This window comes from Tuber melanosporum (genome assembly GCF_000151645.1).
Source record: "Tuber melanosporum whole genome shotgun sequence assembly, scaffold_227, strain Mel28".
In the NCBI taxonomy this organism is placed as follows: domain Eukaryota; kingdom Fungi; phylum Ascomycota; class Pezizomycetes; order Pezizales; family Tuberaceae; genus Tuber; species Tuber melanosporum.
In genome coordinates this window covers 1-63,740 of record NW_003298894.1, presented here as the reverse complement: position 1 = coordinate 63,740, position 63,740 = coordinate 1, and the positions used below count along the sequence as shown (strand labels likewise).

The following is a 63,740-nucleotide window of genomic DNA, read 5'->3' as shown; positions in this document are numbered from 1 at the left end:
AGCGGATGGGGGGCTTTCTGGCAGGGCCTTCTGTCATAGGGAAAGTTCATACTTTGGTAAAACTCCTTAAGTATCAAAGCGATACTTAAAACAAAACATAAAACAAAACCAAGTATCAAACGATACTTAAAACAAACCAAGTATCAAAGCGATACTTGAAAACAAAAACAAAACCAAGTATCAAACGATACTTAAAACAAACCATGTATCAAAGCGATACTTAAAAACAAAACCAATAACCGAGTACCCGTACCGGTTACATTCCCCAAAACAAAACAACTGTTTAAATAAACAAAACCTAATAATCATCAAAAGCGGAGTCTGAGAAGCTAAATGCTTCAGTTTCCGCTAAAAGCTCTTCATCATAGGTGTCGCACGAGGGGCAGGAAGAAACTCTATGGAAACACATAGACTCAAAGAAATGTAAATCACAGTAGTCACGAATACCAGATTCGCGTTGTACATCAACCCAAGCGTGATCGCAATCAGGACAGTAATCTATTCAGAGGATTTCGAAGTAGTCTTCAAGTTGGATAACATATCGGTTCAACAACAGTCCAACAATCTGTTGTCGCAGCCTCACATTGACTTCCACATAGTTTGACATCATTATGGTATTCGGATGGTGATTGGTGACTAGATAAGGTTGTCGAGAGCCTGCTCCATAGCTTGATTTTCATCATCGCTACTTTCGAATTCCAATTCAAAGTATGGTGCCCAAAATCCATCTCTAGCTTCAAGTTCCGCATGCCATCACTCAGTTTCTGGCATCGTGGGTGTCCAGCACATGGTAATATAATTGATTGGTGGGGGAAGGGATTCGTTTCGCATGTTGTTTTTCCACCATTCGTTCACCATATCCATAGCGTGCTCGAGTCCTTCTAGTGGTTCTCTGCTGTTCTCACTCGTCGGATATCCTTTCCATTTGACTAGGAACTGATCAATTCCATGCCAAAGGCGGTGGTCACGGATTTCTTCAACTTCCCATTCATCTTTCTTATCGATGATGATAGGCACAGGCCGAGAGTGGGTTCTTCCAGGGTACTTGGAGTCGTCATTTGGGTGGAATCGTTTAACAGCAGAGGCGTAGAAAACTGCAGTATTGCCACGGTACATGCGTCCATCTATCTGAACAGTGTAGTTCTCTGTATGCTCGTCAAAGGATATGACTTTGAAAGGTCCTTGCCATCGGGGTTGCAGTTTCTTGCTGCGTCGAACGTTGGTTATGAACATGTTTCCATGTACCATGAGCATATCACCTGGTAGAATAGGGACATGTTTGCGTCGTCGCTTCTGAGCAGTAGTGGTGCTTCGGAATCGGGCAGCTTTAACAGCTTGGAAGGCATCATTCCGAATTGCTTGATGGCGGTTTAGATGATCGTCAGAGGTAGGGACTGACAAGTTCTTAAATAGTGTTGTAGGTAGGAGGGGGTATTGGCGGCCAAAGACTGCCTTTTATGGTGACATTCCTAAGGTATCTGAATATCCGGCATTGATATATGCAGCGAGCTCAACAAGGGCTGGTTCCCAGTTAGTTTGTCATTCATTGACCATGTTCCTAATTCAGGTCTTAACTTCACGGATGTTTCGTTCTGCTTGGCCTTTGGACTCATGGTGTCCAGGGGCAGCCATAATGTGGTTTATTCCGAGAGAGGTCAAGGTTTGCTTCCAGAATCTGGTGGTAAAGAGGGGATCAGCATCACTGACAATAGATAAGGGGTACCCATGGGGGATAAACAGGTATCGTTGGAGGTTATTCCAGGTGTCTTTGGAGGAATGGTAAAGCTTCATTGGTATGAGCTATGTGTATCCAGAGAATCGATCCACAGCTACCAAGATGGTGTCATATCCCGCGGATTTATTGAATGGTCCTGCGAAATCGATGGCATATGATTCGAATATTTCACCTGGTAGTTAGAGGGTCTGTGCTTTTCCTTCAGGTAGTTGTGTTCGCTCCTTGTTTACCTGGCAGAGTTGACATTGTTTGATGAAATCGCGGAAATCCTTGCACATCTCAGGCTAGTAAACATATTCTGAAGCATATTGAAGGTTGCGGTCCGCACTGTGGTGTCCTTTGTTGTGAATCTCGGATATGACATATTCTCTAATAGTCATTCCATTGAACAAATGGCCTTTTGGTATGTATAGGCAATATTGACCATAACGGGTGCTGGTATAGACCATTCCGTTTGATATGTTGTAAGTGGCGAGGTCTCCATTCCTGGAGCTATCCATGGCTTTGAAGTAAATCGGGTAATGGCGGTATCCTGCTATCATTTGGCTTCGGAAAGAGGAGGTTAATTCTTCTGTTGTTGATCTAACATCTCGTTCATCCTCAATTAGGGATCTTCTTGTTGGTTCGATAGGGGCTTCCTCTTCCTCAAAGGTTTCATAGAGTTGGCAATGATGCGCGGGAATAGTAGGGGGTATGACCGAGACAATGGTTTCATTGTTGTAAACTCGTAAGGGTCCACCATATAGTGGTCGTGAATCGATTATGGGAGGAGAGGATGGCGGGGCTGACTGTAGGGTGTGTAAATAGGATATTGCCTCCATGTAGACTGCTGCTTATTCGAGTTCTTCAAGACCTTGGTATTGTGTTGGAGCAGGATTAAGGATATGAGGAGATTGGGTTGATTCATTTTCATCGATCATCTCTTCTGCTCCTTCTGCGGTGTCGAAGCTGGTGTCTTTGGAATCGTCAGCAGGCATATAGTACGGTCGTTGGTATCCGTTGCCGAACTTAATCTCAGTCTGGTGAAAAGAGCAGGTGTCGTGATAACAGTGGGACCAGTGGAGTCTGCTTTATTCAAGTTCATGAGGAGGTGTGCTAGGGAGCGTGCAATTATCTTTCCATTCTTCATCAATGTCCTTTCCTCGTTCCGTTCCGGCAGTATTGTACATGGTGTAAGAAAAAGGATTGGAGGGAGCGGCAGAGCTAGCAGTAGCAATCGATGGTTCTTGCTCATTGCTGGTGTCGTCAGGGCTGTCTTCACTTTTTCTTGTGTGGTCATAAATGAGAGGAGGGTCTGTGATGTCTTGATTCTCATATAGGTGGGAGAGAGCATCAGCTAAATAGTTTGTTCTTCCAGGGGTATAGATGATTTTTCATTGTATTTGCAGATTTCGCCTATCCATCTCGTTCTTCTCCTTCCAGGTATTCTTTCTGTTTTAAGATTAGTGAGAGGTTGGTGGTCGGTAACAATAGTGAAGGTATTGCCCATCAGGATGTGGTTGAAAGCGGCGAGAGCATCAATCACAGTAAGGGCTTCCTTGTCTGTTGTTCCATAGTTCATCTGTGACTTAGTGAAGTCCCTGCTATGCAATGCCGCCGGTCTTGCCGTTTCATGGGAGGCCTCTTGTCCAACCCACGCTCCAACTCCAACATCCAATGCATCAGTAATTAGCCTATCGGTTCTGGTTTACTATAGTCGATAGGTTGAATAACGTTGGCCTTGTTAATCAACACCTTGATGTTGGTAAAGGCTTGGTCGTGAGTGTGGGTTCAGACAAATTCTGCATTGCCGGTAAGATCTGTGAGCGGCGCTGTTACAGTGGCGTGGTGTGGTAGGAACTGGGAAATATAATTGACTAGTCCTAGGAATCGCATGAGTTCTCTTTGATTCTGTGGTGTTGTCCATTCCATTAAATAGGACATTTTTCCAGGGGCTGCATGTATTCCTTCATCATCTATAACATGTCTTAGGATATCGAGTTTATCGGCAAACAGAATTGATTTGTTTCTGTTAGCGTAGAATTTAGCTTCCCTTAGTTTGGTACAAACCAATCCTATATGGTAGGCATGTTCTATTTCGGTGTTCGAGAAGATGAGAATATCATGCAATGTAGACCCAAACAAAATGGTGGAGGTATTCGCTCCAGAGGTTTTCCATAATTCGCATAAAGGTGGCGGGTGCATTCATATCGCCTTGTAACATAACTCGGCTAATGAAACTTCCGAAGGGTGTTTTGAAACTGTTGTAGCGTTCGCTTTCTGGATCTAATCTTGTTTGGAAGTAGGCATCGCTTAGGTCAATGTTACTGCGGAATCTAGCCTGTCCAACTGCATTTAGGATCTAGGTTTGGTTTGGGATAGCGGAGCTGTCCATAACCGTGTTTTCATTCCGTAGCTTGAGATCAACCAAAGGGCGGATTCCTTTGCCATCTGCTTTGGGTTGAACAAACATAGGAGCGGTACCAGGGGCTTCTGCCCAGTAGATGACTCCTCTTCTTTGTTGTTGGTTGATCCAATCAGAAAGTGGGCTTTTGTATGCGTCAGGAATAGAGTAGGTGGGTTGGTTCTTGAGATTAGAGGGGTCTCCGAGGCGAATGTGGTGATTCACCTCTCTCATAGGCGTTAGTTCTTCAGGTATTTGATCAGGGAAAACATCAGAGTATTCATCCAATAGTTTTTGGGTAGTTGCTTCACAGACTGCGGCTCAATACTCTCCGCTTATTGGCTTGCATGAGACTCTGACCTTCTAATCTGGGAAATCGATGGTTGATTCCCCACACCTGATTATAGCTTTGTGGCGGTTCAGGAATGGCATGCCTATTAGGGCATCGTATTTGGCTAAGTTTCCAACCAGCATTTCCTGGGGGGGTAGGACTGCAGAACCAAGTCGAATGGTCGCACTACAGATTTTATGGCTTGTGGATCGTGATCCTTTTACTGCCATATTGACTGGTATGGGTTGGTTAAGGTCTCAAGTTGGGAGTCCATGGACAGAGACAAAGGCGTTAGTGATCATATCTCTTCCGCTTGCACCAGTGTCGAATAGGACTCGAGCCTTTTTACCATTGATCAGGATAGTACCTTCCAGGGCGGTGTGTGTTTTGAATGTAGCCGGAGGTCGACCACTGTTGCATTCTACGTCGATATATCCGATATGGATCTCTTCATATTTGCTGGATTGGGCAATATTGCTTTCAACGTTATTGGCCGATGCCTCTTGCTTAATTGCCTTTCCGTTCCCTTTCTTGGTAGGACAGTTCTTTGCCATGTGTCCTGTTTTTCCACATTCAAAACGTTCCCCTTTTCGTCGTCTCGATTCTTTGGAGGATAATGTTTTTTTCTTGAAAACCTGTGGGGTATCCTCTTCAGAGTTGCGGGAGGCTTTGTGCCGTGGCTGGCTAGTCCTGCTTGAGCATGTCTGTGTTTTGTAGGCCTTGGTCTCATGGAGAATAGCGTCCTTTCGTTCTGCTCTTGCAATTATTACTGCAATATCATCGCCGTCTTCATCGAGAGGTTCTTCTTCTCGCCAGAGGGTAGGGTGCATGGCATCTTAGAATCCTCACTTCAGGATGTATTTGGAGATACTTCCTCTCTCCATTCAGTCCTTATACATCATCAGGTCCTTGGCCACATCGGTGATTCGCTTGACACGCATTCCGTTATCTTGCTGGAGCTGGTTGAATTTGTTGTATAGGAGGTCGTTGGTTATAGAGGATTGGAATCGTCCTTTCAGGTAATCGAGAACTGTAGTTCCTCTTAATCTTACATTTCCACTGTATTCCTTATAGCATTGATGGTATACTTCGGTTGCCTTTCCTTCGCAGAATGATCTAATGATAAGTCCGGTTGTAGGGTCTTTCACATCCTTTCCTTGTAAGAGTATGAAGTGTGAGAGTTCCTTCGCCCATCGGTCAAAAGCTTCAGGTTTGAGGTCTTTTCCTTCTCCTGTGAACTTTACTGGGAGGTGGAGTTTCAATTTAGGGGGTTCAAATGCTGTGGGTACCTCCTCTTCTTCAGGCCTAGCCCAAGATCTTCCTCCTCCTGAAGGCCCTCTTCCTGTGCTAGCCATATCTAATTCGCTACTGGATTCGGGGTCGATTGGAGGTTCAAAGGAAGGCTTCTTTGCTGGAGTAGAAGGGAATTCTCCTGGAGGTTGAGTATCTTCCATGTTTGCAGGATCACCCGGCTATTTAGCAGAGCGCCGGGGTTGTTTCTTTCTTGTAAGGTCTTGCCGTGGGATTTGCTTCCCACGTCCATGGTCGTCAATGACTCTATTTTGGGTTTGAGATGAAGCCGAATGTGCCATGATTCTGCCGCTTCTCTCCGCTAGCGTTCTAAGGTGGATATCGATAGGTTGATCAGGCCTAAATCTGGGGACAGGTTCTTAACCACTTGCTGAGGTTAAAAACAGGTAACGTGTTTGCAAGGTGCTAATCACGTTAACGGTAATAGGTATGATAGTTGGCAGGTGGCCTGCTCTTCCAGAGAGGAGGCGAGAGCTGAGAACTAAAGGAGGCTTTGAGGGTGTACTGAGGAACAAAGAAGTAACCATTCAACCAAGTATATTGAAATACTGTCTGTCGAAGTCTGCCTTTTCTATCGTAAAAACAGGCGGTCTTTAAATACACAAATCTGTTCATGTCTAGCATGAACGAAACTAATCCAAGGTATCAATCGATACACTTTTGTAAAACTCCTTAAGTATCAAGGCGATACTTAAAACAAAACATAAAACAAAACCAAGTATCAAACAATACTTAAATCAAACCAAGTATCAAAGTGATACTTAAAACAAAACATAAAACAAAACCAAGTATCAAACGATACTTAAAACAAACCAAGTATCAAAGCGATACTTAAAACAAAACATAAAACAAAACCTAGTATCAAAGCGATACTTAGAACAAAACATAAAACAAAACCAATAACTGAGTACCCATACTGGTTACAATCATTAGATACTTGGTTTTGTTTTATGTTTTGTTTTAAGTATCGCTTTGATACTTAATTAGTTTTACCAAAGTGTATCGATTGATATCTTTGATTAGTTTCATTCATGCTAGATATGAACAGATTTGCGTATTTAAAGACTGCCTGATTCCACGATGGAACCGGCAGACTTCGACAGACAGTATTTCAATATACTTGGTTGAATGGTTACTTCTTTGTTCCTCATTACACCATTAAAATCTCCTTTAGTTCTCAGCTGTCGCCTCCTCTCTGGTAGAGCAGGCCACCTGCCAACTATTGTATCTTTACCAATGACGTAACTAGCACCTTGCAAACACGTTACAAAGGTAACCAAAGTCTGTTACCCTGAAAGTGTAATAGTATTAGAGAATTGTTAAGGGCTCTAATACAATAATCTGAGATCACAATGAAACTTACTTCTAGGAGGATTGACTGTAGGTAGTACCTGTTGGTAGTTAACCTCCAAAGGGGTCTATGGGAGAAGCTACATGGTTATCATCCAGAATAATATAAAATAGAGTAGAACCGGATAGATGTTCAGCGGCTGCTGATGCTTGTAGAAGACTAAGTTTATATGGGTAGAGAGTTCCATAGTTGGTATTGCATCAACTCGAGCATGTCAGCTTGCCACTGACATGTCTACGATAAGAAGAGCTTTTATACCTGCAGTGGCATTGTAGATGCAGTGGCTAAAACACTTCTGTCCGATAGATATTAGCAAACTACAGAGTAGTCTGATTCACTACAGAGGATCTTTAGTCCAATCTATAGATGTTAACTTGATAGTGCAAGGGAGTTGGACACTCATGAATACAGAGTAGTGATAGGGAGCAATTGGCAGTTTATGAAATCTACTTAAGTCTATGCAATTTCTCCTCTACTCTGGCAATCAACTACCTCTCAAGATCAGGACTTAATTGAGTAAAGCTGCAGCATAACAATATTAAGTTTTACCATTTTGTTTCTTCAAACTATACTGTTGCGACTTTGATATTTATTATATTGTTCCTATTTGCAGAAGAATTCATCTTGGTACAGTCGCAACCTTGGAATCCATCTTCCCAGAGAGAGCCCCCATTACAGCTGTTCTCAATAATAATTATCTGATTACCAAAGTCTTTAGACTTATGGCCCAGTTCTCAAGTTGAACTGAGTTGGTCCCAATTGTCTTCATCATTGATGAAATAATCAGTTTCATGTGTAGGTTGTATCTACAGAGATTATTGCAATTGCAACCTTCCTAGGTCTCCTGACTTTAAACCTCAATAACTCAGAATCCAACTGACAGATATCTCCTTGATAGATTCCTACTAATGTGAAAGAAGCTATTGTACCAGGTTGGCAGATAATCCCTCGGTTGACAACTCTTGGTTGCTCTGGGTAACAGGATTTCAATTACTGTTCCAGTATTAGAAACCATTCCGGCAATCACAACTCATTTTTGGACCCAGTTTTAACACTCTGTGAAGTCTATTGGCTTCTGTGGTAGACCTTCTTAGAGTTCTTGACTCTTCTAGTTATCGTAGAGTGGATGCAAATGTATTGGTTTTTTATTGAGATCCTTTATCATTTGATACCATATCTTCGTGCTATATTATCCTGTTACTTACAACTCAGGTGAAAGATGTCACATCTTTGAAGCCTAGTGACTCTCTAAGTAATTGATAGATTTACTCTGTTCCACTTCCCAGACTTAGCCAAAGACACCTCTCATATATCCCGTGAACAGAATCCAGTTGAACAGATAGCAGCGACATATACAGTATTATTCTTACATCTTCAACTCTGTCGTATTCTAGTCACAGGATGCAACTGAGATCGATATGTATGATGACTTGTGGGCCTTTAATGGGGCCAGAGTTGGGTGTTAAAGACCTGAGATTCTGATTCTGAGTGGGGTTAACCTCTTTAGGGTGGTTCCTAGGTATCGGATCCCAGTATTCCTACTATCTCAACAACCCAATTTTCCATGACCTTTTCTCTTAGGCAAATAACAATTGGTAGTATAGGTAGACTTCTATCTTCACAGATAGCTTCAATAATGGTAATAGAGGTGGGATTTTCAGGACTAGAGGTATAGAATTCCTTAACTTCGCGTAGAACAATAACGATTTCTCCGATAGAATATCCAATTCTCACTCCAGACTGGTCCATGTTGTATCTGTACTTGGCCCATCTGATGCCATACTGGGTAAGAATGTTTTGATACTCAAGGAATAAATGTTTGAGATTATCTTCACTGTAGGATGCAATTTGAGCACAGGCAATTGACTTGGTCTTGATAGTATAAAGGCTTAGATTTTTTCTAAGCCATTGGCGGAATCAAACTAATGATAGAGCATTGCGCTTTTTCTGTTATTAGAGATGGTAGATAGCAGTATAGATAATTGATAGTGTAGCTCCAATTCTCATCTCTCATTGCTCATTGTTAGCAGTACCGAGATCTGACACTGAGGAACCATCTTAATTAAGGTAACTCTACTTGGAATCGAAATTTCTTGTATCTAATACCCCCTCCAGCCCCCTCATAGGACCTGCACATCATCCTACATATCAATCTTAGCTGTGTCCTGTGACAATAATGCCACAAATTTGAAGGTGTCAGAATAATACCGTATTCGTTACTACTATCTCTCTAACCAGATTCTATTTGCAAGATATATGAGAAGTGATCTTTAGCTAGGCCTGAGAAGTATAAAGAAGTAAATCCATCAACTATCCTGAGTATTACTAGGCTTTAAAGATGGAACCTCTGTGGCATGGGCCTAAGTAACAAAATATTTTTACACAAAGATATGATATTGAATGTTTGAGGATCTTCATGAAGAACCAAAACATTCTCATCTACTCTATGATAATTAGAAGAGTTCAGAACTCCTAAGGGACACTACTAAAAAAGTCAATGGACTTCATAGAGTGTTACAACTAGGTCAAGGCATATGTCATAGTTGCAGGAATTATTTCCAATACTAGACAACAACCAAAATCCTGTTACCTAGAACAACTATAAGCTGCCAACTGGGGGATTATCTGCCAATCTGGTAGAATAGCTTCCTGCGAATTTGTAAGAAGTTATCTGGAGAATATCTGTTAGTTAGATCAAGAGTGATGGAGGTTCAAAGTCAGCAATTTAGAAAGGTTATATCTATAACTACTCCTGCCAACATGACCCATAGATAAAACTGATCATTTCATCAATAGGGAAGACAATTGGGGCCAACAAAGTTCAACTTGATATAATTTTAAAAGGGTAGATTCTACCAGTTCTAAACGTACTTGAACAGATATACCAAGAGGAACAGAAACAGGAGCCTTTTTACCAATGTACTTTTTAAACCACAATAACATTTTTTATTTTTTATTTTTTTACTCGTTTAAATAACATTTTTTGAAACTAGGCCCTAAGTCTAAGAACTCTGAAGATTAGATAATTACTATTGGAAACAGTACAGTTCCCCAATTGGCAAAATAGTAATCACCAAAAAGAGTGTAATGGTTTTCAGGGTCTCTCAGTGTTCACACTTCAGGAGAATACCTGACATTGTGAGTTATAGTTAAAGAGGTACATAGTCTGTATGAGAGATAGATGTAGTCCACGAATACTCAGATGCAGAATATAAATATCATAGTGCCTCCCAAGCTTTTAGACATCATTAAGCAATGGAGAAGAGACCTTAATAATATAATATTGTCTTTACAATTCTGTTCTATTTTACCTTACTCTTAGTAGTCATAAATGAAACAAGTAATTCTTTGAGCCTTCCTAGAAAAATCTCCATCTATGAAATGAATCTTGATTGGCCTAGACGATTCTGAGTCTATACAGATCATCTCCGCCAAACACTCACGGCAGTAATGATACACAGCTCCCTCTTGGGCCTCCGTAACAATGAGATTATTCCCACCATGTCGATTGAATGTACCTCTAGAATTGTGTTCTCGTTTGCGCTTACAAAGTTGGCGCATAGGGATTGCAGACGCTTTAACATTGAACATTTGAGCAGCTGTGGAGGCCTTCTCTTGTGGCTCTTCCTCTAACTATTCCATGGCTCTGTCCAATCGCTGCTTTATTTCGAGTTCCTCAGCTGTATCCGGCATCTTGCTTGGCTCTTGGTTAGGCAAGAACGAGAAGGTCGGAATCTTGAAGGCGGGATTGATAAGGTGGAATTGGTAAGGCAGGATCCATTAGGAGGAATCGGTGTTGCTTTTGCTTCCCTGAGCTGAACGACAGGTTGGGATCCATACAGATTTTGTTGTTAGTTCTGGTCAGCAGAGTGGAGTTGCCGTGCTCTCTCTATTCAGCCAATAGCCTGAGAATTTTGTACAAAAATACACAGACCCGAGATTGGAGCTAGTTATCCCAATTGCGGCACCGGCAAGTGAAGTTCTTAGGGGCAACTGCTCAACCAGCGTGGTCTTGTGCATCTCCCCGGTGGACCCAGTGTATGATATCAAAAATATTTACTCGAGCGCGGGGCTAAGCCGTCAATCCCACCAAGGAAGGGACAACTTGAAAACAAACTCCAGGTGGCGGCAATCAGTCGCAGCTGATCCAGAGGTATGGGACCATGTCTGAGAAATAAAAAACCATTTTGTTCCATGAGCAGTGTCAGTGAAAATATAGATATCGTCACCTAATAGCTTATTCGTCGAGTGTTCGTTTGCCCGGTGGGCTATCGTAAGCAATCCAGTTGGCCGAATGTTTCACAGTTGTAAACGCCCGCTGGTAAGACCGACCTCGCAAGTCGTTTAGGCTTTCTCTTGCTGGAAAACGTGGCTCAGCCTCAATCTTAAACAAAACTATATCATAGCTCTTTCTAGAGTATTATTTCTAGCTCATCAAGTACAGTATTATACTTTGCTTTGCATCTCGAGAGTTAGCGGACCAATCCAGTCTATAAGACAACCAAACCCTGGCGGTAAAGACTCTCCTATGCTCACCGGGAGTCAGGAGCCCAGAGATTGGCCGGGGTTGTCTAAATCAATAACCCCTTTCAAACATGACCCACCGGTACCGAACTTGCTATACAGGTATCTGCCAATAGTCAATAACCCCCCCGAGTGGACATATTCTTGGACACAGATCCCTCACAACTCATGGACCGATATGACCCCACAACCTCAGATATTCCCCAGAAATGCAGAAAAAACAGCCCAAATCAGCTGGAATCGGAGATGGCAGTTCATCCGATTCCTCTCGCGAAATGTGCCATGCCATTCTAGCACCTAGTAAACCGACACAACCCTACGCCACGCCCGCCGCACAGGGGATTTGAAATATGTCCTTTCATCTCCTCGGCGGCCTGGACTACCGACCGGGCAGAGATAAATTGCCACTTCATACCGGTATCCCTAGAAGATCCCTTTTGACAGCATGGGTCAATTTGATACACGCTACTTTACGAGAGTGCGCAGCACGAGGCTCGTATCGTGCTGATTAGGTAAGAATTTAGAAATCTTCCTCGCTGAATTCATTTTCACCCGCTCAAGCAAACAGTAGCTTGGGTGATACATCTTCTTACTATGGCTGGATATCTGTTTTCTCCTTCGGCCACAGGGTTCGAAGCATTTCAAGTCGAGATGAATCCTCAATTTATCTCGATACGCTTAGAGAGAGTACTACTCCCTGGTGTAGGTGTGATACCCAGATTAACTGGGCAAGTGGCTCAGTAGCCCGTTTCTGCTTTGTGCAAACAGTACACGGAGAAAACTTTCTTTCACGATAGAAACAAGGAAGTGGATTGGGGTGGGGGCTCTCACCTAATAAAAGGCTCTAACTTAGTAACTACGAAAAAAGAAGATACCCTCGTGTTATACATATAGAGTGAATAGTTTAGTGTGAAAACGGCAACGATCCATTGGAGTTATGAAACGTGTGGGGTGCGATGGAGAGCGTTATGAATGGGGAGATTATTCTTTGGATCCTAGGCTCGGGGGCCGTATTGAACGCATAATCCAGCTCATGTTTACTGCAATCATATCATACTTCACTATCAGATCACAACCAGCCACAACACGAGCCACGAGTTAAAAAGAATCTCAGCCTTTCTATAACTTAGTGCTTTTTTTTCTCTCAAATCCAAATCTTAGAGATTTAAATACCCAAACGCCGTACCCGGATAATTCCCTACTACGGAGCCCTTTGCTACTTGATGACCCGCACTGCCCCCAGCACGTCTCATAACCACAATTATGAGTCCTTACAAGGTCCTTACAAGGGGTTGACACACTAGCAAAAAGAAGTCATTCTATTTTTCCTCCCTCGGTTATAAGCAGACCCCAGGTGTAACCGCCGAGTGCTGTCCTCGACTCAAAAAAATCTAGGTATGATACCACATCTTAAGAGGCGGGGTGTTTCAAGCCCAAGGGAGGATCCGACATCTTCGAAGCAGCACTCGAGAATTCTACACAATTTTTTTTTTTAGAATCCTCAAGACACTAGGGATCCCAGATTGAGTTCTTGTAAAGAGCCAGTGTTTGGGTTTTCCAACACCATGATCCCCTCATGCCCAGACGGTCAGCTAGGAGATCAAAATCAGTAATCGGAAATAGTTTGCTTCCTAGATATGTCCTAGGAAAGTCCCCCGGGGGGGCATGATTTCGGATGGGCAGCGCAAGCCCTTAACAAAAATTAATACACTGAGCGATGCAAGCGCCAAAATTTCTCTCATCTGCCACAGCACCGCCCGGAGAAATTATGGCCGACTTTCGCCAGAACTGTGGAACACAGCACAACAAGGCGATTCACCACCGACGGTGGGCAAGGATACGAGTGGTTTTCTGTGATTCCGGGCTGCTGATTCCTCCCGTTGTTGGATTGCTAATACCACGTAGGATATCCCCTTTCATCAGCCGCGCAATGTAGTGTAAAATAAGTACTAAGGGTTGCGACTAGAAACGAATTGTATCATATATTAACCACTTCCAGCTCCAACTGCCATGCAGGATCACATGACGCCAGCCATTGGGCAACTTCAACAGCACTGAGCAGACCTTATATTCCCTACTGATAGTAACCGGTCATATCGAACCTCTTTCTTGAGAGAACACTATAAGTTTGTAGGGGGATCGGCAGCGAAACGGTTGTTTGATCTCAACCTCTTTCCCCCGGGGACCAATCCATTATTTCCAATGCCAGAGAGCCTTCATAGCACCCAGAACTCGCGGTTGTATTACTCCTAAACCACCGGTGGCAATCCACTTGGTTCTTTTCTCTTTAACACTTTGATGTTTTCCTTTACCATTTCCTTTTTCTTCCCCCAACCCGCCTATCATGAACCTTAGCCTAGTTATATAGCCCAGAGTAAGATTCCACTACCGCGCAATAGGGACAACTCTGCCTTACGGGCCTATTAAATGAAGCTAGGGCTACCAACCTTCCAGCCTTTATGCGCAGGATTTGATGCCCCCCTACCCCACCCGACGGATCCCCCAATACTAACTTATCATACTCGCAGGCAGATTTGGAATATCGCCCGATATCAAATTCTATAGAATTTCTAAACATCGAATGCAATACCAGAGCGGATTCACCGCCAGAAAAGAAACCACAAACACCCACCACCGATATCCCACGAGAAAAACCCCTTTCTTGTGGAATAGCAGCTGTTAAAATATCACTGATGAAAAAAAGAAGAAGGAAAAAAAAAAGGTAGATTCGGCAGCGAGTAAGACAGGATTCGCAGGGGCCTAAGAGGATTGGCAAAAGTATGTTAAAACCGAACATAATACAGTCTTCACGGATCCTGTTCGGGGCATTGCGCCTAACTTCCAAGTTGGGAGTCGCGGGTCGAGGAGCAAAAGACATTTGCTATAATACCTCTTGGGAGGGATAGTCTACCGGGTGAGATGCTGTGGTGCAACAGAAGACAGCCAAGTCAAGCGCTCGGGACTATATACCGCTATCCCATAACGCGACTACAGGGTGCCCCGTAACTTATCGTTTAGCCACCAGAATACTACCTCAAGATATCTCTCCGATCCCAACCGACATCACGGCCGGGCACCTATCCTGAGAGCCGACCAAAGTACTCGAGTACATCTGATGCCACCAGCAGACGGTGCCTTATGTAGTGTACCCCACCACTACGGCCGTGGGCATGGTCTTACAAGCATCAGTTTCCCGGGCAGACGGAAGCTTACTCGCTCTCGAATCTCGTGAATATAGAGCCACAGTATATCAGCCTCATGGGAGGAACTCTGTCTTCCTCCTTTCCTTCAACATCTGTGTAGAAACTCGGCTACCTCGCTGCCTAGCGTCTAGCTTCCCGCAATCGAATAGGGCCGGAAGATACAGGACTTTTGAGGAAGGAAAGAAAACGACATTTACACCTATGACTCCCACACAATAGCCCCTCCCCAAGCGCGATGCGGAAACCGCGATAACCACCCCGCCCGCTCTCCCCGCCGGATCCCTGCCTGATCCACTTCCCACTCGGGCAGCATTCCCGGCTGGGTATTACATAGCGGTTCAGGAAGTGTGGCTTGTTCCGAAATCCCCCGACCGCGACTGCAGCCCCAGGTGAAGGAAGAGTTCTAACTACCAGGAACATCAGCCACAGTAACCCAAAGGAATCCCCTAGCGCGCCCATTCTGCACGAGTAATCAGTAGGCTATTAGGCGTGATACCTTTGGTGGCACTGGAGTACCGATACCGGTACATGGAAGTTCGCTTGTGTATCATGGATGATCCCACCCACCCTTTTACGAGTACCAAATCGACCAATAAACTAATTTAGACTACGATACATCTCACCCGCATCCCGAGAAGGGTACTCATACGGTAGGGGTTCCAACGGTAATCCCGCGCGGGGCACGACATGACATGATACAAGTACGAGTACAGTACAGTACATACAATACGAGGTACAGTACTCATACAGTTTATCATGGGTGCGGTAAATTGCGGTATGATAATACGTAGACCCACTCAAAAGGTTTGGAAAAGAATGAATTTTTCGGTCGTGACTCATGTGTGAAGAAGAAGAAGAAGAAAAGGAAAAAAAACGGGGAAAGTGGCATTATGCGAGTACCCTTTCTTACGCTAGAAGACCCTTCTCATACTCGTAATTCCGGGAGGTTGGTGATCGGGAAAATGATGGAATGGAAAACAAGGGGAGGTATCATAGGTGTCTTGGCAATTTAATCGATACTGTATGATAGAATATGGTGGGGTCGGTTTTGTGAGTGATATCATAGCTACAAGAATTACTATACGAATAGATGGATTTATACGAACCGTGGAAAAGATGAAAAAAGAAATCCTCGCCCGTTCGACATCCTACGCTGCGTCCTGAAATTTAGCCCCAATTTCTGGAATTATTGTGAAACGGTTCCTTGGGAATAGAGTTCATGAGAAGTTTGGGGGTTGCGGAGGGGATCCTCACAGTACCAAACCCCGTTCTTATACAGGACTGGGAATATAGGAGGGTTGTAATCATGGGAGGGTTTACTATACTAATTTAACTACCTCACAAGAAACTTATGGAGTGAAGGCTTTGAGCTGAATGATATCAAGTTTTCCCGTTTTGATTCTTCCTTCTGAACACCACCGCTGATTTCTCTTTTTTACCTTTCATTTTCGAAGGACGGTTCGGTGCAGTTGTGCACCCTCAGGATCCGACTTCTTGACTTAGGTTGAGAGAGTACCGGTATGGTAAATTATGAATCGGTACTTGTATATCAAAAAAAAAAAAAAAAAAAAAAAACACGAAGCCACTACTCCAGAACCTGTGCGGAGGTCCGTGAAGTAGGGCGGGAAGAGTCAGACAGACTGAAACCATCCGGTTGGGATCCAGCGGTAGATCGTACGACCGTGAAACCCAAGGAATGGTGAAAGTGGAGAGTCATGAATACCTTTACAGTAGTACGTATAGTATTGCATTGTATCAAGTGGGGGGGAAATACCCCGCCTTGACATCATGACACGGTGTGTGTATTTGCAACTCAGATTGGGGGGGGGGGGCAGCGAATTTTATCACTTAAGATAGTACTATATTATTAGGAATCCCTGATGGGGGTCATTGAGGTTGCGGAGAAGCTAAGAAAAAAAAAAAAAGAGAGGTTGGATAGCCAAGGCCATTTGTTCGTCCGCTCACCCATATGCCTTGTCTACCATGTCGGGCTTCGCAGCGGATTGCCTTTTGCTTTCTCCACCACGGCAGATTGCGGATATGTTGGTTACCAATACGAGCGCCGGAAGCGGTCAGAGTAATCGTTTGATTTTATATCCATCCATATTATAAGATAGCAACACCTATTGGCGACGGCAATGGTGGTGGAGTTGGGTAGGTGATAGGGTATCATACCGGTACTTGTTTTTGCAACTGTACCAGAACAACGTCCTGTATCTACGGCGGTGATGTGCGTGCGGTTAAGGTGATACCTACGGATATATACAAGGCCCACAGGAACTACCGGACCATGTGTTGTATGTATGGTAGTCCAAAATCTCCTCCTCGGAAAAGGGGCGAAAAACACACCAAAAAACCTGATTTTCGAGACAAATAAAACCGAAAAAAACAATCACATCTTACTAGGAGAGGTGACTCCAACGACCTTGCACATGGCTCGGTATCCGTCGTTCAGTGATGCCATCTCCAAGGACCCAAATCCCTCAATTCCAGTATATATTGCATCTCGTTCTCCATCTTCGTCCACTTCTTTCTCCTCCCCACCACTCACCTCCCCCCTCAATTGGTCAATTTCTCAGGAATAGCCCATCAACTGCTCCCCCAAATATGAAGTTCACCATCCCCTCTGTTCTCATACTCTCGCTCCCTCTAGTTCTAGCAGAAACCATCCCCGCTCCCGCTCCCGCTTGCCCAGTAAAAAATGCGACCATACCCGAGTTGGATCCTGTCACCCAAGCCTGGCTCGAAGTAACCAGTAGCAATCAATCAATCTTCGCATTGCCGATTCCCGAGGCGCGTGCTGCGATCGAGGCGGCCCAGGGCAACTTCACACCTTCAATTGAATACACCACCAAAATCCTCTCCCTCCCCGTTGGCCCAACTGGGAATGTCACTGCTTACCTTTATAAGGCGGAACCCGACGACGGGGAGGAGGGGGGGGGGGACTTGTTGCCCGTCATCGTTTATTTTCATGGTCTGTTTATACCAAACCCGTAGAATAATGATAGATCGGTGGGTAGGAGTACTGATTAGCGGGTACGCGCTGTTTAGGCGGCGGCTGGATCTTCGGAGGTCCAAAGAGTTACGAAAGGTTTATTACCGAGCTGATTCGTGAGACGGGTGCCGCTGTGTTCTTTGTTGATTACGCGTTAAGTCCAGAGGTGGTGTATCCAGTCGCGATTGAGCAGTGTTATGCTGCTGTGCAATGGTTGCTGGAGCATGGTGAAGGGCTCGGTGTCGACCCTGAAAAGATGGCCTTTGCCGGGGATAGTGCTGGCGGTACGTTCCACCATTTCCCGATTTCTCGCCCACAATTGCTCACGAGATAACCGGATAATGGTATACAGGGGAACTCACGCCAGCCGTCACCCTCCTCAGCATCAAACGCAAAACCCCCCTCCCAAAGTACCAAGTCCTCATCTACCCAGTTCTCGACCTCTCCTGCGAGAGCGCAACGTACAGGGAGTTCGAACAGGGCCCCGGCCTCGGCGCCGACGCACTCCGCTCCGTTATTTCCGTATACACGCCGGATCCGAAGTCAAGGCTTGAGGACATTGCCAGCCCCGCTCGCGCGAGCGACGAAGATCTCGCTAAATTTCCGGACACCCTCATAATCATCGCAGAAGTGGATCCTCTCAGACAGGAGGGCGAGGATTTCGGAAGGAGGTTGGTGAGGTTGGGTGTTCGTGCTGCTACCTTTAGGGTTGTCGGGACCGCCCACGGCTTTGTCAGCATCAATGAACTAGCCCAGACCCCGGCCACTAAGGCTACCGTTGATCTTATAGGATATACGTTGAAGAAGGCCTTGTGCTAGAAGGTCTTGCGATGTACGAGTTAACTTTTCTCCCTCCGAGTCGATTAAATTATATGTTTATATCGAAGCTGTTGTGGGCTTTTCTTGTACTAGTACAGTACTTAGAGTATACAGTTCTGTACGAGTACGGTAGTCTAGTTGTGAGACAAAATGAGTCTTGGCGAGTGACATCGATGACATTGCGCCGAGGACCATCACCCACCCATAGTCTACTGTACAGTACATGACATCTATGCTACCACAATCCTCTAACAATTGACGACAAACGCCCCTACTCAGCCACGGCCGTTCTGGTATGCCACTTTACAGTTATTACTTTTATCGGTCTGTATCCCGGAAGATTTCCATAACCTGATGAAATTTCCTTGCTCGTTCATTCCACTGATCGAAGTTTACAGTTGTACAGTACTGTGCAATCTTTTAATTTCTTTTACCGATAATATTTCTGCTTAATGGGCTTTTATATCATTCGGCGGAAGTGACTTCTTTATTTTATTAGTCATTGGCGGCAATGCGTGCGCTGGGAATGTATTTTTCCCCATTGGTAAAGAGCTATCACACCAAGCATCATTTGTACTAGTACATTACTCTGTTATCTCCCCCGTTTGTTATCTGGAACCTTGTACAGTACCACAAACCGAAGACATGACAACAAACGAAAACAACAAAAAAGTACAATTCAAAACATACAACCTCCCAGGAGATAGCGAGCTTTCCGCTACCCGGCGGGGGGGGAGGTTATAGTCTACATACCCGTGACGCCCGGCCGGCCCGGCCCAAGCATCGGACAGAAGGCCATCAGAAGAAAAAAAGAAAATTATGGTAGGGCAAAGGGAAGGAATAACATCCCTTCCAACTCACTCGTGAGTCGATAAAAAAACCCCACAGCTAAGTGGAGCCGTAACGGTCGATCTCTCTTGGCGAGTAGTGGTGGGGTAGGATAACCGTATACTCGGAGAAGGCTCGCGAGGAACATCTGAGGTTGCAGGTAGTATATATGAACGTTTGAGCCAAAGGGGGCAGAGATCATCACGACAGTTGTTTAGCACTCTACGGAGGTGCGACCTTCGCTGCGTACAGTACCGTACCGGTATTTTAGGAGGCTAAGATGGTGTGTGTGCGCGGGCGGGGTGGAAGGAATATATATCCGCCTTGGCTGACTGTTCTCCAGAATAATAAGCCGTGCGGATGGTCTGGAGGGTTTGGTTGCATAGCGAGCTTTTCGAGTTTAGGCGGCGCTCGTAGAATGGGAGTCAATTTCACGGTAGAAAGAACTCACTACTCTAGAGCACTGAGGTACTGTACAGTACTGTACAGCGCCTAGGTTTTTTATGTTACACTCGAGGCTCACACAATACTTAGTGTAACATGTAAAATTTAGGCGCTGTATCACACCTCCGGATGATAGACTAAAAGGTGTGTGGGTGGATAGCCCTTCAACCTCACCTTCAAGACCACGCGTGGAGAGCAGTAACATGTAAGTATAATCATTGAACCTAGTACCACCATAATACCAATAACCGTAAGAACTGGAAATACAGTACCGCAAACTCTCGTTAAATCCACCATCGCCCATCGGCCTCGGATCCTCCCGATCAGAGACAAAACACCCCGAGAAGGAATAGTGTTTTCCAGCCACGGTATAGCTTAGTTAAGGTGAGCCCATTGGATCTCATTAATTGGTACTTATTCTTAATTTGTTAACCTGCTCCGCTAAGCCTATTTCTGCTTAGACCCGTGAGATCACCGATGGTGGATTCAACGAGGGAGTTTACGGTAGTCTAATCGGACCTCGCGCTATTAGGACGTTGGAGTTTCCTCCCCTAGTTATGGTCACCGGTATTTTTCCTTTTACATTCGTCTCAGTTGAGGGCTGAATGACAGTTGACAGTTGTGTTTTTCTCCCCCTAATCTAAAGGAGGAAATTCTGAACGTCCCCAGCGTGGGGAGGTCCGATTAATATTCCAGTTTTCACGGTATAGTAGCTTATTTAACATCTAGCTTTTGCGTCGCTCTTGACGAGCGCCAGAAACAACTTGCACTTTGGAAATTATTATTTATTTATTTCCCTCCATAATTCTATGTAGACAACCCCCGGTATACTTTAGTGGGAAAGAAAGGGAAAAATGTGATTACAGGAGAAAAATGAACAGCGAATGTGCAAAGAGGACAGAAAACAACGGAAAAAAGTAAACTGATTGAAATTCCAAGTCATGAGTGCTTATCTAAAAACAATAGAATAACCCTTACCAATGCCAAATTCTAGATTATAAATGGAAAATAGCAAATCCTAACTCGGCTGCATAGGAAAATCTATTTAGAGGTTTGGGTGGGTATGTGATAGTTAAGGGCATTCCGATCGCCTATGGGTTCCTTCGATCGAGAGAAACCATTTAAGTGGAGTTTCCGTGGTAGGCTTACTCCAGAAGGAAAGGGAGGATGGCAATTGTCACAGGGTGGCGATGTAAACTACAAGGAAATTCTGGGCGGGAGTAAATGGCGGTGGCAGACATGTTGATAGGGCTATTGCAGGCCTTGCGGAAATAGCACATAGGCCATTCGTGTTCGAAGGCAGTATGGGGGGCGATGACTCCCTGGTCTTACGCCGTGCCATGCGTGGCAGATTCAGGAGACTGCAGCAGTGCTACCACCCCGCTGTGGTCACCTCCGGCAGCCCACCAGGGCGGTGTTCGGCCAACGCTATCTGCTCTGTCAGGACTGACGCCGTCCCACCCGAGTAGTATTTTCACTACTCCCTCTGAGCTATTTTACCAGCACAACTGCCACAACAAAGTGGTGTTTGGCCTCCGGTATCTGGCTTGTCGGTATTGACGTCGTCTCGTCCGAGCGATATCTCCACTACCCCTTCGTGCCGATTCCGAGCATCCCACATGAGAGGTGTAGACTATTGCCCGCGCAGCCGCACCTTTTTGGTCGATATCACAACCTTCCACCTCTACCAAACCAGCCACAATTTCAATAATCCCGAAGAAGAATGCACAGTGTAGACCACTGAACATGAAAAGTTTATCAGAATCAACAGTCCACGAGTACAACTTCTGTGCTCCAAAGAGGTTTTGAGTGGGCATGTGGCTATCGCAATCATCGAATAGCCCCAGGGCGAGTAATTCCGCACAACCCGAAGGCCCCGTTTTGCGTGGCCTCCCCAATGTATAATACGGAGGAATATTCGAGAAATTGTGCATCTTGGAAATTAGGAAAGGGATCGGCTGAGAGAGCCCTGACCTGCTGGGAATTCAGATGACTTAAGCAAGTCTCTGCCATTATCGAGTTAGCTCTATGATACCGAAAAGCTCGGGGTGAGGCGGAGGTGCTCTCGGAGAGTAGAGTGGATTAATCGGACGGTGGAAACCTCCTTGTCCACGGCAACAAGTCCTTGACAACCGGTTAGCAGTGTCCATATTGAAGGAACATTGTCGGTGTTGAGTCTAGGGATTTCAAAAACACATATAATATTACTACACTTTGCTTCTCCCCTAGTTTCACAAGTTCCAATTCCACCCCTCACCCGCGCATCCCCATCCCCGCCGGACCTCCGACGAATAATCCCGATAATTATAAAGTGATTGGAAGTTAGGAGATGATTTGGAAGCGAGTACTCGTTAGCGACAGTCACATCATGATATCAATAAGGGCCTTACATTCGCCCACTACACTAAAGTATTGGAGATATGTCATTGCCGACCCAGCAAGGTAGTACGTTAGTGAGAGGACAGTGTCATTCCCCCACAGAGCCGCCAACTCCAAAGAAATGTTAACAGCGCAATACAACCGTTCAATGCTGGCAAAAAATATTTTAACCTCATATCAAAAGTGAGGGCGGGAAGTGACAGGTAGAGGAAAAGTTAGTTTGTTTGGCCCTCCAAATAGTGAACCCGAGCGGCCATTCCCTCCGACCTTGGGTGTGGCCGAGTTGGCCCGGGATTTTCCATGGACTACATGGCCACACTTCGGGCAAGCAGCCGTTCAAAGCCGAAGCCCGGCGTAGCCTGCGCATCTAGCGGCATTGACTTAGGCTACTATAAAGTTTGACCGGGCAGTTGTCGGGCACCGGCGGGCCCCGGCGGATCGAACAACCTCGACGGGACTGACCCAGATTTTTCAAAACTGTGTCCTAGTTGGCAACTTGAGATGGCTACACCCGAGTGATATTGTATGCTGTTGGCCTTGTTGGGCAGCCAACCTTTTGCGACTTCCTTGCTAGATGAGGCGACCGAGGTGGCCTTGAAAGCGGCCCTCATGCTAGTTAACCAGTTAACCTTCAGCGACCACTCTAGACCTTGATATCTGCGTGAGAAAATCTGTTGCGTAACTTAATGCCTTCTAAAGTCGCTGGTATTCTCAATACTCAAGACTAGTATAGCAGAAATTATAAGGACAACTGGCGCACCTAGCCATTACTACCGTATTTTAATTTAGTTCTAGTCAACTACGTTATACAATTTTTTTCATCCACTGTTACTTTGCACAGAAAGTGCGGGAACCAGTTGAAGAGCAGTAGAGCACTGACAGTGTCTCACATGGCGCCATCACAAAGACTTTTGTCTAGTGACTCCATCATAACTAGTATTGTGGCCTTGGTGTACCAAGTTCGCCAAATGATGAGTTTTCTACCAAATATTCTGTCCAATGGGTGATATTTCGGTCACTATGCTTTGGTTTGTTGAAGGTGGTAAGGTTGCAAAACAATAAACTTTTGAAGAGACGCGTTTAAGAACAGTAACAAAATAAACCACAGACAGCTGAGCCCGGCAACTTCCTGAATCCTGATACAACTATCACACCTGTTTCTTAGCCAAATCCTGAGGACCATGCACAGAATAAGGCGTGCAAAAAGTCACAGCAGCCCCGAGTCCGTAAACAGATAGAATGAACGACAGGCTTCCAAGGAATCACCTAAAAGCGGTGCTTGTTCCCTCCAACAGTAAGTAGAGTATTAGGGTATCAGTTAAATAAGAAGATAGGAGAAAATATGGAATAATACTCGATCCTCTCCAAAACAGCCCTTCATGACTCGAAGGTAGTGCCCTCGCCTGGGATGGGGTGCGGATCAGGTATGTCCTGGATACAAAACTACCGTGGAGTCAACGGCAAGGTACGACAACGGTGAGGATAGCAACTAGAACGGCTCACAGGCTGCAAGAAAGGTTAACAAATATCCTGGGCCGGTGGATCGAGTAGCAGTAAAGGCATAGTACCCACCAGCTATGTTGGTGTAATAATTATCAGAAACCATTAGTGTTGCTGAAAGAAGTGCTGGTGGGAACAAAGGGATTGGCTGACAAGCTGAATGGTGATACCAAGTATCAGCGAAGAAGCAGTGGGGCAGGGGATATAGGTTTGCATACAACCTGAGACAGCCAAGAAATAATTTGTTAGCCGGAAGCGATCCGATAGTATTGGCGAGATTGTGAGTACCTACCTGCTATTATGGAAATCGAGGGTAAGTTTAGACTGAAATATAAGGCATTAACACGGACATTAAGAGTTTTCAATCACATACAATCTATAATGGCGCGAGAGATATATCAGTTAAGGAGAAATAAGAAATTGCCAAGAAGAAAATGTTGACTTACCTCCTGAGCAAAACAAGAAGCCTAGTATCAGCAGTAGTCCCGCCCCAGGGCTGTGGCTGATCCCGTCCACTTACATCCTACAACACCCAGCAGGTCAGAGGTCAGCAAATTTCTCATCCAAGAATTGTGGTTGATCCTGTCCACTTACACCCTACAACACCCAGCGGGTCAGAGGTCAGCAAATTTCTCATCCAAGAATTGTGGTTGATCCTGTCCACTTACACGCTACAACACCCAGCGGGTCAGAGGTCAGCAAATTTCTCGTCCAAGAATTGTGGTTGATCCTATTTACTTACAAGCTGCCACACTCAGCGAGTGGGAGGTCAGAAGTTTGCCCGCGCTAGAACTAGGCGTGATCTTATTCACTTACAAGCTGCAACACTCAGAGAGTCAGAGGTCAGCAATTTTCTCGTCCTGTAACTGTAGTTGAACCTGTTCACTCACTCCCTACAACCCTCAAGAAGTCAGAGTTCAGCAATTCCCTCGTCCAAGAACTGAGGTTGGTCTTGTCCTCTTACCTGCTACAACATTTCGCGAGCTAGTATTAGCGATCGTGCTATATCCTAATTTCACTTCATTTTTTTACCTACCAGCTATACCAGCCGGTAATTCCACAATCAGACATCACATCTGTCATCTAAGGTATATACTGAATCCCCTACCTCCTATATTTCCTAGCAAGTCAGCAAATATTACTCGACTCTGTAGCAATGTTTAGTGACAAACGCGAGCATGACCACACAGCTTATTTTGCTCGAGTATAACCCAAATACTCTGCTCTAGCGTGCTTATGTCCATCACTAATGGTGTTGAAAATGCTAACTTACGCTCTACGCTCATCCGTCAATCCTTCATTAGTCACAACGGTCGCCCAATATCCTAACGCAATTTACTTACTCTCTGTAGTTTACAGGCATTAGCGCTAGTGGTATAATGGTGTGAAAGAGGCACGGTTGGGGACTTCTACTTCCCTCCTGTAAGTCAAAACATCTCCAGAATTAGCTCCATGTCCTTCCGAGTACAGCGAACCCACGTACCGTCTATAAAAAGATACAAATATGTTGTCAGTCATGCCCTAATCATCTAAGCGAAGCGCACCCCTCACATGTAAGATATTATACCACTTCCCATACCAAAACGCGTTGGCGCTCCTCTCGACTAGCATTCCAACTACATCCTTCTCTTTCCGCGCAGCAGCTATGTTTAATGCGGTCCCATATGTCTCGAATTTAGTATCGATGTCTGCTCCCTCCTGCAATAGCTGCTCAACGACCATCCCTTGGCCAAACCACGATGCGATCATCAAATGTGAAAAACCATTAGGGAATTGGCGATATGGATGGTTGTTCACCCAGTGTACCTTAAGCCATGTCAGAAAATTTTTAGATCCACTTTCACAAATTAGCCGAGTGAACTTAAATAACTCCATCTGCCGAGACCCCGAATCTCGGAAGTGATCTGCCCAATGGGTAGCTGCGTAATTGAGAAGCGAATATTTCCGCAAATAATCAACATAGCTTTTGTCGTTTCGGCTGCGGTAACCAAGATTACCATTAATCACTAATGGGTCGTTTCCAAAGTCCACCAGCGATAGATAGGTGATACAAATATCAGCCAATAAAAAGTTAGAATCGTCGGAGCAAATTGTGTACTGCCAATTTCCCTGACCTAAAGAGGATTCCTTAATCAGGAACTCCCTCGCGGTCTGGTGAACAAGGTAGATCTTGGAATCGATAACTCGAACAAAAAGTCCACACCAATTTTTCACGGACTTGTCGAAACTATCTGGAAGATCCCCGAGGTCCTTGACCGACCGGTGCCCCTTCTTGATTTTGAATGCCGCATTCATTTCTCCAAGTGTTAGAGGCCTTGCAGCTGCTACGACAATGTTGAGGATTTTCCGGGCTTTGTCCGGGTATCTGCTTCTATCCAAAATCTTGGTGTACAATTCTGCTATATCATGTGGCGCGGTAGATACGATGTTAGTAAACTCCTCCACGGAGTCATCCGCACTTTCCTTCAAAATCTCGAGAACCAAAGAAACCCAAAGGAACGTCCGATCGGCCGAAGATTTGAGAAGATTTCGCAGATATTCCAGCCCCCCCACTCGTCCCCAGCATGACTCCAAGCTCTTGATACCCTCATCTATGACCCGATTCACATCAGCAGTAATAGCATTAATCTCCGCCTCCCCCTTCAGCCGGATCGTTGCTACGGATGAATCAAGCTCTCTCTCGATCTTGAGATAGGGGCGACCGGTAACTAGAAATTTCAAAGGTATCCCGGGAGTCCGCGATCGAGGGAGACCGACGATACAACGAGTAAGCTGATCCAGAGTCCTTTCCCCACACTCGTCCAAAGCATCCACCACACAAATTACCTCGCCGCATTCTCCCTCCGTTATCGCCCTAACAAAAATATCCCACAAAGTGTTGACCTCTTCTGTAAACCCCTTTCCTTTGGCCTTAAACGCTTCCTGGGCGAATACGGTGAGGGAGTTTCGCTGCACAAAGAGCTGATGTAGTATAGCGCTGAGAGCAAATTCTGCGCTCTTCTGTTCCTCGCTGTCATCTTTGAAAAAGAAATAGCAAATGATGGCGTCCGTGTGGATCCTCAGATGGTTTATGAGGAACGAAGCGACGACCGATTTCCCGCAACCAGGGTCCGCCGATAGCCAGAGGAGACCAAATGTTTTCTTTCCCAACCAGTCCTTATATTTTGAATGCTCCGTAACCCAAGAGCATGTTCCCTCCACCGGCACCCGAACCCGATCCCGATGTTCCTCGTATTTAGACGTGTATAGACATTGCAAAATTTCGGCGTCATTCCGCGACATGTCGTTGCCCGCGCGCTGGTAATAATTATTGTTGACGGTATTGCCCGAGTTGTAGGTGTTACCAGAACCAGTGTTGCCGCTATAATTTCCCTGGTTATAACTATTGACCGCACCGCCAGAGCCATAGCTAGTGCAATTAATAATCATGAGCGTGGGTACAGGTATACGCAACAGATCTTCCAAGTGCATACCGTTGGGGTGAGCGAAGTCCCTTAAACTTGGTACGCGAGTGTCGGTTGCCCATTTGGTTACTGGATTCTCAAGTTGAAGGAGGATGTGTTGAGTTCACGTAGTAGTTGAACGTGTTCTTCGATACTCGTCAAGATATTTTCCGAAGAAGTGGGGAAGAATGGAAGGAATCGAAAAGCTGGGAGGTCTTGAGGCTACCCTTCTCTGTGGACCACAAAGTACTCGCGTAGTGCGTAGTGTGCCCGGAAACCTCGGTAGAGCACCCCCGCACTGCCGGTACTGTACTCAATCGCTGCGGGCAGCCATTGGTTGCTTTGCATCACAGCAGTGGATATTGCCTATCTTCAAAACCCGCCAATAAATGTGTTTTCCCACCCTCCCAGGATTCCAGCTGGGGACCCACGAAAAAAAAAATATATTCTCTAACTAGAGGGAAAGATAATGTCCAATGGGCGCGAAGATCAATGCTTCGGTGAGGCGAGAGAATGATGTTTTGCTTTGTGATACAGGACATGATTTATCTAGTGTCAATTTTAATGAGGATGCAAGTCCAAGAAAGCGAACTGGCACCCCCCCCCCGGTAGTATCGCTGTGCACGAGTATGGTGCATTACTCGACTTTTGTATGATACGTTACTTGTACGGTACTGTACAGTACTCGAGCACAGTACCCTATTGCTAGGCGAAATGGTATTCTCCATCATCACCGGGCCCAATGCTTAGACTCTTGTTGTCACCCCAAGTGAGCCAAACTCGAGCCTAACCAGTCAAGATATTGAGCTCTCGGGCACACTCATCCACCCAGATTCCAAAGTTGCCGGTAGTCCGAGCTCACTCACAAGAATAGTCCTTTTTCTTTATGCGCTCACCTCTAAGCCGATCGATCGTCCTTGAGTAGAGGGAGCAGGTCCTACCCGTAAAAGCTCGGGTATGATATAACGAACTGGCCTGGACTGATGGTGCAGCAAATTTGGACTCTTTGATTGATGGAGAGCTCATGAACTGGGCCAGATGACATAAGCTAGCGTCTTTGGACTTCCTCTTGGGCATTCCGAGCATTGGAAACTAAATTTACTGCACAGGCAGCCCAGGCCAGTTTATTATACCCGAATTTTTACGGGTATGAATATTTAACCATCTTTTATTTTCTCCAGCATGGGTGCCCACTACAGTTTGGCCAACAGGACGCTGCTCACGAATTAACTCGCCTACGTTACTGTCGACCCTGCTTGACTTTTCCCTTTTTTCCCTCTTTTTCCCCTTCCATCGTCCACAGGACTAGGAAACGCTGTCTTTTTTTTTTTTCTTCTTTCTTTTCTCGGGCTGATCGATCTGTGATGCCGGAATTCTCTATCAGCTCAATTGCCCGGAACCATTGCTCGCGCGTAAATCCCACCCGCACTTTGGTAGTCGAGCAATAACAACAGACACTTCCAATTCCTGATACCCAGATCGCCATATGAGTACTGTACAGTACCGGTAAGTGTCCTGAATCGCTACCCTAACTAGAGGTTGGCATGGCAACTTCCGTACTGGCATTCAATGTAAGTCTTTGAAATTTTCACTTTACACCTTCAACAAACTTAAGATGTTATTTGGGAGGCTTTTTTGAAAACTTGTTACACAAATCGACATGAATTTGTAACTAGGTTTCCTGCAATAAAACGTATTCTTCCCCATTCACAACTCCTAGTAGTAATTGTCGGACTTTTGTGGGAACAATTTTCTTCTATCAAACAATGCATGTATCTCATAATATTAAACGGTTAAAAAACAGTATTTTACGGTATTATACAAATACAAATCCTGAGTCCAGTCCAGTTACCACCTGTTTGAGTAGGGCGCCCAGCAGACCGGTACTGTACTCGTCGATGACTGCTCCTTTTTGGTTGCGAAATCAAAGTAAAAACACGCAACAGCAACATTCTATCCTCTACCCCGATCGCACAAGCTGTCTACCCCCAACGAGCTATCACGTCCCGTTAGCACTTGCCCTTTTTCTCCCATTCATCGAGGTCCGTCCTTGTTACTAATATATATGTCCCGCCGACCCCTGGATCTCCATAGCGAAATAAAACTGCGTTATCAGATTTACCTCCCCCACTGCCTGCATACCAGCTTCTGAATTCCTCCGTTTGTAAGAGCCATCCCCCCACATTTTCGACCCGGTTGTCCCGGATGTCCCGGTGCCGGAATCCGGGACCTAGTGGGGATAGCCAGGCCAAAATATCAGATCGGTCATAGGCGAACGTTAAACTATTAACAGTCGTGTTCAGAGAGTTGATATTATTACCGAAAGACTGAGACATTTGCCTTTCTTTGCTGCTCAGGATACTGTGCAGATGACGGATTCTGGTGGGGTTAAGTTAGTCCGCTCCTAGACTTCCTGGAGGCCGAAGAAAAGCGGGGCCTCTCGTGGAACCTCAAGGATACCACAGGGCCGTCCAATCAATCTCCCCCAAATTTGTGCCAACACCCTGCCTATGCCTACCGCATTGGCAACGGGAAATTCCACACCACCTTTAAGCACTATCCTGTGATACAAGTAGCATCGCGATGGACGGATGCCCTAGAGCGCCTCTGGTGGAACTGGCTGGCTCGGTATACCGGTATATATGCAAGTACATCCAGCGTTCGAATGAATCAGTCGGAAAATCTACATATCACCTAACTCGAGCCGAGCATCGCGGCACAGTTCTTATAACGATACAGCCCGTAAAGCTATTCTCGCAACGCCGGACTAATTTCTGTGAAGATGGGACCACGGTTTTTTATATTCACCCAGTTCATCAAAAACTGTACGAGCACCGTAAAGGGCAGCGCAGCGCAGTGCGGTGTCACAGTAGGTTGCTAAGCTTACCATAACCTACCCCTCCCCTCCCACGACCGCGGAGCACGTTTGCCAAACCCAATACAGTTCGGCGAACCTTTGTATTTGTCCAAAGAGTCGTTTCTGATAAATGGCCTTCCACCAGAGCCTAGGGGAATTTACGATTCAGGATTTAGCACTAGCCCAACTAGCCGAGACGGCAGAGTAATCCACCAGTGCACTCTGAAAGAAATTACCAGGTTATTATGGACGATGCTCTTACTATACTGTACCAGAAAATATAAACAAAGTTGCTATTGCTAGTATAGTATGTGGCAAAAAAGCCAACTCTACTTCAGGCAGTTTACACACACTGCCGCTTTTGACCGCCATTATCTCTAAGCTCCTAACCCAGCTATCAGCATTCTTTCCTAGGTTTTATAACACCATCACAGAGAATCACTCGTCTAGTTTGGTGCTCAATCTATCAGTTTACATAACGCACCGTATGATACTGCACAGTATGATGCAGTACGGCAACCCACCGTGGGCTTACCAGACGCCGTTAGCCGGACCAGTATACAGAAATGCTCTAGATCGAAAGGGGGATGTATGAGGGGGCTATGCACGGAGTACAGCAGGGGAAATGAAACCTGGGTTTAGGTCTCCAAACACACAATTAACCCCGGCGGTGCGGATAGGAATATCCTGGATCCAACTTGGGTCCTCCTCAGCAGCATCCCCCTACATTCAATCCTCCTTATATGCCACTAAAGCATCATCTTGAAGCCTTTTGTCTAGTCACCCCTTAATCTATGCAGGTTAGGGAGCTGAAATCCTCTTCTTCCAAGGAAACTTCACTCATCAGTGCTTTCTACAACGTGGGCCCCTATTTCAGAAGACAACATTACCCGGCGTAAAATCCTATAGGTTTTAATACCGTTTTATAGTGCAAAATACCGTTTTGGGATACTGCACCTACTGGTGTAATGTACGGTACCCTATCAAGTATTTACAATATGGTACCGTGCCGTGGGACTCGCGGATAACCGCGCTACCGTTCACGACCAGAGGGCGTGGTCTCAATATGAGAGGCTTGAAGTGGGTCTCCATCATGTATTGAAGCCCGGTGGTTTATATCATACTATATCCTAAGAACGCCCCCCCTCACCACCTTATACAGGAGGCCTCTCACAGTACGGAATTATCCGAACACTAATCTCGAGAAAGCGGAAAGCGATAATTCTGAATTGACCCTACTTCTTTCCCTCGTACACGAACTCTTATAGCAATCTTTAACATTACTCGCGACTACTTAGCACGCCACCACTCCCACCAGGCTAAATCGTTGCTCTACACCCCAAGTCAGTCAGCGTCTGATACACACACCATAAGAGAAGGGAGCAAACAACCCCCTTAAGGGATGGTGTATGGTTCTGTTCAAATATTGACGCCATCACCAGAGCAGACAGGGCCTATAACCAGGATAAGCAAAAGTCTTGATATAAGCCCAATGGGAGATACTAACAGCACCGCGTCAAGCAATGTGCTCTGTCTTCCCGTCAAGCTGTCGCACGTTTGCAAGTGGTCGCGCAAACCATCAAGCAGTTCAGGCAGTCACCGCGAGGCAAAAGGAAAGCCGGGCTCGCACCGGCGAAGCCAAGGGTGGCAATTATAACAAGAGACTTCGAGAACTGCATTTCCTTCTCTTTTCTTTTTGTCTTTTTTCCAGAGAACGATAAAGGTAGTGTGGTTGACGAGTTCTCCGTCCGAGAGGAATGTAACATTTCTAATAACTTTACCAGTTTCCGAGAAATATTGATGTTCTGCCTATTCTTCGGAGTGACATCCTAGCAGGCCTCTCTCTTCTCTCTCCACCCCAATTATCCTAGTATCCTGAAAGGCATGGGAAATGCAGAGTCCCGGGGGAGCTCAGTCGTGTGTGGGGGCATGCAATATGCCCGGCTGGCCGGTTTGGACGATTAGGCTGAGATGGATCAAATGGAGTCCCCACCGTCGAGAACGGGAGCGGCGACCTGGCGTTTTAGAGGAATGTCCGCCAGCCGCAATACAGGCATTATATTATACCCAAATACAGCCGCCAATTTCAAATCCCTCTTTTTTTTTGCCAGCGAGGAGCAAGCAGGCAATCCCCACACACCCAAACACATTACCCTATTCCACCATCACAACCCCTCTTTTTCTCAAGAGCTATGCCTGGGAGTACGGATAGAAAAGACACGGGAAAGTCGCTGCCCTGAAGGAAAGCCCAGATATTCACATCTGAACTCCCTATCTGATACCATACCAGCCACAAGAACCCAGTGCTGATGTCTGACGACGCCCGCGACTTCTCGTATGCATTCCAAGACCTACCGTCATCCACTATCATACCATCTGCAAACCGATCCTCTTCCTATTCTCTCACTAATGCTAAGAAATCTATCTTCCAGCCACCAAGGTTATTCTAACCTCGACCGAGTCTTTTGCTCACCACCTCACGGCCACCATCCCCAACGCAATTCAGCCGTCGAGAATAGTCGAGAGAAATAGTGCGAGAAGAAACACCCCAAACCCGACACCAACCCAGCCCCACGATTCCGGATGCGGATCCTAGCATCCCCCCTCCATCGAAGTCGATTCGGTCAGAACAAGACATGAGCTCCCAGACTTTACCCATTCACAAGTCACAATATACAACTATCATACACCTATCCCCCAGAAGCTTACCCAACGCCCCACAGAGAAACCCTACGGTAGTCCAACCCCAACACATGAGCAAGCAAACGATACAGAACCAAAGAACCAAAAAAAAAAAAAAACCCCTTTTACGAAACCAACCACAACCCAAACCTACCGCCCCGAATTAACGTCACACCCCCGACCAATCTTCCCCCGAGAATTCGGTCACCCCCACGGACTGCTGGCATTCAACCCACCGAACCCCGCAACTTAGGACTGCACTCCGGGGAGGGGGGGTACTGGCAGAAGCGATGAGTAGGGAGGGACTGGCCAATCCATTTTGCAGTAAGGCTATCCGCAAGGGTTTATAGTACGCCCGCGTGTTGATATTGTTGATATTTAGTGACCCCCCGATGTGCCCTACACACCACACCTAGTATCCCACAGGTTAGGCATGATTGCTTCCGGGTTGACCAGGAGCCATATCTCAGGGGACATCTGTCACTTGTTCCGAGATGCCGGTAGAATATAAGGTTGCGGAATTCAGACGATTTCACTTATGGGTGGTTTGGACGGACCTGTTAGCACTAAGTTATGGTCAGTAGACTAGTAAATATTTCCAATGCTAGTCCCGGGAAGTTTCGTGCGCATATGCTAGGATTCCGGGTCTCATATTTTCACAAGAGTTCAGGAAAGAAAGCAGGAATCTGGCATCATCATGTAACGAAACGAGGAGATTGGAAGAGTATATGTCTTGGCGGGGGGGGATAGAGTTGCAGCACACTATTAACACTGCTCCTCCCTACTGCTGACTTTGGGTAGTCTATCAGTCTATATTACACTCGAATATGATGCCTGAACTACTCCAAAGTTAAACCATCCGACAATACAGCCGTCACATGTACGGCGAGGTACCATACCTGTGGTATCCACCCAATACAGCACCTTCGATACTGCAAGCCAAGTAACAGTGCAGTACCTGTAGAACCAAAAATGAGCGACTTTTGATGCCCCCCCAGACCTATATATACAACACCCATTCATCCATCCATCCACCCACCCTACCTTTCCTTCCGCCCGGTTCCAGCCAAAATCACCTCAATAAACTAATCGAATTAAATCACACCAAGAATAACCCTTTTTTTTTGTCCAAACATCGCCCAAAAACCACGACCAAAGAGAGGAGGAGCAAAATAAACTACCGCACGAGAAGGGAGAAAAAATGTTAAAGGCAAAAAAGTAAAATTATCTTTGTTCGTCGCCCATAATACTACAAATTACAACCCTATAACGGCTTCCCGCCAATGAACTCCGACCACCTCTTAACCTCTCCGGGAATCTTCTCTCTCTCAAGTGGTAGCTTTTCACTAAGGCATTGGGCGAAGAGCACGGCGGTCTATTCCACCATCGTCATCATTGTGAGATCAAACACTTTAATTAAGGGATAGAGGGGGGGTGGGAGAACAAACCTTAGGCTCCATAAACAACGGAACATTGAAATCCACAGCATTCCTCCTCATGACATAGTCCTCGTCAACCAACGACTTCGCCTTCGCGTTTGCCAGATTGAAAACGCCCGAGATGTCATACTTCTGGAACACCTCCCTAAGCTTCCTCTTGTCCGTTTTCGGGAATTCGATGAGTTCGACACTGACTCCTGCTTCTTCTAGGTGCGCTTTCACAGTGGGGGAGACAGCGTATAGTTTATACCCCTTCGGCGCAAGGAATTTTACAACGGCCTTAAGGTCCCTCTCCGTCGTGTCACCGCCGAACAGCAGGCCCGTACCGGGCTGTGGCACCTTAAAGTTCATAGTGGATTGCAGCGAGGCCCAGTACGCCTCCACGAGGTCCTTACCGAAGCACGCCACCTCCCCCGTGCTCGCCATTTCCACGCCGAGGTAGGGGTCCGCACCCGCCAGCCTGGTCCAGGAGAATTGCGGCACCTTGGTGGCGACATAGTCGCGCTTCACCATCATCAGGTCCGTTGGTGCGGGCACTTCTTTATTGATGAGCGCCCTCGTGGCGACGTCAATGAAGTTTGTGCCAAGGACCTTGGAGACGAAGGGGAAGGAGCGGGAGGCGCGGAGGTTACATTCTATTACTTTTAGGGCCACCTTATTTTTTTCGGTGGCTTTGATGATCTGCATGTTGAAGGGTCCTGTGATTTCCCAGGCCTTCGCAACTTTCTCTGCGATCTGCTTCACGCGAGACATTGTCTCTTCGTCCAGTGTGACCGGTGGAAGGACTAGTGTTGCGTCGCCGGAGTGTACGCCTGCGGGCTCAATGTGCTCGGATACGGCATGCACGATAAGGTTCCCGTTCGAGGCTACGGCATCGACGTCGATTTCCATGGCGCCCTCGATGAACTTTGTGATCACGACAGGGTGGTCGGGGCTCACGCTCGATGCGTTCAGTAACTTTGCTTCGAGTTCCGCTTCGTTGCGGATTACACTCATTGCTGCGCCGGAGAGGACATAGCTTGGTCGGACAAGGACCGGGTAAGAGACTTCCTCGGCGAAGGTGCGGGCTTCTTCCACGCTCGTGAGTTCCTTCCAGGCAGGTTGGTCGATGCCGATGCTATCTAGGATCTTCGAAAACTTGTGACGGTCTTCGGCACGGTCGATGTCTTCTGGGTTGGTTCCGAGGACCCTAGCACCGTTGTTCTGGAGTTTGAGGGCAATGTTCTGGGGGAGTTGACCACCAACGGAGACCACGACACCTGCCGCAGATTCGAGTTCGTAGATGTCCATTACTCGCTCGTAGCTTAGTTCCTCGAAATAGAGTTTGTCGGCCGTGTCAAAGTCGGTGGAGTACGTCTCCGGGTTGTAATTTATCATGATGGTCTTCTTCCCCATTTCTCGAAGTGCCACAGTGCAGGAGACGGCGCACCAGTCGAATTCTACGGAAGAACCGATGCGGTAAACACCTGAGCCAAGAATTACAATCCCATGAGTGTCAAACTCGACGTCATGGCTGATGGCGTTGTAGGTTGTGTACAGGTAATTCGTATCCGCCGGGAATTCAGCTGCCAGTGTATCAATTTTCTTGACGAAGGGCTTGATACCGAAGCTCTTCCTGCGAGCGCGGACTTCTTGTTCAACGGAGTTTACGCATCCCGCAATCTGCTTATCTGAGAAACCCATCTTTTTGGCGGAGCTCATAATGTCGCGGGTTATGCCGGAGAGGGAGCCGACTTCTACAAGTTCTCTGTGCTTGTCTACGATGTTCTGGAGCTTGTATAGGAACCACTTGTCGATCTTGGTGAGGTCGTGGACACGGTCGACGGTGTAGTTCTCGTGAAGCATTGCCTGGCCCACGGCGAGCCATCGGCGGTCCGAAGGGTTGGCAAGTTCAAAGTCGAGGTCGTCGAACTTGGCACCCTGGAAACCGAGGAATTGAGGGTCGACCTGGCGAATTGCCTTCTGGATGGACTCCTCAAAGGTACGCCCGATTGCCATAACCTCACCAACAGATTTCATGGAAGAACCAATGTCACGCTTGACATGAGCGAATTTGCTCAAATCCCAGCGGGGGATCTTGGTGACGATGTAATCGAGTGAAGGCTCAAAGTTGGCAGTGGTGGTTTTTGTAACAGCATTTGGCAATTCTGGAAGAGTGTGTCCGAGACCGATTTTAGCGGCGGTGTACGCAAGAGGATAACCGGTAGCCTTGGAAGCAAGTGCGGAGGAACGAGAGAGACGGGCGTTAACTTCGATGACCCTGTAGTCCAATCCATCGGGCTGGAGAGCATACTGAACGTTGCACTCGCCGACGACTCCCAAGTGTCGAACGATCTTGATAGCGGCAGATCGGAGCATGTGGTACTCCTCGTCGCTCAGAGTCTGAGATGGAGCCACGACAATGGAATCACCGGTGTGAATTCCCAATGGATCAAAGTTCTCCATGTTGCAAACTGTGATACAATTGTTTGATCCATCCCTGACAACCTCGTACTCGACCTCCTTCCAGCCCTTGAGCGATTTCTCGACAAGGATCTGCGGTGAAAGAGAGAGTGAACGAGCGGAGAGATCATGGAGCTCTTCCCTGTCATTAGCGAACCCAGATCCAAGACCACCAAGAGCATATGCAGAACGGACGATAATCGGATAACCGATCTTTTCGGCGGCATCAAGAGCTTCGTCTACCGAGTTAACGGCGATAGACTCTGCGATCGGGATCTCAATTTCTATTCCAAGTCAGTAATTGCGACTCTCAAGTCCCCCCCCTCTCAGACCATTGAAGGATTTAACGGGAAAAAAAAAAGTGATCCTCAAGGGGAACGCCAATAGGTATCAAGAGGGTGATTACCGTTCAATGCCTTCGCAAACAAGTCCCGGTCCTCACTGGTCTCCAATGTCTTGATCGGAGTTCCCAGAACCTTAACGCCCATACGGTCGAAAATACCCATCTTATCCATCTGAACACCGACATTGAGGCCAGTTTGACCACCAAAGGTCAAAAAAATACCATCAGGTCGTTCCCGCTCAATCACATGTGACACATACTCGGGAGTAACAGGCAAATAATAAACCTCATCCGCAAGGAAATGTGAGGTCTGAATAGTCGCGATATTAGGATTAATCAGAATCGACTTCTTCCCCGCCTCCTTCAAGGCCTTGATAGCCTGGGAGCCTAAGCGAGAGAAAAAAAGCTTCCATGAGCGATTGACATCCTATGACTCACCTCCGAAAAAAAACAAGATGGTTCCCTTACCCGAGTAATCAAATTCTCCTGCCTGCCCAATGCTCAGACCCCCACTCCCGATAACCAGGACTTTGGTAACGTCCACCAAATCCCTCCCGCCGGCGATTGCACCCGAAGCCAGGTACGCTTGCGCCGATGGGGCCTCCTGTGACTCAAATAATTTTCGAGTAGAAGAGAACGTACGGGCTTGCTGTATGGATAACCACCGTTGCGAATTGGCGATGGTCTTTACCGAATTGCAAGTCGTTGGAGGCGTAGGAATGAGTTTCTGTAGCGAGGATAAATACCTCGCTGGCTTAGGACAGAACGCCGTCGGGGAGGGTCGCAATGCTCGAAATGCGAGGCTGCGAGGAAGAGCCATCATTAGTGGGGCATAAAAGAAACTATCAACAACCAAGAAAGAGAGGCAGAGAGCGAGAAGACTCGCTTCGATTGATGAATGACGATTTCACTTTCTTGTCCCTTTCTTTCTCCCGTCTATCGCCTATTAACGACTTTGCGGGGGGGGGAGGAGGGTTGGAAGTAGGAGACGTGAAAGGGAAAGAATGAGAGGGAAAGAATGAGAGGGGATGAGGAGGATTTTCTGGCCCTGTTGTGACTCTGCCGTCGAGTTCTCCTTTTGGTTTTCTTTTTCCCTTCGGGGTCCCCCACCAAGAATTGATGCAAGCTAGGGGAACCAGGATTCTGCCCCTCCAAGAGTGAGACCGCAGATAAGGCGCAATACCAGCACCTCGCCAGGATAAACCTAGAGACAAGACATACTTATCCATTGAAGTATAAAATATCCAGTATGATACCTAAAAATCCTTCTCGGACCCTGTCTCGTGCGGTTTCCACGTATGATAGCATACACTTTCTGTATCCAGAGTCGAAAAGGAATCCAGCTCTTTCACATCCATTGAGCCCGACTGACGATTGACCTCTGGTGGGGAGGAGATAAGGAATTGTTTACACTCCCGAAAATAACGAACAAGTATCATATACGATACCCAATTGCTAACAAACACTCCTAATCATCAATTGACCAAAACCCACGCCCAGCGCTCCTCCACAAATCTCCCAAGTCGAAAAAAAACAAAAGTTCCCATACCGAAATCCCTTCCCCAAAATCTCAGTTGAGGTCACACCGCAGCGGGATGGTCTAGTCTACTATGGCAACCAACCTTTTGAAAAATTTTCTCATACCCTTGTGATCACCGTTCTCCGGGAAGCAAGAAAGTGCTTCAGTGGATGATCCCCATCGTTTCCGCGAGCGATCTTACGCATCACAAGAGGTGGAGGGAGGGCAAACCCTACTCTGTTTGCTCTCCGGGATCCGGGCTTTGGGGGGAGGCACTTACTTTAAGTTATCTGATTGGCCATGATTGGATGAGATTTGTTACCTGCCGGAAAAGAGTTTCTCCGGAGAAGGGTTTGTTTGAGAGCATTCCACCTGTATCATACTCGAGTAGAGCTGCACAGTACGAGTACCAGAAGTCGAGACAAAAATATACTCGAGCACCAGGAAGATCCATCATAGAGTAAGTGGCGTCAATAATGTGCTTGAACTCAATCCATGAAGCGGCTCTTTTCTCGATGCCTTCATACAGATATCATTGGTATCAATCACCGGTATTTTTGCCGCAAAGGTCACTATCATATCTCATTCAACTATCCGTGGAGCCCCAACCCAGAACCTTTGATTGGCAAACCTCCAATCTCTATCACAACCCCTTTCACTATTAAATCACAATCTCCCACCTATTTGTCCCAGGAATGCTTATCACAGGCCTACAACACAATTTACTTTCAACCACATCATACCTCGCTATCCCGCTCCCTTAGAATACCCGTATTAGATTCCCCGCCACCCCAGAAAACCTCCCGATAAGACAACGTTGGAACCCCCCCATCTCGCCGTATTAACTTAATCAGTGGGTCGGCACCACACAGCCACCCACCAGGACTGGTATAAGTATCACGGGCTTCGAGCCCGTGTGGTGAATCTGTCGGTGAAATGGATGTCCCTAGCTACAGTACCGTACTGCACCGCCGAGTATAGAGACAAGGATTGTGAATTGGAAAGATCTGCTGCCGTATGATACAGTAGAGTATCCGGAGGAGACGGTTTTAACGGGGAGGGGTAAGAGCTTTCATTACGGTACTCTACCACAAGTCATTCGCGCGCGCTCACCATGCCACCCCGGGATAGAACAAAGCACACTCTCACTGCTTGCCAATTTTAATTCATAACTTGAAAAGTGTTACGTTAGAAATTTGGTATGGGTTTCTTACGGAACCACATGCTGATTGGTCAATTTCCCCTGAAGAAATCTCCTGTTGATCTCCCCGGTTGCAACATTTTATCAAGTTTAGTCTATCGCAGGATAGACTACCCTCCTGTTCAAGTTTAGTTGCCCGACTGGGGCGGCTGTCCGGGTGGCTTGTGATTTTCTCCAAATATCTACAGCTAAAGAGAACGCCGCATCACCCCTTCAGCCCCAGGAATTTATGCCCGACGAATGCCATCCTTCAAGAAGGAGCATGTATAAGCCCACGAAGTAACTCGACCACCGCTAAACTCCCAGCTCGCGACGGTACTGGATCTTTGTTGATGCCGGGTCGGCGATACAAGGATAAATAATTATATTGAATTCACAAATGCAATTCCGCCATACTCTCTCTTAGCATGACACTCTATCCACACTCCCGTGTCGGTTTTTACCCCCCTCAATTGGATCCTTGAATCCATACTCATTTTGGGGCGGCTCAGGCTTCTAGATAGAGGAGGAACACAAAGGCCCTTCCATCCTGGCCACCCCGCGTCTCGAGTACTGCTGGACGACGGAATTTTGACAAAGCCTCACACTAAGAGGTAAGATATTATCCAACAAGTAGGCAATAGAGTAACTTTAGTACTCGTATATTCCGCCAATGGTTTTGCAGACTCGACGCTCCCGGAACAGCATGAAACTACAACACGAGCAACATAATGCGGACAAATTTCCACCTAAATATTGATGAAGACCAAGGAACTGGTTAGGTGTCCAAATTGACAGTACCTTTAGTAGAAAATAGGGTGGCACAACAACCCCCCTAGACTATCAATCTTTCGTATAGTGTTAAGTTTGGTGCCCGGATACCAACTTTGATTATCCGCAAAAAGGCAACGCTGAGGCAAAAGAGTAACAGCGCACATACAAGTAATAGATACAGAGCCTAACCAACTTAAAAGTCAATATTACCCACAACGAAACATTCGGGGAAGCAATTAACTAATGCAGCGAGGCTCACCGAATCCCCTGCCTTCCCCGACAGAAGATCGATCCGAACTCTACCCTCAGCGAAGTCATTCACTCCTCTACACCCCTGCCAGTTACACTTCCCGTGCTCTACTATGATACTTCCCCTTATTTTTCTCATTCTACGGTCGAATAAGTGAAGGCTACCCCTTCCATTCCCATAGTTTCATATGAAGTGATTATCAACCGGACCCCATAGCCGAACATCCCAGGTACCTAGTAAACCACCCATTTCCATCAGAGCTGACGAGATATTTTCCGTGAGATCTCGCCTCCGAGAGGCAGGGGATGAAAGAAATGCTAGTTAAATGGGCAGTGAGTTAGCCAGGCAAGAGACAAAAGGTCACGACCTAGCCCTTCTTTTCGCAATGTGATCTCGATACTCACGGCTAGGAGCAAGTGTCACGCAGCGTCTGCTTTAGCCTTTGCAATGGTCGTATTGGATCAACAGGTATCCTGGAAACCATACACCTCAAGCCTTTCCAGCACAGTACTCAAACTTACTCCTCTCCTGAAAAAACACCTACAAACCCACCCATAAGAGAGTAGCGCTGCAATAGAATAGCGTGCCATACTGTTAAGCACCTAATCACCGAATCCTGAGTTCAAGATGGAACATGCCCAGCCATCACAGGTACGATAACTCATACTGTAGCGTAAGATCGGGAACCCAGCATCAAAAGTGCAAATACCCAGTTAGCGTTTATACTGGGCTTAATTCACTGAAATTAGGTGCACAAGGACACCGGCAACCATATCGCGCAAATCGACGCGAACAGGAGATGAAAGTGCACGAACGAGAGCGGCAGAAGTGACCCTCCCCCCCCCCTTGAGGGCACTCTCCATAACCCACCAAATACCACACCATAACATATACATCCCTTCCCTTCTATAGTCTATACACAAATATGCTAACCACAGATATAACCGAGATTCCGTGCAAAAGTACCAGTGGAGATAGAAAAAGTAAATGAGGGAGAAACAGTATAAATTGAGTGCAAATGTAATACCCCGTTCTTGGGAAGGAACGGGTATTGCTTATTTCCGATCAGATTAAAATATTCGTCTAGACAGAAAGAAGACTCCCTCGGTTTCGGATCTTTAGCGGAAGTTCGTAACAATACCCTTAAGCCAGTGATATGATACTGCCTTCCTAAAAATCACGTCTCGGCTCGGTGGATGGAAAGACACATTCTGTCAAATGCGTTAACAACTTCCGTGACATGGCCGATAGTCTATTACTCTACTCGAGTAGTATCGTACTGGTATATATCTGTCTTACTAGTATGTTACCCGTTAGCGCCGCCGCCACCACCGAAAAGGACCCTCCCCAGCACCCTATCGATAACTATCCGCGCCAAGCCAGGTCAACCGCAGGCCCCGCCACCCCCTCCAGCACGTCGTATAATCCTCTCTCCCCCCAGCACGATGCATCCCCACACTCACCTCCTCCTCGCCCTCCTCCTCCCTACAGCCACAGCAAAATGTTACCCCCCCGGCGCAACATTCCCAATACCAGACTACGCCCTAGTCCCACCGCCCGACATTAAACTCCCAACAAATGCGGAAGCCCCCTGGCCGACGAACACAACCTCCTACGCCGTGCAGGTGACCACCGCCGAAAACACCATATTCTCAGCTTACCACACCGCCGATATACTCGGGGAGTACCGGGATGGGGAGCCGAGCGAGGTCACCGGGGATACGTACTTTCGTATTGCGAGTAATACCAAGGTATTCACCGTTTTGGCGGTGATGCTGACGGAGGGTATGAGTCTTGATGATGGGATTTTGAAGTACATTCCCGAATTGGTTGATGGGGAGGGTGGTGTTGAGTGGGAGGACATCACGCTAGGAGCATTAGGAGGGCATTTGGCGGGGGTTGTTAGGGAATGTTGGTTTTTCTTTCATTCTTTCCTCCTTTCCTCCTTTCCCCCAACCCCTTTGCGGCAGTTGATGGGTAGGGAAGGCGGCTCGGTCACTGATTAGTGTTTACAGATGCTGCGTTTGACCTTTTTGGACATGGTGACGAAGGGGATTTGCTCAAAGATCCTGTATCTCACGGCTTCCCACCACTACCCAAATCCGCCGGCCCCCCCTGTGGGATAACAGGGGGTGACGTGCAATGCATCTGGAAGCGTATCCCCCACCTCTCCCCTCCCCTCCTCCAACCTAACATGACCTCCAGAATTCATCTCCGGCTTCTCCGCCCGCCGCCCAATGTACCCCCCGCAGACAACAGCATCCTACTGCAACGCGGGCTTCATGCTCCTCTCCCTCTCCCTCGAACGCCACACAGGGACTCCTTTCGAAAAGATCGTTCAAGAAAAGATACTGACACCCCTAAACCTCACCGCCACCTTCCACAAACCCCTCGACTCCTCCGGCGTGATACCGCACGAACGCAACGACTGGCGCTGGGACGAGGGCATCAAGAACGCGGCAGGAGGGCTCTACGCCAGTTCCACAGACCTCAGTAAATTCCTTCGCAGCCTGCTAAACCACGGCGCCGGCCTAGGCGGCGTCGGGATGACACGGGGCCGGATGAACGGGTGGCTCAAGGGCGGCAGCAGTACGGGTAGTCTCTGGAGCGGATACGGCATGCCTTGGGAAATGGTTTATTCCAACACCCTAGCACCCGACGGGCACGTGGTTCCCGTGATAACAAAAGGCGGGTCGCTAGCAGGCTACCTCTCCACCACGATCATCCTCCCAGACTACGCCCTCGCAGCAAACGTTCTGGTATCTGGCGCTGCCGCCGCGAACCGCTACTTCCGGGACACCATCATCTCGCAACTAATACCCTGGGCACACTCCCACGCCTTCTCCCAGGCAACGACAAAATTCGCGGGAACGTACTCCGCCCTACCCACCACCAGCATCAACACCACCATAACGCTAACCACAACTCCCACCCTGCCGGGCCTAGGGGTGGAAACTTTCATCAGCAACGGCACGGACATGAATGCCTTTTTCGCAAGCTTTTATCAAGGCTATGCCGGCTTACCCGCACCCGGGGAGGTGGCGCTTAGATTGTTACCGACGGGGATTGGAAGTGTTTGGAGGATGAGTGTGAATTTCACTCCGCATGAAGAGAAGGAAGAGACGGTTTGGAGTAGGGCCTGTTTCACCGACATCGATACCTGGGCGTATGCCGGGCAGAGTATTACCGAGTTTATTTTTCTCGAGGGGAAGGGGGGGGTTAGGGTGGTGGGTGTCGAGTTGCCGGCTTTTAGGATCTCGTTAGTCAAGTTGGAGGTGGAAGAGAAGGAGAAGCAAACTAACGGTGAATTGAAATGAATATAAGGGTGCTTGGTACGTGACGTTTAAGCGGCGTACTTGTACTCGTACGTTACCAAACACCACGGCAGAATTGTTAAAGTTTGAGAAAATTCTTAATCAGTGTAAGAGGTTGAATCGCAATTAAGCAACTTTAATTAAGTAAAACTGGTGTTAAAGCAGGGTTTATGAACTAAATGGTACCCCTCCAAAAGAGTCGTTCCCAAACTACAGAAACCACCGTCCGGAAACAGCATCCAGCCAAACATGCAATTTGAGTGGGTTTACCAGTCAAAAATCGTCGTGCCAAAAACCCCCCCAATTCAGCTCCAGTTGTTATATCACTACTCACAGCGAAAAACCCTTATCCGCTCCAATAATCAAGAAAATAAAATAAAAAACTTCAGCCGGTCTAACGAACTTTGATAACATCGGAGTGATAATAATAACGGCGACGAAGATGATACCCCTACCCCCCATCCATCAATTGCGATCGGGCAAGATACATTAACTAAGACAGGCAGACCAGCCAACAAACATATAATAAGAAGCAAAAAAAAAAGGAGAGAGACAAAGACATATGGTACTGTACTTGAGTATCAATGTGCGAATGAACGAAAGGGAGCCCATCCCTAGCCAGCCAACCCAACATATGAAAATGTGCAAAAAAGAGAGAAACAAAAGCTGTAGTCGCCCGTGACTTCTGTACAATGATTCTGATACATGAAGACAGGAAAGGGGTTTGATGGATCCACCCTATAAGATCCCATCTCGGCCACCCGCAGTATTCGCGCCAATGGCAGTGGCAGGAGCGGTGGTAGAATCGGGCAAATATGCATCCGGAGGGATTGCGCCGTTGGCCTGCGACTTATCAGTCCAAGATTCCCATAGAGAATATGAGAAGCGGGGGAAGAATTGAACAAACCTTAGCCTCCAAAAACGCCTTCCAGGCACTTTCAATATTCCACCCTGTCTCCGAAAGACACATGGTAGCCCAGTCCGACCTCAACCTGGTCTGCGCCATCAATTGCTCACACATGGACTTCTTCGCTGCTTCTCCTTTTTCCTGCTCCCCTCCACCTCCAGCGCTCCCACTCCCATCCTCCGGCTTCCAGCTATCGAAGCCACCATAGGCCCTGACCACCAACATGTCATTGGCCACCTTAACCTTACCGAGAACGTCCGGCCGCAGCATGAAGGAGCGGTCGAAGCTCCGGCGGACAACCTTCTGCGGGCCGTCCACCTTATTGAGTTCCTGGAACTCGGCATGTACGGTGCATAGCACGCCCATGACGCCGGACGTGACCTCGACAGGCCAGATGTCGAAGCTCCAAGCATCACCGTTGGCAAGGTCGTGCTTGGTGGCAGGCAGCTCGCCCCACAACTTGGCGATCTCGTCGGGCCCCATGGCGAGTCTATCGGTGCGGCCCTTCAAGTGCGAGACGCGCTTCAGGTTGCGTGACCTGGGGATGTACTCGTCCCAGAACTGGCGGGTGTTTTGCTGCTCCTTGGTGCGCGGCGCGGACGTGTTGACCGAGAGGGAGAAGAGAGATTCACCGTCGTAGAACTCGCGGAGCAGGGAGACCCGGTCCGCGTCGTAGGCTTCGAAGAAGCGGGAGAGGAACTTCATGCCGACGCCGTAGTCGTCCTGGATGAATCTTGACTGGACTTTGTGCGGGAGGACGGGTGCTGCGCCCTCCGCCGTGATTTTTTGTCTGATCGCGGGGTCCACAGGGATATTGTCCAGCATTAAAAGCTTCTGATATCGCCGGTAGGCCTCCTCTACGTAGCCCTGTTGTGATGTGATCGGGTTTCCGCTGAGGACCAACTGTTCCAAGTTCTTGAACCTGTGGCGCCAACTGTCCAGTGTGTTCCAGTCCTGGATGGAATTTCCTTCCAGGCTCAAGTTCTTCAAGTCCGGAAACGTTACGCTCAGGCTCGTGACGGTGCGGACGTCCTTTAGGTTATTGTATGCTAGCGATACGCTGTGGACCGTGTCACGTTTTTGCTGCGCCGTCGTGAACTTCTTTTCAGCTACTTGCATGAGCGCTGGGAACATCTTGCTGGTTGTGCTGCTGAGTTGGAAGAAGCCGTTTGCCTTCAGGAGTGCATCCTCACCGAGCCGTGATAGATCTAGGAATTTGCTCTCGGGATTATACCGATTCGCAAGAACGCCCTCAAGGGCTAGGATCGTGTCCACGGTATCCTTATTCGCTGGATTGGCTCGTGAGATAACCGCCTCACTCCTCTCTGTAACGTCGAGTCTGCCGAGACTGGGTGCGGCTAGCCTTAGCTTGGAAGATGCAAATTGGGCGTCATTCCATTCTAGAATCGAGTGAATCTTTGGGAATGGGACCTGGGCGATGATGGTGTCTCCTTGTTTTAAGGTCTAAATTGGCCCCAGAACAAAGGTGCTTAGCATCGGTTTTTCCTGTCTTCTTCCAAACTATCTTTCAACTTTCAACAAAAAGGGAAAATAAATGGCTGTCCAGTTGCAAATATCGACAATCAAATCTTGGTCCGTTGTGTGCAGTTTCTTTGGCTTGATTTTGCGCCAAGAGTGGGGGCATCTTCTGCATCCAAACACACCGCGAAGGTTGCTGAGAACCTCCAAACCAAAGCCCAGCCCGATCCCCAAATCTTCCCCAGCCTCCCAAATAAACATAACAGTACAAAGTGACCCACATGCAGCCAAGAAAAGTCTAAAATGGCAACAGGGAATACATTGAGAAGGATGGAGCAGTCGGACCCCGTGGGGGCAAATGGTATATCTCACCTTTCGAAGCTTCACTCGACTCTTCCTCTCCAGGAAAGCGATTGCCTCCTCCGCAGAACCCTTGCTATCCTTCCACCCTGTGATTCTAACCTCAACTAGTGTTTCAGAAACGGATACTATTCCATTCCGAGGACCTCTCGCTGGGATCCCCCTATTCCTGTTCTGATTCAGATCCATACGACTGGCAGCAGGACCAGCGGGGATAATAGAACCAGCGCCCGATCGCCCTCCTCTAGAAACAGCACCGGCCCCACCACCACGACCGCCCCTGTTTCTATTTCCTCGGCCACGGCCACCGCGTCCTCCAGAAGGACCATCCATATCAAGATCTCCGTCTCTGTCAATTCGAGTACGACCACCAGCGCGTTTGGTGATGCCGCCATGAGACCCCTGGGGGCGAAGAGCAGTAGAATTCATTGCTATCTGAATGTTTGCAGTTCTTTGAGGGTTTTTTGTTTTTTGTTTTTTTGTGGATGTTTAGTGAGTACGGACCTTCGTTTAAACGACGGCCGTGGCACACAAGTTGGGAGGGAAGGAGAAAAAGGTTTATTTAGGAGTGTTTGTTTAGGAGTGTTTTTTTTTTTTTTGGGGGGGGGTTTCTGGTATCCGTATACCGCCTATAACGGGAAGACCCGAGAGGAGCGGATATGGGATGACTCCTAGAATCAGCAAAACTCACGATGATCAAAAAGACTCTCCCAAATGCTGGACGGACGTCGAAGGGTGGACTAGGTGCAGCAAGCGACGTGGGAGCGATAAGAGAGAAACCGCCCACGTCTTCATTTTTGCGCAACAGCTAGCAGCCGATTGTCTTCTACTTTCGCTCCTCGAAGGTGTGAGTCAAAAAAGGGGGGCGAGCAGGAGCTACATACCTTGTAGAGTTGACAATTTCGATCCCTAAACGCGTTGGTCGGTGCTCGAAGTGAAAACGACTCTTGATGGGAGATAAATAGTGATGGGGGTGAGCAGAGCAGAGAGGGCTGGTTTTTGGTATTTTGGTATGTTGGGGGATATTTTCCTTTTTTTGAAGACCTTCGAGAAGAGTGTTTGGGCAGTGGTGGTGGTGGTGGATAAAAGATGAGGGAAGAGGAAGAGAGAAGGGGGAAAAGAAGACCAGCCATCAGTGGGGCCGAACAAACATCTTGGCGTATCCAAAACCAGCCTTGCTTGCATGTGTGACTCCCCTTCTTGAAACATCGACACGCCAAGACCCAATCATGGGATACGATAAAACAAAGCCCCAGAGACCAAGACGAGGCTCAATACCGCTACCCCAACGGGGCAGCAGGGCTTTTGAATAGCTCGCAGTTTTTTCATTCTATTCGTTTTCCCATTCCTTTCCAGTTTAATAATATAATATCATGTATCAAAAGGGTGGAAGAATGCTAAACGCGGCATGATGGCCCCGCCTTGTCAATCGACTTTTGGATTTCGTGAAACAATCTCTACATGCAACCACAGGCTACAGTTCTATGGGGATTCTGGTACTGTACCGGTGTCATACTGGTACGGTTGCTGTAGCACCCAGCTATTATACCTCTGCTGAGAGAAGACGGCAAAATGGGGAATGGAAGTGGGCCATGATCTACCGAATGGAGTCCAAAGGCTGCTCCATGACTCAATTCCCCTCGTTTATTCGAAATTATACCGATATCATGCCATACCCGCAGAAATTTTGCACGCCTGGCCCCACCAGTTCTGGAGTTGCGATATGATGCCGGTAGCAAACACATACGGCAAAGGGACGAAGCCGCTGTCGTACTTGTACCATATCCCTACCCGATTCACCACCGTTTTCACCCCCTCCTCAGGTATGTATCATACATACTGTAACCCACCACCAACCGGTCGTATCAGCAAGCTCCCCAATGACCTTGCCCTCAAACCACCAAGATGCGATGGGGTAGGCTAGCGATAGAGGGCCCTTTAATGCTCATATCATACCGCTATCATTCACAAGAGCAACGCATAGGCCACTCTGCCAATCATGAATGCAATCTAGATCCCTGTGGAGATCATGTGAGTATCATAAGAGCCTCAGCTCGAGCTGGCGTCGGTGAACCTTGGCAACGCTTTCAGTAGTCTACCCGAGTATAGTGGTGGAACCCGGGAGAGCCTCAACACTATCTTACACCCCAAGCCACTGCCGGATACCGGCTAATGACATGGCCGGCAGGATACTGTGAATTCACTCCTACAATTGTGTAATGGCGGAAACAGTAACCAACCGACAATGCTGGCTGGGGCTTTCCGGACAGCTGATTTCGGGCAGATATATTGTGGACGTTTGCTGGTTAGAAGGTGCGGCCAAAAAATACTGATCTCGTACTGGTCATCAAAAGTGCCGGTAGGCGGGGCAACACCGGGGAGTGCCCATCCTGGTTACCGCATCTTAATTAATTGGTGCTTCAAATAAGAAGAATGAACGGAATACCGGTATCATATCGTATGAAATACAGTGACTACAAGAACCCAAACGTTCCCTAATAGAAGATACTACGAGTCCCCAAAACAGACTACCCTCTCCTACGGCCAGTTTGTCACTCAAGTAGTCCCCGATTCACTCGAGATCACTATCTTCTGAAAAACAAAATAATAGAACTATAAAATACTTATTGCCCCTCACCTTCCGGAGGCCACCATGCTATGCTGGGGTTGTCATGTTCAAGCTCTCATACTTATCCTCAGGGTCCAATAACACACTTGAAATGCAGCCACTTCTATCAAACTCACGGCGAAACAACCAGCTCCCCCGACTAGGGGCTTCAATCATTGTTTTCCAGCACACTCTCTCATTCGCCCCCCACAAGTCAACAGTCCGAACGGCTGTTGTTTCTTAACCCCCTCCATACTGTGGACGTGCAGTGTAGTGCCCTCGCATTGCCACTGGCGTCCGACTTGCGTGTTATCAGCGGAGCTTGGCCACTATCTCCTCTCGAACGTTGCCATACCAGAGCCGGTCCCCCGGCACGAATGGGATCAGTGTAGTCTACCGGTTCCACACATCAAAGTGCGTTGAGTGTGGCCCTGCTCGAGTATAGCAAGGGGGAGAGCGAATTACAGTAAACACCGAGCAAAGCAAGCGAGATAATACGGTAGTTTTCCACCAGATCCCCAAGAGTACTGTATAATACGAGTACTAGTACAGTACCGATTCGCATAGAAATTCTGCGCTCCTCTTACATTCAATGGCTCCTGGGTCACCAAGAACCTCACGTTGCACAAGCCCAAGCAAGGGTACTCGGCAGGGATTATCCCCTGAACTTTCATCCCTCGAGACAACTGTGGCCTCTTCGCGCCAGGCCGCAGCAAATTTCTCCATAATCCAACTTTCCCTCTTTCCACCTTCTCCCCGCAATCACACTCCTAGGCTTTTCACCCCCTCCATAGCAGGGCTTTTCCTACTCTCTTTCTACTGTTTTCATTTATTCACTCATTTTCACCCCGGATACGGTAACAAAATCTTCTGATTTTTGCCCTATCCCACCGGAATTTAAAATGGGACGAGGCTCACGGCTTACCCGTCTGGATGCCTTCACCAAGACGGTGGAGGATGCGCGTGTCCGGACCACCTCTGGGGGAATAGTTACTCTCGTCAGTTTGTTTGTTGTGTTCGTTCTGGTGGTTGGTGAATTCCGGGAGTATCGGCGGATTCAGGTGCTCCCGGAGTTAGTTGTTGACAAGACTCGTGGGGAGGTCAGTCCATTCCGTTCACCACATATATCATCCCTCGACTCCCTCTCCCTCACAATCTCCGAGAATACGAAAGAAGGCCAATCGCTAATAGGGGATGACAGCAACTCCCCATAAGCCTCAACATAACATTCCCCCACATCCCCTGCGAGCTTCTAACCCTGGACGTAATGGACGTCTCTGGCGAGCAGCAATCCTCAATAACCCACGGAATCCACCTAACTCGTCTAACCCCCTTCCCAGAATCTAAACCAGTCTCCACCACCTCCCTGAACGTCCACGAGGACACGGCATCCCATCTTGACCCAGCCTACTGCGGAAAATGCTATGGCGCCCCAGGCCCCGAGAAGGACAAGGGCTGCTGCCAAACCTGTGAAGACGTGCGCGAGGCGTATGCATCCATCGGCTGGGCCTTCGGCAAGGGAGAAGGCGTGGAGCAGTGCGAGCGGGAACACTACGCCGAGCGCCTTGACGAGATGCGCGAGGAAGGATGCAACATAGCCGGGCACCTCAGCGTCAACAAGGTGATCGGCAACTTCCACATCGCACCCGGAAAGTCCTTCTCAAGCGCACAAATGCACGTGCACGACCTCAACCAGTACTTTGCCAGCACAAAGGAGCACACCTTCACACACACCATTCACCATCTCTCCTTCGGCCCGGACCTCCCCGCCAACGTCAAAGTCCAGCGTAACCCCCTCGACGACTCAAGACAGGTCACCCAGGAGCGCAGCTTCAACTTCATGTACTTCATCAAAGTCGTCTCAACCAGTTACCTCCCCCTCGGCACCTCGGAAAACTCTTACATCCCCGGCGCGATAGAGACGCACCAGTACTCGGTGACCAGCCATAAACGCTCCCTAATGGGCGGCGCGGATAAGGAGCATGCAAGCACTATTCATGCCCGCGGCGGGATTCCGGGCGTTTTCTTCTCTTACGTATGTAACCCCCCCACAACCTCCCCCAGCTAGTATCCAGTAGCTGATATGAATAATAGGACATCTCCCCAATGAAAGTCATCAATCGCGAAGTCCGCGCTAAATCCTTCGCGGGATTCTTGACGGGTGTGTGCGCCGTCATCGGTGGAACACTCACGGTTGCCGCGGCGATTGATCGGGGATTGTATGAGGGTGGCATGAGGGTTAAGAAGTTGCATCAGGGGTAGTGCGTTCGTTCGTGAGTTTGTGGGGTAATGAGTTATTAAATAAATTAATTGAACAATTTCTACGTGGGAGTGTCCACCCCTTATTTTTCCCATGTCCGGGATGAGGGAGAGAAAGGGTGACCCGGAGGGGGAGAAGTAAGTCGGCGTGTATTTGTATTGGTTGATTGTTGGGCCGAATTGATTGATACGATAACCACAATATGCTACGAGGTTGGCCACCTGCTCTTTGCATGCATAAATTTCTATGATACTGAATGTTACAGTCTTTCCTTTTTTATTTTATTTTTTTCATTTTCCCCCTTTCCTCTTTCTTGTTTCCTCTTTTTTTTTTTTTTTTTTTCAATGGAGGTTAGTTTCGAGTGATTTTTCGTGGACAAGTTTGGTACTGTACAGTACATGACAGGTCGATGAGGCCCCATTTGGCGCGCCAGAAATACTATTGTATTTCCACCCACCTTTACGCAGCGTTTTTTGCTCAGCCTAGTGTTTGGCATGTCACACGTACTACAGTATTGTTCAGAAAATATGATACTACAGGGACATGTCAAGGTCCCCAAATACTCCATTAAAAGACCCAGCACCGCCAAACACATTCGTTTATGGAAATATGATACTACAGTATTTTTTATTTTTTTTGGTACATGCAAAACAGGTCCTGAATCGACCGATTTTAAAACAACCAGCCACCTACCCAACCCGCGAACAAGCGAACGAAAATAAGCAAAGTACCGCAATAAACTTTCAAATAAGATGGGGGTTTTTTTTTTTTTGTTATAACGAAACTACCCCCTTCCCTCCCTACCAACGAAGCGGAAAAAAGGTCACTCCTCACCTTCCCCTGACGTCTCGATTACTCTCTCCACCTCCCTAATCAGCTCCCTAATATTCGGCCTATCCGCGGGCTCAACCTTCAAGCACATCCTGACAATCTCCTTAACCCCCTCACTAACAGGTCTCTGTCCCGGTTTCCTCCCGCCCAACCTTCCTTCTTCGGGGAAGGTATACGACCCCGAACACACCGCGAGGGCAAGACTCCCACCAGACTCCTCAGTAGCCAATTCGAACGGGGAGTCTCCATAGAGCGCGCAGTAAAGGGTGCAACCCATGGACCAGATATCGACCTTCTCATCGATGACAGAGCCAGTCTTAACGTCGAAGAGTTCTGGCGCACGGTATGGCATTGTGGAGTGCTCGGCGGCGTTATCCTGTACTGAGAGGGCTAGCGTGCGGGATGTTATTGGTGTGGGCGCTGGCGTCATGGAGCCGAAGTCCATAAGTATTGGACGGAGACCGTCATCGTCTATCATTACGTTTCCGGGCTTTATGTCGCGGTGGGCGTAGGCTCTTATGTCGCCTTCTTGGCCACCCTCTTGGGTGGAGAGGACGTCGGGGGTCATTAGGGGCTCTGTGGTTTCGTCCGATCCTCCTCCTGCTGTTGCGCCGGCACCAGCACGCACCTCGCCGGGCCGCTTCAAACGGTGTTCATGTAAGGCCTGTAGTCCCCGACATACACCCAGGAACAGCCGCATTAGCCTGCCCTCCGGAAAGATAGTGTGGTTGATCAAGTTTGCGTTGATGGCGTCTTGTAGATTCCCTCGACGGAAGTACGGTAGCAATATGTAAACCGTTTTCTGCGATCCGTCATCGCCATCATCGCTGCGGCCCAGGGTGGTACTCGCCGAACGGTCGCTAGTAATTGTGTAATCGACGGATTTTATCACGTTTTCATGATTGAAGAGTTTGTACGCTTCGACCTCTTTCATAGCGCGTTGGACAGATTCTTGACCGAAAGGGCCTTGGTTGGCATGCTATCAGCCATGTTTCGCTAGAGGTAGAAGGGATAGGGGAAGTGGTAAGTACAGCGAATTTTCTTAAGAGCATACAAAGCCCCTGCGTTATCTTGTACCAGATAGACATAGCTGAACCCGCCCTCACCGAGCAATCGCAGGATCTTGAATGATCGATGGTTTATGGTTAAGTTCGGTGACGAGGGGAAGCAGGACATGCAGGTGGTAAGGGAATAAACCAGGTCCAGGAAGTATTGCGCCATCTTGGATTGGTGTGTTTCCTTACAATCTCATCAATCGATTAACAGGGAAAGTTTTTCGGATAGCTTATTAGTTGGTGGTTCGTGGAGGTGTATTTGTTCGTTTGCTTGCTTGCCCGTTGGCTGGTTGGCTGGAAAGGGGGTATCGGTATGGTGTTGGGGTTGTCAGTGAGCGAGCAAGGGAAGATTGCGGCAAGGTGAGGTGAGGCGAGGTGAAAGAGCTTTGGTGTCAGAGCAGAGGTTCGACGTTTGGCAGCGGCTGTACTGTCACGTGATTCCATTACCTTGTTTTGGGATACCGGTGCCGGTAATCTGATGGTGGGGCTCTTGGGGGTGCTCTCATACGATATCATACAGTAGTCTATCATACCGGGTCCTTATATACTACCGTAGAGGGGTTTATGGGGGGGTCATGACTTATCACTCATTTGTGGATTTTTCATTAACGCTAGAATGAGGACCGGTTGCGTTGAAATTGGTGTCTATATTCAATGGGTTGGATAGTCCCTAGGCGTTTTACGATGCAACAAATCCTTCGTTCAAGCCCCTAAAGGTTGCTGGCCCGACAGTTCGACTCTCTGAGGTACAGGTAAATTATCTCTGCCTTAGCCCGAGCAGACGACAGATGCTCGGATCGTGCGGTATCATGGGTTATCATATCCCACTGGGTAGGGGTTCGGACAAGCCATCCATTGATTGTGTGTGGTGTCGATTAGACTACGAGTATTTGCCTCCACACCTTTTCCTTCCATGTAACACATGCCCCTTCGCGCGTGTCCGTTGCTCTTTTCTGCGCAGTCGGGGTCCCCGCGGGTTAGGGTAATTTACGAACTCCACATCTCTAGATTTCGTCCCCCTCTCAACACCACCGGCACCGGTAGATCGCCCGGACTCATGGTGCGGTATCATAATATTATGATAATATTATTGTGATGAAATTCGTGCTGACGTGCGGCTGTTAGTATGATAGTATGATATCAAAATCAAAGTCATAAACCGGTGATGGACCATGCATCTTTGAACATCCCCGGTCAGAGTCCATGATCTAGTCGTTCTACCAAACAACAAAACCTCGCTCCTGACCACCTAGACCACTAAAGGTGTGATATATTAGACTATGATATTATAAGAAATCAGCTTTTGAGCCTCGGAACACCATCCTATCGTACGGAAAATTCTCAACCCCAGACGAAACCCGGAAACCCCGGCACCGGGCCTCTTTTCTCAAGCGTGGGGGTGTGCGAATCCATTCCATCACCAACTAAGCGCAGTATTTTTATGGTACTCGTAGATGAGGGTGGAGCGGAATTGGGTCCGATGACACTATAAGAAATCATCATCCCCTTCCCTCACGGAAAATTTCCTCTCTCCTTGTCGAAAATTTCACCAACAATACTCGACCCCGATGCCTTACGGTACGTACGCAAAATGCATAATCATATGCGATAAATATGTCAGTAGCAGCAGCACCACAATCTCGCCTTCACTCTGTCCCGAGATAGCACGCGTTTTGGGTTTGCTGCGCTGCGTGATATCTGAAGTTTATCCTAGACTTGACACTTTGAGTTTGGCATTGTGCCGGTATTGGCTCATTCGCGAGTGTTAATATGCTGACTACAGTAGGAAGCATCAGAGTTTGGCTTGGAGGGGGTGGGGGTAGCTGAGACGCTGGAGCCTGGAGGGGTCAGACAATCGGAATGGGTGGCTGAGTGATGGTCGGGTATGTTCCATTTGCTGGATTGGATTCTCTTTCTACCTGCATGAACTTGCATGATCTTGGAGCTTCGCTACCATGATGCGGCTCTGTTTCACATAGCCTACGAGTAAGTGAAGGTGTCACGCGTCTTAAGTATTTTTTCTTTCCTTTTTTATGACTTTTATGATATATTTCTTACATTTGCCTTAGAGGAGTTTTGGAACTCAGAATGGGGAGGCCCGGAATGAACGGAGTTGGCATTTGTATCCGAGTCGATTCGGACCGGACAATTCCTCTTTTGACGTACCTGTACCACACAAGGACGCGGGAAAGGGGGCAACTTTTAGTCCTCCGGCCTATGATGCCAGAATCGCGGATCGATCTCGGGCCGTTGGCTTGTGTTTCCGGATTAATCAGCGAGGAAGCAAGCAGCTGGAACCTGGAGGAATGAATTTTGCCGTGTCGATAAACGTGGAAATGCCGCCGGCGATCACGGCGCACGACAGCCGATTGGCCCGTGGCACCTCTTGCACTTCCTGGTATCGTAACGGAGATGCCCGGACATAACTCGTGTAAATCCCGTTAAAATCGATAGCCTAACTTACCCTCTAGGACGCCCCCCAGTGGAATTGTTGTGTTGTGAATTTAGAGCCAGGGGAGCCCTATGATACCGTATGGTATCAGTTGCTCAAAGAGTGGAGGAGGAATGGCGGGTACCGGTAGATGTGCTGGCTACGGGGGTGTAACAGGAAGTCGGGCAGTCGAGTAATCTTTGAAGCTCACTGCTGACAGATCAAATGGGGCATTTGGGCTTTATATGCGCCGTTGCCAGCAGATGCCCTGGTTCGTACCCAACGCCACCTTTCTTGGTGTGACGGCTCTTTGACCACTCCCGAAGGTCGTTGGTGATAGGTGTGATGACAACGCGATATGGCGATCGATGCCGTAATTGTAGAGTTTTTCTTTCCCTTTCGGTGCTCTTGAGGATCGGTCGAGAATCCACTTGCTTAGATCCCGAGGCGAGGTTTACACATTTGTATGTGATGGATTAACTTAAATTACAGTAAGGACATCGTTCTCAGCAATCTGCCTTTCTTTGTTCCTCTTGTCTTTCCGTCTACGGTGTAGCCGTATTGCCATAAGTCTGGAGTAATCATGGTTATACCGTGTCTCTGATTCAACACTCTTGGTGGATTACTGACTCTGTGGAACCCTGAACATCCGGCATCCGTGGCGGCACTCGCGACACAAAGAGGAATTATTGCAGGGAAGCTGATCTCGTGCAGCACTTCCACTGGTGTGGATTTGGTTGCGTGACTTTGATGGGAACTTACTTGGGGCATGGAGAGCCTCGCAGGGCCCCACTCATGGATGCTCACGGAAATTCCGGTGAACATTCTCTCCGACCAACCGAGATATTGTTCAGGAGAAATTTAGGAGCACCCGCATTGTTCGCGCCTATTGGGATTTATGTGCAGTGGGTGGGGAGTGCAGTTATGTGGCTCTATCTAAAGTATTTGTTCCCCCTCTCATTCCATAGAATATCCTACGCTCTTACTCTTTATCCTCCTCCCTTTTGGCTATTTCGCTGTTCGGAATTTGGCACTTGCACACAGGACTGGCTACCGCCACGCCCTTCATTCCCATGCATACCGGTAGCGTTCACATCACTAAAGCTGGTTGGTCTCTAATTTAACACCTCACGTGTGGTATCGGTGTTTGCCTGGCCTCTTCTGGACGACCTACCTTTTCTGGGGGATTTTTATCTAGCCTCTTTCTTTTAGCTGGGAGAACAGAAATAGCTCCTTCATAAAGGACAGGGCTGTCGTAGGGGAATTCAGAAAAACATAAGCCAGAAAGAAACCTGCAGCTTTCCTTCCGTAGAGAATGTTTGCAGACGCCTATCTAGAGCCTTTGATTGTGTTCTCAATCCTCTCCGCCGGAGTAATTCTCAATCGGCAACGAACCCCTCAAAACAACGGCACTTGGTCGCCAGCTTCGTCATCGTCTTCGGAGGGACTATTATCATCTCCACTATTAGAACCGCAATACCGGGAGAGAAAGTTCTTCGGGAGGAGGATCCAGAGCCGGAACACTGCACGCTGGAAGCATACACTTGTATCCAGACTGCTGAGGAAGTTCCCGTTTCTGGTAGAAGTGTGGTATTGGTTACTGGTTTATTGGGTGAGTGTCGATATTTTTTTACCTGGAATCGGTGAGTTGAACTTGCTAATTGGTTTGTTAGACATACCAACTCGGGAGAGCCCTTACCGCAGTTACCCTCAAGTTGGAAACCGTTGTACAGGCACGTCTGAATGCTCTCTCGCTAGTCCGGCTTGAACAGAGTCTGGGTATCTTCTTGGAGCCAGCGATCCAAAGATACTTTCTACCTCAACCCCTTCTACTTACTGCTATTAATCGCATATATTCCTTTATCCATATCCCGGGGACAATTACCTTCATCGCATGGCTGCATCATTACGCACCGGCTTCGCTCTTTGAAGCTAGGAGACGAGCTCTGGCAATTTGCAACCTGATGGCGTTTGTCATATTCACTGCATGGCCATGTATGCCTCCTCGCCTACTTCCCGAGGAAGACGGCTTTGGGTTTATCGACACTGTGCATACGGGAAAAGTAGCAAGCGTGTGGACAACAAACAGGTTCTGCAATCAATTAGGTATATATATCCCTCCCCATCGCTTTTCATCCCTCACCCACCCTCTGAATGCCTGTGTTTCTGAAATCGTGAACAAGCTGACAGGGATTAATTTTGATACCTAGCGGCTATGCCATCACTTCACTTCGGGTACTCGTTTGTGATAGGATTGACCATCGCGACTATGCCTCCTTCGTCATCTCTTCATGCGAATAACCTACGAAGGAGAATCTTACTCATAATTTTCGGCGTGTCGTATCCATTGACTATTCTTGTGGCAATCATTGCAACAGCCAATCATTACATCCTTGATGCTGTGGCTGGTTTATTCGTGGCGCTGCTTGGGTGGCAAATTAATGGTGCATTATGTAATCTCCTCGTCTTGGAAGACTGGGTCTATTATCTCTTGAGGGTGCATAAGCCCTTCAGGGATTGTGAAGCCGAGGGATCGCAGATCTATGCAGCGGACAAGGAGGAGGGTGAAGAGGACTGGTGGAGGAAAGCATAAAGGGGTCCCGGGGGATGAACGAATGGGCTGGGTAACGACAGGAGGAAAAAAGGAATGGCAAAATATTGGCAGACAGAATGCAGTTCTCGGGCTCTACCCACCGGCTAGGATATACCAAACCGGATCGTTCTTGCAATCGGATGCAGCCATTTGATTGACTGAGTGACTTTATCTTCCTTTCCTCCATTGATTTTGGTTCATATAATGGAGGGGCTATTTTTCTTACTGTGGCCTAACTCCCGTCACATTTTTAACGGGATTTGTGCTCTTGATATCTCGTTTTTTGGATGGTGTTGGTACTTGACCCCAAGGGAATTTTGTTGATAGCAGGGTTAGGTTGGTTATTTGCGCACGATACTGTGCCTTGTGCCTTCTTCGGGGGGTGGGTTGTTAGTGACTGTATATACTAAGTAGTTTAGAGGGGGGGAGGAGGGGGTTATCCTGATTGGGGCGATGTGTATTACGGCAAGTTAATTGTGGATTGTTATGAGTGGAGTGCTGTGTCGGTACGGTACGGTATCACCATGGTATCGTCTCGACTCTGCATTATCGGACCCTGCGATTCCTTTTCGAAAGGGCAAACAAAGAAGTAGAGATTATGAGAATCCCATGCTGAGTCTATGAGGGTGAATTTCTATGGCGGGAATATGTGAAAACCTTTGACATAGGTATGATACCTTTTTTCGTAGTATTTTCACCACACACCAGCACCACACCTTCCCCAATTGTGGATTACAGTACTCGTACCGGCAGCTTCTGATGTCGATCTTGTTTTTCTGCCCCTACAACACAGATAGGTTTCTATGGCAAGGAACGAAGGAAACACAAAAGAAGCAGGGAAGATAGCGGTTCACCTTTTTCTTTTTCTTCAACTATCCAACCAGGGCTGGCCCTTTCGATTCACCCATCATCCGTCCACGATCAAAAATTCTGACCCTCCATCATCCATCTATTCCTCCCTCATAATCCCAGCAAAAGGACCTGGCCTTTTCCCTCCCGCTTTAAACGCTTTTGGTTTCAATCAGCACTCCCGATTCTAAAAATCTCAATTTTTTTCTGCTCTTTCCCAATCTTCTTTCCTCTCGTCTGCCAAACCAGGAAATTCGAAAAATTTCCCTGCTCCTGCCTTGTCCGGCGTGTTGCCCATAATTTTTTCCTTCTTCTGGTTTCTAGGGCGCGCATCCATCCTTGGGTTAGGACTTGGGACTTGGGCGAGGATTCGTTCCTTCGACAACCACCCATTACCACATCACAACCCTCGTCCTCCTCCAACCCTCGCTCTCAACCACACACCCTTCCTGCTTCACACCATCGCAACCACCTCGACCACCACACGTCCCTTCCCTTCCCTTCATCCCGCCCTTCTCCCCTTCCCTTCTCCCGCTCACAACAACCACAACATACCTTCACTTTTAATTTCCCTTCCTCACTCCCTCTCTGGTAAACACAACAACTACCATCTAACGAATTTCCCCATAACCAATTAACTTCCTCATCTACGCGTCTAATCAAATTATTATTACCTTGGCTCGACATGGCCAACGATACGCCATCACACTCTCCCAGGGAGAATACTGTCGCCACTACCGAAGGGAAAGCCGTTACCTCTCCGGCCGCAGAGAAAGACGCGCAAGTTGATAAACCAAACAATACTGATCAAGCTAATACAGACTGTGGAGATAAGATGGATGTCGATGAAGGCTCTGCGATCAAGTCTGAGCCGAAGACTGCGGTCGATGACGACACTACAGACGCGCCCAAGGGCGACCAAAGCAAAGCGGATGCTAAGCAGGCAGCCAAGGGGAGAGAGAATGTCGCCACTGGTTCTGGAGATGAGAAAGAGAAGGTTGAGGGGGCGGAAAATGATTCCGCTGACCCCTCCAGAAAGTCTACTAGACAACGCAAGGCAGGGGCAACCACCACACCCAAGCCTACCAAGAAGAAGTCCTCCGCCAATTTGAAAGGGAAGACTCCTAGATCTACCAAGAAAGCTGTCGTCGATGTGGATTACCAGCCCGGAATGAGCGTTCTCGCCAAAATGAGAACTTTCCCTCCTTGGCCTGCCATCATATTGAGCGATGAGCTTCTTCCCGAAGCATTAGTGAGGACGAAACCGAGTGGAAAATCCGGAAAGAAAGGCGAGGCCTCGGCTTCGGCCGCTCCTTCCGCTCCAACAAGCTGGCCCGTTATGTTTATGGGTACGAACGAGTAGTAAGTTTATTATTTCCCCTAGAAGCTAGTTGCTTTTTTATTCTCAATAATCGCATCTTCTCCTGGAACGCGAGATTACCGCTCTACTGTGTTTGCCAAAAAAATTCGCTCATTTCACTGCCTTTATCATTGCCATTCCGATTTTGCTACCTAGCGCACTTTCGTTAGAGGTCACGAGCTGACGCATGAAATCTTCCCTTTACACAGTTCCTGGATGAGCATTAGCAATTTGGAACCACTCGATGATGAAAAGTTGACCAATGCACCAAAGGGTTCCAAGAACAAGCCTCTCCAGGAAGCCTGGTCTGTTGCTCAAAATGGCTTAAACCTTGATGATGTCAAATCGTATCAAGATTCTGTGGAGATGGATGTTGATGAGTTTAGCGTCGAAGAAGGGGCTGCCGGACCGGGAGAAGGTGTGGGGGCGGAGGCATCTCCCGAAGTTGATGATGATCTTGAAGCAGAAGAGGTCGACGAGGAATCCGAGGAGGAGGAGGAGACACCTAAGCAGAAGAAATCGGCCAAGAAGACTCCGAATAAGAAGCGCAAGAAGTCGGATTCTGTTTCTGATGATGAGGACGATGCCCTTCCAGACAAGCCGGCAAAAACTCCCAAGAAGGCTGCCTCTGCGAAGACCCCTAAAAAATCGCAGGCCAAGGCTGTTCGGACTACCAAAGGAGCCAAGACTCCGTCAAACGGAACTGCAAAATCTAAGGCTAGTGGCAAGAGCGCGAAGAAGGGCCAAGCGAAAGATGATAAGAAATCGCCAGCTCCGCGTAAGAAGGCTGCTACCAAGAGCACAGACCGTGTAGTTGATTCCGACTCTGATTCTGCTCCTAAGTCGGGCGGGAAGAAGGGTGGCAATGGTGAAAAGAGAACCAAGGAGATACTGTATCTCAGGCACAGAATGCAACGTGGTTTCCTTAGTAAAGGCAAGATGCCGATTGCCGATGTAAGTCATTTTTCCAATTCACGTTTTCTAGCAAGCTCTGATCATATATTATGTATAGGACATGCCAGCTATGGATAAATACTTTGGCGTTCTCGAAGGTCATATCGATATTGATGGTGATTCTATTCGTGTCAGTCTACCTAGGACTTGGTTGGAAGGAGAATAACAATTTTACTAATGTGGTGACGATACTCTAGACGACCAAGATTAATAAGGTTCTGAAAGCGATTGTGAAGCTCGATTTCATCCCTAAAGACGACGAGTACAGATTCCGTAAGCGCGCTCTCGCTCTATTGGAGAAATGGGATAAAATACTCGCAGACAAGGTCCCTGGCTCCTCTCCCCCGGCCGCCGAGAAGGAGAATGGTATTAAGGGCGACGACGATGTCGAGATGAAAGACGACAGCAAGGATGCCGGTGAAAAGGAATCCGGCAGCGAGCCCAAGGCCGGCGAGAAGAAGATCGTCGATGTCAGTGTGCCATTGACCCCAACCAAGGAGGCAGACTCCGCCGATGCCACCGCTAAAGCCGCTGATGTGGCTTCTGCGGAGAAGGCTGAAACAGCAGCTGCTTAAAGCACGCACAGTATCTATCTCATTGCTTAGATCAAATGTGTCTTTTGTTTTAAAATATCCTTTCGGAGAAGGGGAAGGGTGGAAATAAAATTGCTTTTTTTTTTCTTTTTCCTTTACTTTTTTCTTGTTATGGAACGGAGGGCATCTCATTTTAACTCATTTAACTTTTCCTTTTTTTATTTACCATATTCAATTTACCAGGCCGGCCGTTGGACGGCAGATGGAACGGGGATTCCTTGGGCGGGACGAAAAAATCACAAGAGCCTACTACGACTACTACTACTACGGTGGAACGACGACAGCCACTGCTATCAAACAGCGGAAGGTGAGAGAGAAAACCCCCCCCAAAAAGTGAGGAGGGTTGTATAAGGGCATGGCATCGAGCGGAGGCGCAGACGGGAAAAACGAAGGTGAACGACAGAACACGATATATTTTGAGAGGAGAAGGGAAGAAGGGGAAAAAGGGAAGAAAGGACATGTTTCCCCCCCCTCAAACGCAGTGAGGCGGACTATTCGATTGATTGATTGATTGATTGATTAAAAACTGGACTCGAGGGAGATGAAAAGGTATTTTTTCTAATAGTAGTACCGGTATGTGTTTGTGTTGTTGCGGGTCATTACTTTTTTTTCTTTTACTTTTTCCACTTGTCTGGGGAGTTCTTCTATCATACTTTATTTTTATTTTATTTTTATAGTTCAGTTGTTGTAGTGGAAGGCTTGTTTTTCGTTCTGCGTTCATTTTTTTCCTCTGTGTGATTGATTGAACTAGTAGTGGTACTGGTAGTGGTACTGGTAGTGGTAGTAGCAGTGGTAGTTTGTGTGATATGTGAGGATTCTTTTTTTACTCTTGCTCTGCTGCCTTGATGTGTTGTGCTGCGATGGATGGGCGAGATTGGATGGGTGGATTGGGTATTTCTGGCTATCGTCATAGCTGACCTTTGTCCTGTCTGTCCATCCCAGCGACGATATTCCAATCTCTTGTAGTTCGGGCATGGAAGCTTTCTTCCTCTGCTTGTCTTGTCCACTTCCTTATAAGCCTTATATGCAATACCGTCCATCCGTCCATCAATCCATAAATCTCCCCGGAAGTCTGTTTCTGATTCTGCCTCTCATTCCATTCCTGAGCATCTTCCGTCCTTACTCCCTCTTTCCTTCATTTTTCCAAACACCTCATACTTTACGGTATCGTATTGCATACATAGCCTCCCTTGCGGTAATTTGAATTCGAAATTATCATTTTATATTTATTTGTTGGGGGGGGGGCATGAGCGCTCACTCGGGCGTTATGACATGTTTCGCCTTGTATTGTAGCGGGGAGCGAGGCGTATGATATGATACCGGAAGCGGGAGTTTGCAGATAGGTTTGGAGTGGGAGGGGGGGGTTAAGTGGGGTTTATGATACTCTGTTAGACTTATGCCGTGGGCTATGAGG

General features: G+C 47.5%; 9 protein-coding genes; 5 read left to right on the top strand and 4 right to left on the bottom strand.

Moving 5' to 3' along the window:
• Positions 1-32,440: 32,440 nt before the first annotated feature.
• Positions 32,441-33,509, top strand: GSTUM_00000854001 (uncharacterized protein; the record flags this gene model as incomplete). XM_002838132.2 has 2 exons in its annotated part: positions 32,441-33,109; positions 33,168-33,509. The coding sequence occupies one exon, from the start codon at positions 32,441-32,443 to the stop codon at positions 32,633-32,635; it is 195 nt and encodes a 64-aa protein (XP_002838178.1). The 3' UTR covers positions 32,636-33,109; positions 33,168-33,509.
• A 238-nt stretch (positions 33,510-33,747) lies between these two features.
• On the bottom strand, positions 33,748-37,829 carry GSTUM_00000853001 (uncharacterized protein; the record flags this gene model as incomplete). XM_002838131.2 has 4 exons in its annotated part: positions 33,748-34,160; positions 34,234-36,950; positions 37,073-37,396; positions 37,478-37,829. 4 exons carry the CDS (start codon positions 37,827-37,829, stop codon positions 34,050-34,052), a joined length of 3,504 nt encoding a protein of 1,167 aa, XP_002838177.1. The 3' UTR covers positions 33,748-34,049.
• A 4,348-nt stretch (positions 37,830-42,177) lies between these two features.
• On the top strand, positions 42,178-44,148 carry GSTUM_00000852001 (uncharacterized protein; the record flags this gene model as incomplete). XM_002838130.2 has 2 exons in its annotated part: positions 42,178-42,643; positions 42,748-44,148. 2 exons carry the CDS (start codon positions 42,178-42,180, stop codon positions 43,227-43,229), a joined length of 948 nt encoding a protein of 315 aa, XP_002838176.1. The 3' UTR covers positions 43,230-44,148.
• Positions 44,149-44,648: 500 nt separating this feature from the next.
• On the bottom strand, positions 44,649-47,221 carry GSTUM_00000850001 (uncharacterized protein; the record flags this gene model as incomplete). XM_002838129.2 has 3 exons in its annotated part: positions 44,649-44,889; positions 44,954-46,417; positions 46,805-47,221. The coding sequence occupies 3 exons, from the start codon at positions 47,219-47,221 to the stop codon at positions 44,785-44,787; spliced, it is 1,986 nt and encodes a 661-aa protein (XP_002838175.1). The 3' UTR covers positions 44,649-44,784.
• A 33-nt stretch (positions 47,222-47,254) lies between these two features.
• GSTUM_00000849001 (uncharacterized protein) lies at positions 47,255-47,925 on the bottom strand (the record flags this gene model as incomplete). XM_002838128.2 has 2 exons in its annotated part: positions 47,255-47,460; positions 47,677-47,925. The coding sequence occupies 2 exons, from the start codon at positions 47,923-47,925 to the stop codon at positions 47,422-47,424; spliced, it is 288 nt and encodes a 95-aa protein (XP_002838174.1). The 3' UTR covers positions 47,255-47,421.
• Positions 47,926-50,105: 2,180 nt separating this feature from the next.
• On the top strand, positions 50,106-51,842 carry GSTUM_00000847001 (uncharacterized protein). XM_002838127.2 has 3 exons: positions 50,106-50,500; positions 50,602-51,435; positions 51,495-51,842. Exons 1-3 carry the CDS (start codon positions 50,303-50,305, stop codon positions 51,660-51,662), a joined length of 1,200 nt encoding a protein of 399 aa, XP_002838173.1. The 5' UTR covers positions 50,106-50,302; the 3' UTR covers positions 51,663-51,842.
• Positions 51,843-52,186: 344 nt separating this feature from the next.
• Positions 52,187-54,027, bottom strand: GSTUM_00000846001 (uncharacterized protein). XM_002838126.2 has 2 exons: positions 53,523-54,027; positions 52,187-53,457 (listed from the first exon to the last, which is right to left on the bottom strand). The coding sequence occupies exons 1-2, from the start codon at positions 53,710-53,712 to the stop codon at positions 52,484-52,486; spliced, it is 1,164 nt and encodes a 387-aa protein (XP_002838172.1). The 5' UTR covers positions 53,713-54,027; the 3' UTR covers positions 52,187-52,483.
• Positions 54,028-55,099: 1,072 nt separating this feature from the next.
• GSTUM_00000845001 (uncharacterized protein) lies at positions 55,100-59,182 on the top strand. XM_002838125.2 has 5 exons: positions 55,100-55,558; positions 55,616-56,248; positions 56,304-57,589; positions 57,651-58,083; positions 58,188-59,182. Exons 3-5 carry the CDS (start codon positions 57,293-57,295, stop codon positions 58,568-58,570), a joined length of 1,113 nt encoding a protein of 370 aa, XP_002838171.1. The 5' UTR covers positions 55,100-55,558; positions 55,616-56,248; positions 56,304-57,292; the 3' UTR covers positions 58,571-59,182.
• A 688-nt stretch (positions 59,183-59,870) lies between these two features.
• Positions 59,871-63,152, top strand: GSTUM_00000844001 (uncharacterized protein). XM_002838124.2 has 4 exons: positions 59,871-60,781; positions 60,989-61,733; positions 61,792-61,863; positions 61,931-63,152. The coding sequence occupies exons 1-4, from the start codon at positions 60,105-60,107 to the stop codon at positions 62,306-62,308; spliced, it is 1,872 nt and encodes a 623-aa protein (XP_002838170.1). The 5' UTR covers positions 59,871-60,104; the 3' UTR covers positions 62,309-63,152.
• Positions 63,153-63,740: the final 588 nt, after the last annotated feature.

Excerpts from the sequence above, each read along its gene's own strand:
- GSTUM_00000847001 (XM_002838127.2), top strand. The coding sequence starts at position 50,303 with ATGGGACGAGGCTCACGGCTTACCCGTCTGGATGCCTTCACCAAGACG. Across the intron at positions 50,501-50,601 it reads TTGACAAGACTCGTGGGGAG|CAACTCCCCATAAGCCTCAA; the intron begins GTCAGTCCATTC and ends AGGGGATGACAG. Across the intron at positions 51,436-51,494 it reads CGGGCGTTTTCTTCTCTTAC|GACATCTCCCCAATGAAAGT; the intron begins GTATGTAACCCC and ends TATGAATAATAG.
- GSTUM_00000846001 (XM_002838126.2), bottom strand. The coding sequence starts at position 53,712 with ATGGCGCAATACTTCCTGGACCTGGTTTATTCCCTTACCACCTGCATG. Across the intron at positions 53,458-53,522 it reads TGCTCTTAAGAAAATTCGCT|GCCCTTTCGGTCAAGAATCT; the intron begins GTACTTACCACT and ends ATGCCAACCAAG.
- GSTUM_00000845001 (XM_002838125.2), top strand. The coding sequence starts at position 57,293 with ATGTTTGCAGACGCCTATCTAGAGCCTTTGATTGTGTTCTCAATCCTC. Across the intron at positions 57,590-57,650 it reads ATTGGTTACTGGTTTATTGG|ACATACCAACTCGGGAGAGC; the intron begins GTGAGTGTCGAT and ends TTGGTTTGTTAG. Across the intron at positions 58,084-58,187 it reads CAGGTTCTGCAATCAATTAG|CGGCTATGCCATCACTTCAC; the intron begins GTATATATATCC and ends TTTGATACCTAG.
- GSTUM_00000844001 (XM_002838124.2), top strand. The coding sequence starts at position 60,105 with ATGGCCAACGATACGCCATCACACTCTCCCAGGGAGAATACTGTCGCC. Across the intron at positions 60,782-60,988 it reads TTTATGGGTACGAACGAGTA|TTCCTGGATGAGCATTAGCA; the intron begins GTAAGTTTATTA and ends CCCTTTACACAG. Across the intron at positions 61,734-61,791 it reads GCAAGATGCCGATTGCCGAT|GACATGCCAGCTATGGATAA; the intron begins GTAAGTCATTTT and ends TATTATGTATAG.